Source organism: Juglans microcarpa x Juglans regia, chromosome 6D (assembly GCF_004785595.1).
Source record: "Juglans microcarpa x Juglans regia isolate MS1-56 chromosome 6D, Jm3101_v1.0, whole genome shotgun sequence".
Taxonomy (NCBI): Eukaryota; Viridiplantae; Streptophyta; class Magnoliopsida; order Fagales; family Juglandaceae; genus Juglans; species Juglans microcarpa x Juglans regia.
The window spans coordinates 29762709-29834797 of NC_054604.1; the positions used below are offsets into that span (position 1 = coordinate 29762709).

At 35.0% G+C, this 72089-nt stretch overlaps 6 protein-coding genes across 7 annotated transcripts in view; 1 reads left to right on the top strand and 5 right to left on the bottom strand.

Annotated features, from left to right (window-relative positions):
- Positions 1-21603: 21603 nt before the first annotated feature.
- Positions 21604-22585, bottom strand: LOC121268825. The gene has a single exon (XM_041173089.1). The coding sequence runs from the start codon at positions 22268-22270 to the stop codon at positions 21794-21796; it is 477 nt and encodes a 158-aa protein (XP_041029023.1). The 5' UTR covers positions 22271-22585; the 3' UTR covers positions 21604-21793.
- Positions 22586-26234: 3649 nt separating this feature from the next.
- Positions 26235-31330, bottom strand: LOC121235304 (probable GABA transporter 2). Its single transcript, XM_041131640.1, has 7 exons — positions 30861-31330; positions 30518-30748; positions 29603-29700; positions 28981-29167; positions 27530-27660; positions 26980-27216; positions 26235-26814 (listed from the first exon to the last, which is right to left on the bottom strand). The coding sequence occupies exons 1-7, from the start codon at positions 30943-30945 to the stop codon at positions 26425-26427; spliced, it is 1359 nt and encodes a 452-aa protein (XP_040987574.1). The 5' UTR covers positions 30946-31330; the 3' UTR covers positions 26235-26424.
- Positions 31331-49709: 18379 nt separating this feature from the next.
- On the top strand, positions 49710-50429 carry LOC121235521 (endoribonuclease Dicer homolog 2-like). The gene is made up of 2 exons (XM_041131866.1): positions 49710-50105; positions 50190-50429. Exons 1-2 carry the CDS (start codon positions 49860-49862, stop codon positions 50427-50429), a joined length of 486 nt encoding a protein of 161 aa, XP_040987800.1. The 5' UTR covers positions 49710-49859.
- Positions 50430-58617: 8188 nt separating this feature from the next.
- Positions 58618-61384, bottom strand: LOC121234801 (high mobility group B protein 6-like). The gene is made up of 9 exons (XM_041130901.1): positions 60782-61384; positions 60348-60479; positions 59988-60256; positions 59801-59906; positions 59635-59700; positions 59374-59544; positions 59169-59272; positions 58989-59073; positions 58618-58895 (listed from the first exon to the last, which is right to left on the bottom strand). Exons 1-9 carry the CDS (start codon positions 61244-61246, stop codon positions 58773-58775), a joined length of 1521 nt encoding a protein of 506 aa, XP_040986835.1. The 5' UTR covers positions 61247-61384; the 3' UTR covers positions 58618-58772.
- A 1090-nt stretch (positions 61385-62474) lies between these two features.
- LOC121234802 (protein trichome birefringence-like 23) lies at positions 62475-65921 on the bottom strand. The gene is made up of 3 exons (XM_041130902.1): positions 65468-65921; positions 64662-64939; positions 62475-63479 (listed from the first exon to the last, which is right to left on the bottom strand). Exons 1-3 carry the CDS (start codon positions 65694-65696, stop codon positions 62706-62708), a joined length of 1281 nt encoding a protein of 426 aa, XP_040986836.1. The 5' UTR covers positions 65697-65921; the 3' UTR covers positions 62475-62705.
- A 5953-nt stretch (positions 65922-71874) lies between these two features.
- Positions 71875-72089, bottom strand: part of LOC121235060 (protein ENHANCED DISEASE RESISTANCE 4-like) — a 5388-nt gene continuing 5173 nt past the window's right edge. For both annotated transcript variants that reach the window (XM_041131277.1, XM_041131275.1), the window contains one exon: positions 71875-72089. This exon is cut by the window's right edge and continues 52 nt beyond it. In XM_041131277.1, the coding sequence (XP_040987211.1) occupies positions 72087-72089 (3 nt within the window). In that variant the 3' untranslated portion in view covers positions 71875-72086.

Genomic DNA, 72089 nt, shown 5'->3' on the forward strand with positions numbered 1-72089 from the left:
GCAAAGCTAAGCCCATTTCAACAATTTGGCGATGTCGACATTCAATCGAACCCATTTGTTCATGTGTGTAAGGGCAAGCTAAACGATGTTGAATTCCACAATTTTTAAAACATTGATTTAACCATCTATACTCACTTCCCCAATCAATTTGAATAGCCTTAATTTTTGAATCAAAATGTCTTTCAACATATTGTTGAAATTGAAGAAAAATGGATTCTACGTCAGATTTTAATTTTAAAGGAAATACCCAAATGAATTTGGTAAAGGCATCCAAAAAACAAACATAATAACGAGATCCATAGCTAGAAATAACTGAGCTGGGCCCCTAGACATCGGAATAAATTAATTCAAGTGGTTTGGAAATAGGATGAGTTGAAGCATAAAAAGGTAAATTATGGCTTTTAGCCATCTCACATTCAGGACAAACATTTTGTCTATTATTAGAACCAACTGGTAAATTATTATTATTAAGCATATGTCGAACAATGATACAGGAAGCATGACCAAGGCGACGATGCCAGTCCGCAACAGAGACCCGTGCATCAATAAAAGCAGAAGGAAGACAGCGTTGAAGAGATGGAGAAAAGCAGTAAAGGCCATCAGACATAGATCCTTTATGAAGGACGTTCCCCGAGTAATCCTTAAGCAGAAAAAAAGAACTGTGAAACTCAAAATAAACATGATTATCTTGAACAAATTTTTGAACTGAGAGCAAGTTTTTTGTAATTTGTGGGACGACGAGAATTTTATCAAGAAGAAAGGTAGAAGATGAATTAGAAATAGAAGCAGTTCCAATATGAGTGACTTTCAAACTTGTACCATCACCAATTTGAATGTGATCATTGCCAGAAAATTCGTCAGTTTGGATATTCAGATTATTCATGTTGTTGGTCAGATGATGCGTTGCACCAATGTCGGGATGCCATTCTTATTCATGAGACTGCTGCTGAGGTTGGTTGGAAGCTAAGTTGGCTTGTGGATTTGGGCAGGGTGGTGGAGTTTGGAAGTGAGGATCAAATCGTTTGTAACAACGTGAAGCTGTATGGCCTAACTTGTCACATAGTTGACACCACAAGGTGTTGGTGGATCGACCACCTCCACAGGTGCCACGAAATTGAGCACGCCCCCTGCCTCGAGAAGTATAGAAGTGGCCACGACCCCGTCCGCCAGAAATTTGTTGCTTGGTGGCAACATTTGCGAAGCAGTGGGCAAGGATAGGAGTTGGTTGTTTTGTTGAATGCGGGCTTCACACGTCAGAAGCATGGAATAAAGATCTTCCAAGGTGAGGGAGTTAGCACAGTGACTAACCAAAGACACAAGGGAATCATATTTTGGCCCTAGTCCAGCAAGTAAGTAAGTGATAATATCGTCACTTTGCAGAGGTTGGCCAGCAATAGCCAATTCATCCGTGAGACGTTTGATCGTCATGAAGTAATCAGTGGCAGATTGATTTCCTTTCCTGAGAGTAGAGAGTTGAGAGCGAACATGTATTGCTTTGGCTCGAGACTGTGATGCAAAGGCCGAGATTAACGCTGACCAAACTTCAACATATGTGTTGCAATGAGCAACCTGGGCTAGTACTTCCTCTGAGAGGGAAGAATTAATGCAGCTAAGGATAAGGTTATCTTGGGTTTCCCAAAAATCATAGGCTGGGTTGGGGGTTTTGGAGCCATCAGAGGCAGAAATGGTTTTAGCAGGCTTTTGGAGAGTGCCATCAATATAGCCGAAGACTTTCTGGCCTTCGAGGTAGGGTAATATGGTGGCTTTCCATGTTGGGTAGTTGGTACGTGTAAGTTTCGTAAGGTTGGTGGAGGAAGATGGGTCGAAAGTGGGAAGGCTGGTGAGAAGAAAACCCTTTTTTTTTTTTAGTAGTTAAAATATCTTTATTGTATTTACAACAAAAATAATTATTTATTATAATAATGAGATTGAATTATTTGAGAAAAGAAGGCAGTTTTTCTTTAAAATTATTTATTTGTACCTTAGGCAACATTCTGGAAGGTAAAGTGCTCGTACCACATGCGAGCACCTTGGATGTCAAAATGGTTGCCAACCCTACGCGGCGAGTAAAATGGAAAGGGAAAGTACTTCTACCTTAGGAGGCAAGTGCCCGCATGTAACCATCTAGCCTAATAATTCTAAAGTTAAGATATTCATAATTTTTATTAGGCTTAGCCTATATTTAATGGGTCATATTGGATAAGCCTACGAACGATAAATTATTGAGATTGATTAAGAATTTTAATTAGGTTCAATAACTAGCTTAAATACCATTTATTTTTTTATTGAACGAGTTAGACTTCTTCTAGAATTTAAAAATTGACCATTAGAAATTTATTTCAATTTAAAATCATCACTATCTGAGGTCTCCTATGCAGTCTCAGTCACTGCAAATCTTATATTGAATGAACTACTAGATCATGCTTTTAAATTCAAACTCTCTTCTTAGATGATTACGACTGAGTATTCAGTAGATTAGTTTCACTATATGTATTAATCGAGTCTAACTCAAATTGGTCGTCACCCTCTCCCAAATCTCTCTATATATATCTCCATTCCATGTGTTATTTGAAAAAAATCAAAAACCTTTCAGTCTAGCACCGTGATCAATTTTGTATCAAAAGTTTTAGGAAGCAATACTAAAAGGTAAGTAGCTTGATCATAAATTAGGATTAACATACGTTAGCTAATTATATATATATATATATATATTATTATTAAAGTCAATTCTTTGGAAGCTAGTGTTTATATACCATTCATGTCATGATATTTGCAAGCACGTCATTCATTATATTTTATTTCGCATATTATAGTTATATATGTATCATGCATCTCACGTTGTGTAAAACACGTAAGCTTTCTTAAGTTCAAGCGCAAGATATAAATCACATCAGTTTAATCAGATGGTCATTCAAATGCATGAACCAATGCAGTTTCAAGATGGATGTGCAAGCCACAGACTCAAGCGTGGTCCACCATAGTATGTCAGAATACTATCAGTGGCTCCCCTTGCGGTTGTGGTCCACCATAGGGTTAAGTCTGTTGGCCAATCAGATCAGTCAATTAATTCAGATAGATAAGTCATGCATGTCATCAGCATATTTATGAACAGTCATGATTTTAATTCTCACCGTGAAATATTTTATGAAAACTCTTATCTCAAATATATTTACGTTATGATGGGTTTCCTATTGAGTCATCGGCTCGTTTTAATTGTTTTTATATTTTTAAACCACCCCAGGTTGGAATATTTATGAAGGTAGAGTTGCAAAACGGGACTTAGTCCAAGAAGGAATGACAGTGGCCTAAATCATATATAGAGATTTTAAGTTATGATTTTTATAGTATGGACTTTGAGAAATTTTAATAAATGCTTCCGCGTACTCTCTTATTTATGATTTCAGTATTTTAATACAAAACAACTTTATTTATTATAAAGAATATTTGTATTTGGCACTTCTGTAAGAAAATTAAATATTTTTTTTAAGTCAAGTTCAGTAGTAGCATTCCGGTTTTTCCGAGAATTTCTAAAACTGATTTTATTCTTAGTTGTGGGAGCGAGTTGTTATAGTTGGTATTAGAGCCCTGGTTGAAAGATTCTGTAAAATTTTTATAATAAAAGAGAAGAAAACTTTTTGCAAAAAAAAAAAAAAAAAAAAAATTACAAGAGAAAAGGAATTTTGAAAACATAAAGTGAAAAAAAAATCTAGGTCAATGTCTCATCAATGCATATCCTACTCTGCGGTAAGTAATTTTAACTTTTACTAATTATTATGTTAATAAAAATTAAGAATGATAAATTTTATATACATGCATGATAAAAAGGCACCTACTATGTGAAAGAGTTTTAGTTTGATTATGTATCTTGTTCATAAGTAAATAATCTTATATTTTGTAGAGTTTTATTTAAAGAAAGTAGGAATGAATTTAGTGGGTTTTAAAGTTATGACATAGATTTATGTATGGTGTATGGTATTTCATGATAATTGGTGGTACTCTCATGTTTTATTAGCAACACGATTCTATCGCCAAGTACGAGTTGTAAGATTTAAGACCTAAACTTTGGAGAGTTTTAGGTTATGATATATTGAGTATATTATTTTAGGTGGAGCATTTCATTATTATTATTTCACGTTGAGAGTTTTATTTATATGGAGATCATTAGTTACTATTGTATATGGAGTTAAGATAATTGTTGGGTGAATTTATCAATCTCATTGTTAAGACTGATATTTGTTTACGTTTGAATTGAATTTGAAGTGTATGATGGTTGATACGTAGCGTGTTAACGTGTATGCCTAAAGGATTAGTGATGCATCAGACCAAAATATGAGATGGTTGGAATTTTTTTAATATTAGGTTCGACTATATGATTGGGGAGTAATGAGACATGGAAAGCATGTGGCGGATAAGTATGAAAGTTATTTGAGGTGTGGAAAATCTCAAGGATGAAATTTTTATAAGGATAGGAGTTTGTAACGATCCAGCCCAGTAATTCTAAGGTCGAGTATTCATAATTTTTATTGGACTTAAATTATATTTAATTTTTCATATTGGATAAGCCCACCAACGATAAATTATTGAGATTGATTAGTAGGTTTAATTAGGCCTAATAACTAGGTTAAATCACATTTATTATTTATTGAACGAGTTAGACTACTTTTAGAATTTAAAGATTTTCCATTAGGAATTTATTTCAATTTAAAATCATCACTGATTAAGGTCCCATATGCAGTCTCAGTCACTATCAATCCCATATTGAATGAACTCTAGATCATATTTTTAAATTCAAACTCTCTTCTTAGATGATTACGAATGAGTGTTCAGCAGATTATTTTTACTACATGTATTAACCGAGTCCAACTCAAACTTGTCATCACACTTTCCCAAATTTCTCTATAAATATTTCCCTTCTGCGTGTTATTTGGAAAAAACCATAAACCTCACAGTCCAACACCATGATCAATTTTGTGTTCAAAAGTTTATGAAGTAACACTACAAGGTAAGTATCTTGATCATAAATTAGGATTAACATAGTTAGCAGGTTATATATATTATTATTAAAGCCAGTTCTTTGGAAGTCAAGGTTTATGTACCACGCATGTCATGATATTTGCAAGCACGTCATTCATCATGGTTCATTTTGTATATATAATTATATATGTATTATGAATTTCATGCATCTCACGTTACATAAAACTCGTAATCTTTTATAAGATCAAGTGTAACATAAACTCAGAATAGTTAATCAGATGATCATTCAGATGCATGGTACCAATACAGTTTCAGAGTGGATATGCAAGTCACGGCTCAAGCGTGGTCCATAATAAAGTCATTTTTAAAAAAATATGGGGAGCTAGAGTGTTACTATTGAACCTGACATAATTTTTTTTTTTTTTCATTCTGAAGGAAGCGCCAAGCACAAAAATTCTATAAATAAAATCATTCATTATTAAAATACTGAGATCATAAGCGAGAGTGCACAAAAATATTTATTAAAATTTCTCAAAATTTGTGCCATAAAAATCTATGTACATGATCTAGATCATTGTTAGCCTCCTTAGAATAAGTCTCATTCTGCAGCTCTACATTCATAAATATATTGACCTGGTGTGATTTAAAAATATAAAAACAAACTAAAATGAATCGATGACTTAGTAAGAAACTTATCATAACGAAAACATACTTAATATAAGGTTTTTCGTAAAAAATTTCATGCTAGAAACTAAAAACCATGATTGATTATTCTGATGTTTATGCTATGCACGACTGATTATCTGAATTAACTGACTAATCTGATTTATTTGATTGATCTGACTGACTAACACATTTAACCCTATGTGCTAAATTGTGCATCAGCCTCACATCCCGCAGCTGCAAGAGGAGCAGCTAATAGTATTTTGGCATACTATGATGCACCACACTTCAGTCTGTGGCTTGTATATCCACCTTGAAATTGCATTGGTACTATGCATCTGAATGATCATTTAATTAACTATTCTAAATTTATCTTGCACTTAATCTTATAAAAGATTACGTGTTTTATGCAAAATGAGATACATGAAATTCATAATACATATATAACTATAATATACGGAATGAAACATGATGAATTATGTGCTTGCAAATATTATGACATGCGTGGTACATAAACTCTGACTTCCAAAGATCAGGCTTTAATAATAATATATATAACTAGCTAACTATGCTAATTCTAATTTATGATCAAGATACTTACTCCTTATAGCATTAATCACATATTTCCGGCATGAAATAGATCACGTGAACTAAAAAGAGAAAGAAAACGTGAGGGATGTTGTGATAGGAATGAGGCAGTCGGCTATTGACGTGTTGAACATGGGACACACATGATGCTGGATTAGATATCTTGGGTTCGGCTACTGCACTTACAGAGGTATATGTTTTTTTCAAAATAATACATGGAAGGGAGATGTTTATAGAGATTTGGGAAATGGTGCCGACGAGTTCAAGTTCAAGTTCGACTAGGTCGCGATCATTTAAGAAGAGAGTTTGAATTTAAAAACATGATCTAGTAGTTCATTCAATGTAGGATTGACAGTAACTGAGACTGCATAGGAGGCTTCAATCACTGATGATTTTAAATTGAAATCAATTTCTAATGGTCGGTCTTTAAATTCTAAAAGGAGTCCAACTTGTTCAATAAATAATAAATGAGATTTAACCTAGTTATTGATCAACCTAATTAGAACTCTTAATTAACCTCAATAATTTATCACTCGTGGGTTTATCCAATATGACCCATTAAATATAATTTAGGCCCAATGAAAATTATCAATATTCCAACCTTAAAATTATTGGGTCGGATCATTACAACTATAGTATGCAAGAATACTATCAACGGCTCCCTTTACGGTCGTGAGACGTGGAGCCCATGCACAATCTCGCACACAGGATTAAGTGTGTTGGCCAGTCAGATAAATCAAATCAGTCGGTTAATTCAGATAGATAAGTCATTCATGTCATTAACATATTTATGAACAATCATGATTTAATTTTCAACATGAAATATTTTATGAAAAATCTTATGTTAAATATGTTTACATTATGATGGGTTTCTTACTGAATCATCGACTCATTTTAGTTGTTTTTATGTTTTTAAACCACCACAAGTTAGAATATTTATGAAGATAGAACTGCAGGACGGGACTTGGTCGAGAGAGGCATGACAGTGGCCTAGATCATGTACAGAGATTTTAAGTTATAATTTTTATAGTATGGATTTTGAAAATTTTTAATAAATACTTCTGCGTACTATCTCATTTATGATTTTAATATTTTAATTCAAAACGATTTTATTTATTATAAAAAATATTTTTGCTTGGCACTTCTGTAATAATTTTTTTAAGTCAGATTTTGTAGTAATATTCTAACTTCTTCGAATATTTCTAAATATAATTTTAGGAAAAATCTAGTTGTAAGCAATTCTGCGTACTAATACGTGCACCCATTTAATATGATAAATTAAAAAATAAATTTTATTAAAAATAATATTAATTTAAATTTAAAATATAAAAATAACAGGATTAATACATAAATTGATACGTAAACTTTACTATATATAGTAAAACTCGTAATTTTATTACAAACCGTGGGAGGCGCACCCTCTGTCCTATTATATTTTTCTATCTTATTTTTATGTGCTTGTCGTATTGCATTTGTCTGTTTATCTTCATTTTTCTTGACTTATTGCATTTTCTAGCCCTGTATCGTTTTTCCCGTCCTTTTTTTGTTTTTTTTAACTCCTATGGCATTTTTTTGTATATTATATTATTTCCATCGTATCTTCACTTGTTTACTTCATGCTGCATTTTTTTTATTAGATATATTATTCATACCAACTTATAAAGAGAACTTTTCATTAATTAATTAACCTGTTTGAGATATCTAAAGGTGGTAACATGTGATATGATTTATAAATCTAATACAAATACGACATAATAAAAGTGAGTTAGGATTTAACTTTAATGAGTCTGGATCAAAACGAATAGATCTGTTAAGACACGATTGCTTAACGGGTCACTAACGGGTCAACCCGTTATGACCCCGTTAAGAAAATTAAATTTACTTTTATACCCTTAGACCTAAAGGGCAAGGAGGACGTTCCACTTTCTTCTTCAAGTTATAAATTTGTTTAGATCTGTATTTTTAATTTTTTATTATATTTAAAATTGTAACATTAATATATTTACATTGTATGTTTTGTTTATTATATTTGAGATGTAATTTTAATAATGAATATTATTACAAATTGTGTGGATCATATTTATTTGAATTATAATTTTAGACTTGTAGTTAGTTTTTTTATTTTTTATGGATATTATTTATATTTAAATATTTATAGAAAATCAATCAAATCAAACGGGTCGTGTCGTGTTGTATCGTGCCTGTTCAACCCATTAACGTAAACGGATTGAAAAGGAATGGGTCATGTCGTGTTAACCCGTTATCTTACCGTATCATGTTCGGGTTTGAAATTTTGACACGAAATCCTTAACAGGTCGTGTTCGTATTGACCCATTAAATGTAATGTACATACTTTGACACGACCCGTTAATACGATTTGACACCCTAAAATATCTTAGATAAAAGAAGTATTTTTTAAATGAATCTTCATTTTAAAATTTTCAAAAATATGAAAAATATATTTTTTAATTCCTTAAAGATTTTATGAAATCGGTTAATGCCAATTATTATTTTACAATGAATCAAAACAATTGTCATTTAATTAATAACTTTTTCTTTAAAAGGTAACCGATTCGATCTCTGGCAACTTCAGTTGCATTACGTACATGGAGGAGGCTAAGATTGAATCACATTCACACGAATCGAAAGCTCAATAAATAGCTCAGCTAACGAATTCGTCACGGGTTTCTGATCTATGCAGTTGAATCGTCGAATCGTCCATTAATATGGGGGTAGGTTTCTAAAACGTGATCACCCTTTCGCTAGAAAAGGGCCTAGCTACCTGTACCTTTAGGGATCGGCCATTACATGGGGCCTCTTGCATGCATACGGCCGAGTAAGCGCTGGTTGGTCTCATAATTAATCATTGTAATTTGCTTTAAAAATATAATAAAATAGTAATTATTGTAATTTGTTTTAAAAATATGATAAAAATAGTAATACTATATATACTTATATATTTATTTACAAGATTCATTTTATTAATTTTTATTTTAAATTCAAATTTCAAATTTTATGATTTTTAACGTATCAATAACTTATATGTGGAAAAATAAATTTTTTATAAGTTTTTCTAAAGTGCATTTAACATTTTCTTATAAAAAATTTAATTTTTTTAAATTTAAAAATAAAAATTATATTATAATAATTTTTAAATTTTTAAATAAAAATTTTATTCTAATAACATTTTATTTAATTTTTATCTATTTTATCCCATTTTTAACGTACTAAGAAATCCATGACCCTACGTACGTACTAATTAATTAAAACTCTTGAGACGCAGGCAAGTTTCTTGTCTAATTAACAAGTACAACCGTCCACTAGGTGGGTCGTTGCTTTCTGTCTCGGACCCATGCATAATAAATACGCTCAATTCAACTCAACCCAAAAACTATTCAATGTGTGCCGTTGCATTTTATTTTGTCCGCAAATTTACTAACTATTATCATTAGGAGATATTATGTAGGTCATGTTAAGTGAGGATTAATTAAGAGATTAGAGGAATAAAAAATATACAGGAACCACACGGGTAACGTTTATTGTTACGCGTGTGTATATATATATATATATATATATATATATATATATATAATATCAATGTTCTAAGAATACGTCTTGCGGTATACACATTTGAAACATGCATTTGAAATAGTTCATGTGGCTTGACTGATCATGAGCTAGCTATACAGGCCGGATTTGGTCCACGATAGACCAATGATAAAGAAGTCCAACCAAGGTAAGTTTTTTCCTACCTGTCATCATTGTGGTATTTTTAGTCATATAAGGTCATATTGCTTTAACTTGAATAAAGTGAAGAAAAATTGAGATGAAAGAAAGTTAAACAAGAAGGGAAAAGCTCTAAAAAATCAAGTTGATGAAATGAGTCAACAAATCACCTTCATAACTTTAAAGCTTGGTGAACTAGCAGAATTTTACCTTCACAATAAAAAAAAGATCATACAAAGTGGTGTTGATGAAAATAATAGGCCAAAATTTAAAGTAAAGTGAGTGGTTAAAGAAGATGTCGTGTCAAATTAATTGATAGGACTACTTACATGTTCTATATTCCTTGCATTTCATTTTATTACTCTAGGACATGAATTTTATTTTTCTATTTTTAATTTATGTTTCTGTTTTCAGTTTTTAAATAAGAAAAATAATAGAAAATTGTTTCTAGTTTGTTTCTAATTTTTTGGGAAGTGCATGCTTGATATGTCAAAATTTTGAGCACATATGTTCTCACAAAATAAATTTTTGAACTTATGCATCTCTCTACTTTGTGCAGTTCACTTTATGCATTCTAACTCTTTGAGCCATTCTGACAAAATTCATTTATAAAACACTATGAGAAACTTATGTGTATACACCTTATAATTAAGTTCCATATTTATTATTGAGATGTTCACCATATAGGGAGTCCATTAGGGGTGAGAATCGGGTGGTCTGGATCGAAAAAATTGACCGGACCAGACCAAACCGAGAATGGTCTCGATTGATCTCGGTCCAAATTTCATAGGATCGAATTCATTCGGTCCGGTCCACGGTCCAGGAGTTTTTCAAACTGGACAGGACGAATGAAAATTAAAATATATATATTTTATAATTTATATATATTAATTATATAATTTTCATTTAACCAATTAACCTAATCCTATCACTAACTTACCATTAAGTAATTATTAACTGATACTAATATTTATAATTTTATACTAATACTAATATTTATACTAACACAAGTATTATATTAATAGTCTAGACTCTAAACTCTAATATGGTATAAAAAATAATAATAATAGTCTAATATAGACTATAGTTATACTTATACTAATATAGTTATAACTTATACTAAATCATTATAACTAATATTAGTATATTACTAATATATAGTTATATTATATTACTAATAGTCTAATACTAATACTATTATATAGTTATACTAATCATGATTCATAATAACTAATCACTATAAGCCTATAGTATTAATGTATTATTATATGATATATAGTATTATTATCACTATATCATTATAATATACACACACTATAAGTCTATATGTAGTACTAACAGTAACATTATAATAGTATAATATATTATTTGTATATATTAATATATTATGAGAGTTATAACATAATACATTATATAGTATTAGTAATAATTTAGTATCAATATATGATTATGTAATATATATTCCACGATTAGTATATATTAATATATAGTTTAGTTTTCTAGATTAGTTTTCTTTTATCATTGTATTTTTCAAGATCAAGTTTTTTTTTTTTAGTATTTTTAGCTAAAAAATGTACAAAATTTGAAGTGGGCAAAAAATAATTAAAATTGAGCAAAAAAAAAAAAAAAAACCAGATTTAGATGGGCTAAATGACCCATTTTGGGCATAGTCCAGACCGAATAGACCACCCTGGACCGGACCGGATCGGACCAAAATGGATTTGACCGGTCTGGTCCTATACATTACTCGGTCCGGTTCAGGGTGGAAAATCCTTGGACCGAATCGGTCTGGTCTGGTCTGGTCCACAAAATTACCTAAGACCGGACCGGACCGAGATCACCCCTAGAGTCCATGCCTTGAATTGACTAATACTAGTTGAACCTAGTATAATAATAAAGATATATTCTTTTGCCAAACACAAATAATTAATCCATATAGAAAAATTTAGTTTTATATCATTATGGAAAAAGACAAATGCCATACATGGATCTATCCCCTAAGTCCTTATAGAAATAATCGTGGCTCAAATCATTGTGGAAAAATATGAGCAACAAAAATGAGCATGAAAGGGGTTGTGCAAACTAGTGTTTGGAGGAGATACTTATATATCTAAACCCTAGCATAAAATTTGACTTTTAAGGTAAGTGACAAACTCTTGAGAGCATCTATAAGAAGAAAATACTCATAAATAATATTATAAAAAATATATTGAAAATAAAAAGAAATAAAGTTATTTTTTAATATAAGTTTGCCCACTCACATACTCACATGAAAGTTGACATTGATGATTTTATGAGGTGTGAACATCCATTGTGATTGTTGCAAATAAGAGGGTGTACTCTATTGAATTTTTGTGAGTGACACTATATTTGAACTAAGATGCATCTAGGTATGTTACTTGCCTCATTGCTTATATATATAAAAATAAAAGTTTTGTTAAATTTTGTTTATCATTTATTTTGGTTTATATAAAAAATAAATTTGAAAATATAAAATATATTGAGGTATGGATCAGTGTTGGGAGCTCTTTTTGTATTTACTGCATAAATCCCAGTGGTGGGTCTCTGTTTTGCTTTTAAGTCCCAGGGGACTCCATCGAGTAACCCATGCATGGCAATAGTCACTCAAGTGACTTAAGTGTTTTAGCCCCACACGAGTACATGCCCAGGACTTACCCTCAGTATTATTTCCTTTTCACTTACGGGAACTCACCCAGATACATGGGACTCTCCATTCTCAAGGCCTAGCCATATCCCACTTCACACTTATCGATTTCGTGCTTCTCGTGATTAAGACACTAAACAAATACTTCTAATCTACATTTCTTCATCATGGTAAGGGTTTCTATCTCAATCAAATCTCTCTCATTCTCAAAGTCTAGGGCTCGACACATATTTATGGAGATTGGATTGTTGATTTTAGTTATGTGAATTTGGGCCTTGGAGTTTGGTTGGGTTGCGTAGATATTTACACATATGATTACATGGATTTATATTATGCATGTATTGAGGATGATTTTTGGTGGGTTATGGGATTATTCATGTCAGTTTTAAACTAATGCCTACCAAGTGTTTGCTTTTATGTCTTAGCTAAGCTACTTCATTCATTTTGTCATGATTTTACTTGCATTCATGCTCATACATCAGGTACATTTAATCAATGAAAATTTGAGATACATGGAAGTTGTTCGTTATGTCTTTCTTTGTGTCTTCATCTTAGCTCACATAAGTGGTATTTATTATCTTATAAGTCTTGTTAGATTAGCCGTTAAAAAAAGAGTGTTGTTGATGGGGAGTTGAACGAGCTAAGGGAGAGTTGAATGAATAAGTGAAATAAGTATATTGATGAATAAAAAAAAAAAAAAAAAAAAGAGAGATTGAGGGGGAGCAGCAGAATATTGAGGGGGAGAACTATATACTTGAGGGGAAGCAGCAAAATATTGAGGGGGATAACTAAGTACTGAACATGGTTATTGATGATAACTAGAACATTATTTTAGTAGGTTTAGATTACGTCTAACTTTTGATTTTGTTGAGACTAATTTCAAAGAGTGTTCTATGTCATTTCTTCTCATTATTGTATTAAGATTTTCTTCACGAGATCTTGGTTTGCTGGTTGTGTTTGTCTCAAGTACACTTTACATTCATCAAGTTGGTTTTGTCATCAATCTGCCAAAGGAGGAGATCGTAGATGCAAGTTATTCCTCAAGTTGACTTTGTCACCAATCCGCCAAAAAGAGAGATTGTAGATGTAAAAGTTTGGCTAAGACTAGATGACTACGTTGATAAGATTGTATAGGATTAAGTGACTAAAATGATAGAGTTATCCTATCATTAAGTTGATAATTTTGGATGAATCTAAATTATTTATTGACTTTATCTATAACAATATTAAGTTTATCTAAGAGGTATTAGAGGTTGTTTAGATAAGTCATAAGTAGAAAAATCGAGTCCCAAGGAATCTGCACTTATCCAGAGAAAAGATTTATTTGAAATCTATTATTGCGGTGAAGAATTATCGTAGGTGCCAGCATTCCGTCAAGAGACGTCTTTGCGACAGATTGGTTTTAGGAATTACCCACTAAATTATACGTAGGAAAATCGAGTTTCAATGAATATGAAATTATCCAATTGAATGAAATATATATCTGATAAGAAGACTTAGCGTCAAGTGTCAGCAGAATCATTTCCCAGCAGAGTTCTCCTACCAGCATATTCTTACTACACCTGAAAGTCCTAACAAGCTGAGCCCGTCAGCAGAATCCTACTGCAATTGGAATTGATTTTCAGATTGTTTACTTAAAAGATCCTATTGGTTAGGATCTGTAGAGATTCAAATCCAGATATTTTTTTGAGCACTTTCAAGTGCATACTTTAGTGAGAAAAATTTCTTAGAGAATTTTCATATTATTTCTCTCAAAGAGTGTGATCGTGCTCCATGTTGGAGAATTGATTGGTTGAGTTTCAGTCATTGGAGTTCTAGGAGAAAAGCCAATGTTTGAAGATCTTCAGAGGTTCTGGCTGCTACTGCGGTAGAAGACAAATGGGTCATTTATCTGGTCAAGTAAGAGTGTCAATTGACAAAGATTTTGTAATTGAGTTTTAATTGTAACTGATTTTCAAATAATAAAATCGACTTTTCTGGATTTGGCTACCTCGTAGAGTTTGAAGATCGTCAGAGGTTCTAGCTGCTACTGCGGTAGAAGACAAATGAGTCATTTTTCTGGTCAAGTAAGAGTGTCAATTGACAAAGGTTTTGTAATTGAGTTTTAATTGTAACTGATTTTCAAATAATAAAATTGATTTTTTTTTATTTGGCTACCCCTTAGAGTTTTACTTTTAAAGAGTTTTTAAAGGGTTTTCCTTCGAAACCAATCGTTGTTTCATGTAATTTATTTATTTACTTTATATGTTCATTTGATTAAATAATTCCAAGATTGAGATCTAACAAATTTGTTGAGTAAATTGATAGATATTTTCGCTGCGTAAATACACAATGGGTACTTGGGTAATTTCAGCACATACAAACTAATTAAGTGACAGTACCTAGGTGGCGGAGCATGCACCGATGGGGCGACCAGTGTGTTGCCGGATCAACTCAAGGGTTGCATTATATTCATATAGAGTCATGCTACACCCACCGAAAGGGTTACCCACAAATTCTTTGAAGAAGGTTAAATACCTTTTTTTTATACGTTTTTTTTGTATATTCTTAAACAATTTTCTAAAAAAAAGATAATATATATATATATATATATATATATATATATATCATGACCCTACCTTGGGACAACTAGCATTTTCCATTAGTCTATGAAAAATGCTAATGGACTCATGAGTTTGCCCCAGTCTTAATCTTACCGCTCATGCATTTTTTTTTTTTAATTTCTTTTTACTTAAAGATTAATAAAGTGACTATTAGTGAAATTGTGTATTTCTTTTATTTTTTCTTAATAACTAAGGATATTAAAAACATTTGTAAAATAAAAATAAAAAACAAAAAATTTCAACTAGCACAGTTGTAAACACTGGGCAGCCAGCTTGCAGCATCCTTAATATATATATCTACATATATATAATTTGTTTAAATCATTCTTATCTTGTTTAACTCTTCTATTTTTATGTTTTTTTGGATTTTTAATTTAAAGGTACTATTTAAATAAATTTAAATTTTTTTATTGGTTTCAAGATTGATATTGTGAGCTAGGATTATTTAGTTTCCAAAGGATCTTAAGATTCTAGTAGTTTACTAATTGAAAAATATTCTAGCTATAAAAAAATTATATAAAAGCAATCTCACAAACTGACGTGACTTGATGCGATTTGTCAGATTGTATAGTTATTTTTATTATAAAGTAGATCTAACGGATTAAATAAAACTATATCAATTTGTGAAATTACTTTTGTGTAATTCATTAGTAGATGTAGCACTCTTGAAATCCATTAACTAAACATGGTGAGCAAAAATACTCAAATCCCAAACTTCAATTAATACAACCAATTAAATAGTCACGCTCTATCTCTCCAAAGAGGATCAACTTCTTTCTAGCTTTAATTCTCTTGGTGCATGTAGCTCGAATCATAAATAAGGAATGACCATCGATCTTAAAGTACTAAATGATCCCCATTAGGCTTTTCAACAGTGAGACAAAAATAAAAAAGAACTTAAAAGGAACTAACAATTAATTTTAAAGCCTTCATCATCATGTACATGTGATCTAGTCTTAATTGTAACTGTTGAGAGATGGCTTGAATCCTGTTGAAAAAGCATCTTTAAGGATTGGCCACTCGAGCGGTGTCTCTGCCACTCGAGCAAAGACTCACCCAGGGAGTTCATTCATCAGCTGCTCAACACTCAGCTTGAGTAGTTTGGCATCTAGAGAGCTTCACTCGACACCCGCTCGACACTTAACTTGAGAGGGATGACAACCCTAACGTTTGCTCAAGTTTCACTCGACACTTCGCTAGAACAAATATTCGTAAATTAGGGCCTGTGCCTTTACAATATAAATATGAATGTTTCAACATTCATTTATAACTTTTGAACCTTTTAAGGCAACTTTTGTAGTTGAAAAGAGAAGTCCTCTTTGTGATATTCTTAAGAGTGTTTTGACACTTTGGAAATAGGATTTTGTAATCAATCTTTGTACTCCAGCATTTGTTGATAGAGAAATCATTGAGACCAACCCCGCCAGTGGACGTAAACTCACATTGAGCTGAACCACTTAAATCCTGGTGTTCTTTGTGTGCTTGTTGTTATTTCCTTTATTTTTGTTTTGCTTCCTCTATTATTTACTTCAACTTAGCCTTTAATAACAGTTCTATTCCCAACAAACTGGTATGAGAGTGCCAGGTTCTGTGCGAAGTCTTGAGGGATGGTTATGGCAAAGTTTGAAGTGAAGAAATTCGACGACCAAAACAGCTTTAGCTTATGGCACATCAAGATGAAGGCTTTGTTGCGACAACAAGGCTTGTCGAAAGTATTGGACGGGAAAGTATCTGATGATTCTCCTGCACCGGTAGGAGAAGATGAAGAGAAGGCACATAATATCATTTTGTTGTCATTATCGGATGGAGTTTTGAGGGAGGTTGCCGATGAGGAGACCGTTGCTGGTCTTTGGTCTAAACTTGAGAGTTTGTATATGAAGAAATCTCTCACCAACTGTTTGTATTTGAAGCAACGGTTATATATGCTCAAAATGAAGGAAGATACTCCTATATCTGAACACTTAGATGAATTTAATAAAATTATTATGGATTTTAAGAATACTGACATTAAGCTTGAGGAATAGGATCAAGCCTTAATTGTTTTGTGCTCGTTGCCTATATTATTTGATAATTTCGTGAATTCAATGTTGTATGGTAGATATACTATTTTCTTAGTAGATACGAAATCTATTTTGAACTCTAAGGAATTGAGAATTAAATTGAATTTGAAGGGATGGATAATCAAGCCAGTGGTTTGTTTGTTAAAGGTTCCTCTAGCAGGGGTAGATAAAATGACAAAAGTTTAGAGAAGAATAGAGGTAAATCCAGGGGCAGTTCACAATCAAAATTTAACAAGAAAAATGTTAAATGTCATTACTGTCATAAATTTAGTTATTACAAGAATGAGTATCCTAAACTGAAAAACAAAGAGGAAGGCACTAGTTCCTCTAATGCTGTTAGCGTTGCTGATAAAAAGTCTAACGACTTAGATATTATCCCAGGAATTAGTGGCTCAAGTAGTCGCTATGGTGACAAATGGGACATGGACTCAACTTATACTTTTTATATGTATCCCAAGAGGTATTGGTTCACTACTTATGAGCCAGTCAACAGTGGCTCCGTTTTAATGGGAAATTATATAACTTGTAAAATTGATGTGATTGGTTCAGTTATGATCAAGATGTTTGATGGGATTGTCAAGACATTATCTAACGTCCGACACATCCAAGATTTGAAGAAAAATCTTATTTTCTTGGGCACTCTTGATTCTTTGGGTTTCCGATACACCTGTGAAGGTGGAGCTATTAGAGTCAGTAAAGCCTCCATGATTGTAATGGGGTGAGATAAGACAGATGGTCTTTATTTTACAGTGAGAGGTGTAGCTGTAGTGTCTGGTTCAGATAATCCAAACTCAGACATTACCAGTTTATGGCACAAGTGTTTGGGTCATGTAAGTGAAAAGGGGATGTCTATTTTGAGTAAGCATGGTTTGTTGTGTGATCAAAAGATAGCAAAACTTGAATCTTGTGAATATTGTGTGTTTGAAAAATAGTGCAGGGTTCAGTTTACTATAGGGGTTCATAGAACTAAAAGTACTGTGGACTGTATACATTCTGATCTTTGGGGCCAATCTTCTCTTCCATCGAAAGGTGGAGCCTAATATTTACTTACTTTTATTAATGATTACTCACGGAAGGTTTGGGTTTATTTTCTAAAAAAGAAGAGCGATGTATTTGCTAACTTTAAATAGTATAAGATTTTGATTGAAAATCAGACAGGCAAGAAGTTTAAGCGACTCCGAACCGACAATGGTATTTGTGAATGTGACTTTGATGAATTCTACAAAGATGAAGGCATAGTGAGGCACCGCACAGTGAGACATACTCCACAACAAAATGGGATAGCTGAATGGATGAATAGGACTCTCTTGGAATGAGATCACAATATGCTTTCAAATGCCAGCTTGTCTAAAGATTTATGGGCTGAAGCATTCAATACAGTTTGCTATTTGGTTGACTGCTCCCCAGCCACAGCTATTGGTTTAAAAACTCCAAATGAGGTATGTTCTAGTATTCCCTCTGATTATTCAAATTTGAAAATTTTTTGTTGTCCTGCAGATTTCCATGTTAATGATGGAAAACTTAAGCCAAAGACAAAGAATGACATATTCATTGGATATGCCAGAGGGGTGAACGATTCAGGTTATGGTGTACTGATCCTAAATCATCCAAGTTTATAATTAGCAAGAATGTTGTATTGATGAACAATTCATGCTTAGTCCGAGAAATGAGTTTAATGTGTCTACAGGTGAAGATTAGGGTAATAGCAAGAAGGTAGAGTTACATGTTGAGGCTTCACAAGGGGTGTCAGGCGGCACCCAAGATCATGTTATTACTGATGAGTATGATCTTAACTTTGATGACGGCGCAAAGGGTGAGCAAGACTACAGTATTGCTACTGGTAGACAGAAGAGGCAGATCAAGCCACCTCAGAGATATGCTCATGTAGATATGATGATATATGCACTTACTACAACAGAGGACAAAGATGGTAAGGAGTCTTTCAATTATTCAGAAGATGTCAAAAGTAAGGAGTGTGCACAATGGAGTGCAGTGATGACTGAGGAGATTGAGTCTCTTCACAAGAACCAAACTTGGAATTTGGTTAAGTTACCTAAGAAGGAGAAGATTGTTGGTTGCAAATGGGTCTTCAAAAAAAAATCCAGGGTGTTACAAATGCAAGGTACAAGGCATGCTTAGTTGCAAAAGACTACAGTCAGAGAGAAGGCATCGACTTAATGAAGTTTCTCTCCAATTGTGAAACACAAGTCAATTAGGGTGTTGCTTGTAATGGTGTCAACGTATGACCTAGAGCTTCAATAACTTGATGTTAAAACAATGTTCCTGCATGGTTTGAAGAAATCATTTACATGAGCTTGAGGATGTCATTTACATGCATCGGCCGGAAGGATTCATTGTTCAAGGAAATGAAGATCATGTATATAGATTGAAGAAATCATTATATGATTTGAAGCAGTTTCTGAGGCAATGATATTAACGTTTTGATTCCTTTATGATAGATCATGGTTATGTGAGGAGTAACTATGATGGTTATATTTATCACAGGTAGTTATTTGATGGGTTTTTCATTTATTTATTACTTTATGTTGATGGTATATGCTTATTGCTGCTAAAAGCATATTTGACATGAGTTTGTTGAAAACTCAACTCAAAAATGAGTTTGAAATGAAAGATATAGGCGCTGCAAAGAAGATTTTGGAAATGAAGATTCACAGATATAAGAAAGCTGGAAAGTTCTACTTTTCCAAGGGAAAGTACATTGAGAAAGTTCTTCAGAGATTTTAATTCCAAATTAGTAAGTACATTACTTGCTATACATTTTAAACTTTCAGCATCCCTACCTCTTCAGATAGATGAGGAGGAACGGTTCATGGCTAGTGTTCCTTATTCTAGTGCAATTGGCAGTATTATGTATGCAATGGTTTGTACTCGTCTAGATATTTCACAGGCAGTGAATGTTGTTAGCAGGTACATGGCTAATCCGGGTAGAGCTCATTGGTAGGTTGTGAAATAGATACTCAGGTATTTGAGAGGTACTTCAAACCTTGGTTTAATCTTTGATAGAGAAACTGACTACAATTCAAAGGTTGTAGGTTATGTTGATTCTGATTATGATAGGAACTTGGATAAGAGATCAAGATCATTGACAGGGTATGTTTTCACTTTGTGTGATTCTGCTGTTAGTTGGAAAGCAACACTACAATCTACTGTTGCTTTATCAACTACAAAAGCAGAGTATATGGCAAGACCATTTGGTTGAAAGGTCTGATCAGGGATTTGGGATTACAACAGGATGTAATTTCAATGTTTTGTGATAGCTAGAGTGCAATACATTTGACCAAAAATCAAATGTATGTATCATGAGAGAACAAAACATATTGATGTCAGGTATCATTTTCTTCGAAAAATTGTTATAGTGATTGGTGTTCGGGGTATGTGATTCCCTTAGGGGATTTGATGGAGGGGGTCGGTTTCTTTGGTTAATGGATTCTTGTTAGGCTTGGTAGAATTCAAGCCAATATGGAGATTTGTTGAGAGTTGGCTTGAATCCTGTTGAAAAAACACCTCTAAGGATTGGTCACTCGAGCAAAGACTCATCCGGTGAGCTCAAGTTGGACACAAGCAGAGAGATTCGCTCGACACCCGCTCGACACTTAGCTCGAGCGGGATGTCTTCCAGAGAGTTCGCTCATTAGCTGCTCGACACTCAGCTCGAGCAGTTTGGCATCCAGAGAGTTTCGTTCGACTCCCGCTCGACCTCATCTCGAGCCCCTAATGTTCGCTTGAGTGAATGTTCGTAAATTAGGGCCCGCTCCTCTACAGTATAAATATGAATGTTTCAACATTCATTTATGACTTTTGATATTCCCAAGAGTGTTTTGACATGACTTTGGAAAGAGGATTCTGTAATCAATCTTTGTACTCCATCATTTGTTGATAGTGAAATCATTGAGACCGACCCCGCTAATGGACGTAGGCTCACATTGAGTTGAAACACTTAAATCTTAGTGTTCTTTGTGTGCTTGTTGTTATTTCCTTTATTTTTGTTTTGCTTCCGCTATTATTTACTCCAACTTAGCCTTTGATAACCTGTCTATTCCCAACAGTAACCATGCTGATTTATTCTTGTATTAATCACCAATCAAATTTACAAAGTTTCTAGCTAGCTATGATCACGGCCATTTAGTAATTTCTTTGGCTTCGTGTGAAAATTAGGCAATTCTTGATGGCTAAGATCAGAGACACAATATTATTTTATTTTAGAACAGATTACACATATATAATTAACCGAAATCCTGACCTGAGATCGATGGTTGAAACTTGAATTAATTCAGAGTTGAGACAAAATGAATTGTCAAAGTTTTAAACCCTAAGCAACGCATCATATCAATTAATTAACAAGGTCTGAACGAAATGATCAGTACATCCTGATCATTCGGTCATATATATATATGTTTTTTAGTATTAACAAAGAAAACTCATGCTATATATACAAATAAAAATGATAAAATGTCTGCGGTCACATGCATATATCATGTATTCTTTTAAGAGCTGTCAAGCACATGAAATACCAATAGAAGTGGCTGCAAACCGCTCTGAGGTTGACTTCCCTACCAAAGAACCGATCTCAGGAGAAATTCCGCTAAAATCTAACTCCGGAACCTCCGGTATCGTGTTAAGAGCCCCGGACTTGTCGTACACAACGTAAAACGTCCCTTCCTTGGACTGATTTTGAACGTTAAGTACAGAAGTAGAAGTTGGTTTTGGCTTGAACACAGACCTCAGAAGCTTTTGTAGCGAGCGAGAGATCTTCGAGTATTTCTTGGGTACGGAAGGCGGTGGCTGAGGTTTAGGAGGCGCTCGTCGATCGGGTAAATGCGGCATGGACATGGTCCGGCAGGATATGGCCGAGTCAAGCTGGCGTTTGAAGGAGTTGAGCTCAAATGAGTCGTAGAGACTGCTGCCACAATCCCATACAAGGGACTTGGGGTGTTCATGTCGTTTCTCTTTATGTTCTCGAGATTTTTCCATTCCTTCCTTGCTAGTCACACAGACAAGTACACAACGAGAGAGAGAGAGGGGGTGTTAGCAAGAAGATTCAAGGGTAGAGGATCTGATTTGAGGTCGATGGGGGAAGTGTTCTTCCTTTTCAAAGGGTTGGTGAAGCATCAATGGCGTTGGTTAGGACTTTTAGGCCTAATTAGTAATTAAAATAGAAATGGAGCCGCCTGAGTTAAAGCGTTCACGCCTTCCACATGTGAACCATCAAATTCTGTGTTTCCGTGTGACAGCTTTTCATTTCTTAAGCCTTCATTTATTGGGACAGATGGTTGCGCGTAGATGACTCTACTTCTTATTCTACCACAAAAATAAATATCGGAGATACTATAGTCTTTTGACCTTGACCAAACCAAAACGCTGGTTTGGGTGAGAAGAAAGGACCCTTTCTAATCATTATATATATTGACGAGTATTTGATGAAAATTAACCACTAAAAGCTGGCTCCCAAAAATATATATATATAAATAATTAAAAAAAAAAAGTGGGTAAAACGTATAAAAGATACGCAAGAGTTAGGCAGTGATGATTAGGTTGGGTGATATCATATATTTTATAAATAATTATAAAAAAATAATAATAAAATAATGAATAATAATGAAAAGTAAACAATAAATAATAATAAAATAAATAATAATAGTGAAATACTCTACCCAAACTAGCCTAATTCTCACGAAAGAAAAAGCCAAAAAAAAAAAAAAAAATCAATTTGATGCGTGTAGGCTATAATTTTGTTATACCAAAAAGCATTAACTCTCCCATTTACGGCGTTTAGTTAAGGTTGTCAAGGTAGAAAGCCGTTGGTCGACATTAATTAATTTGAAATTAATTATTGGAGCTTCTGATAGAAAAATGTGATTTGATAAGTTCTATTTTATTAGTGGATAAATAATTATAATAGAAAAATTTAATTTTAGAATTTAACGTATCATATTAAATTATGTTATTTTATAAATTTATTTTTATATTATATTATTTAATATTTTTTGAATTCGTATTTAAATATTTAATGTTATATGTATCTTTCATTATAAAAATTAAAATCGTGATCCGATAATTTGCTCAAAAAATTAGAAGATATCTCAACTGAAAGAATATATAAAATATGTATATATATATATATATATATATATATATGAGTAAACTCATAATAAAATGGACGTGCATGATCATCGGATGGCATTAGTGGATAAACAATTACCATGTATTTCCTACGTAGTAGTGTGCATATGCTTCTTAATTAATTAATTAATTAATAATAATAATAATAAATCTATATATATTGATAAGATAATATTTCCAAATCTTTTTATGGACCCACAGGCCTTTATGTGTTGATTAATGAGTCGCTCTGATATGATACACGGAAGCATGCAACTGTATTTCTTGTTTAATATCTGTTGGCGAGTCACATGATTTTATGCAAAGATCTATCCGGAAGGGGAAGATATTAGATCATGACTGCTGACACCAAATTATCCTTTTCTTATTTTATATAAGAAAATAAAATAAAATATGAGAATATAGATCACAGCTTTAATTTCCTAGCTCTTCCATGATCTACGCTTTTGTATTTTATACGTGTCCTCGCTAGTGGCTACGTGCTTTATTAATGCGAGGTTTCCAATAGGAAAGTCTTATATAAATTATTTGTAACAAAGTCAATTTTATTAATAAAGAATTTTTTTTTTTTTAAGGTTAGTCTAGTATTTTACAATGACTTACATAAAATTTGTATATTTAAATTTATACAAATCATTTCTCTTATTTTAATTAATGTCGTTTCCACGAGTCTCATAAAATAGGCTCAGGTCCGTACGTGAGAAGTTAAAAAAATAAGAAGGAAAATGCTAAACGTTCCACTCCTTGCTCTTGCTGGGAGATATCGCTTGCATTGTTTTTGTTTTGTTTTGTTTATTTTTGTTTTTACTTTGTGAATAAAGAAATGTTTTTTAATTATGTTGTAAATTTTTTTAAAAAAAATTACTTAAAAGTGTTAAAAAAATACATTTAAAAAAAGCAAAAAAAAAATACATGAAAATAACTAGCGAGAACAAGAAAAATGATACTCTTACCACTGATTCTTACAGCTCGATGTTACTGTTGAAATTTTTTATTTTATTTTTTAATTCTTCTTTTTACTTAGTAATTAAGAAAATATTTTTTAATAATATTTTATTTTTTATTTTTTTAAATATTTAAAAGTATAAAAAAAATACATATAAAAAAAGACAACAAAAAGAAGAAGAACAATTATATCTAACGGTAGCTCCCAGCGGTAGTTGGGAGCGATCCAAATAAGAAACGGCTGTTGGTACATTCCTTGCCCTCGTCAGTAGCCAGTTAGGATTTTTTTTATAATTTGTTATATATAAGTTATTATTTACTACTACACTTCATATCTGATAATTTTTATTTTTTATAAGAAGTGGGATGTGAAGCAATGAATAATAACTAATGGGAATTTTTTTTTTTTTCTAGAATATTTCGAGAACTATCAACTTTTTGCTTTATTGGGTTAATAAAAATATGTACAAGTCCCTTATTTTTTATGTCATTGGAAAAGAATAATGTTAGATAGCCCATCAAGAATACTGTTCAAAGTTTTCGTTTGTATATCTATTTATTTTTTAAAATGTTAAAAGTTATAACTTTGTGCATGCTAAAAAACTTTGTGAATTATAATCCTGTTGTGGCTGAAGTTCTAGCTTTGGAGAGAGCTGCATGTGGAGGTCTGTCTGGAAATTGGGATAGAAAATACTGTTTTTGAAGGTGATGCTCTTACAGTAATTAAAGATGTTCAAGGATTGAAGAAAATTAGTCTTAGTACGGACAGATTATAGAAGATATATATATTAAACGAATGTGAGATTCACGATCGACAATGGAACAACGGAAACGACGTTGGCATGTGATCATGGTCACTAAAGACGCCAACTGAGAATTAGAAAATCCAACACCATATATAGACACCAATGGGCCATATTGGCTAGCTCTACATGATTTTGAATGCATAATACTCGATCGGAAATAAAGAAAACTATATAGTTTAATTGAGGGGTACGTACTTACCCAACTCGAATTAGTCTAATTCCAAATTGATCTCAGAAGCTTAAGGCATATCACATTATCATTTAATAAACAACTCAGTTTGAAATCATGTGATCAAACACCAAAACATACTACAAAAGTCCCGGCCCATGCATGCATGCAAGCATGCTGGTATCTCGATCGGAAGAGTAAACTTCATGATTTTCGAGTAATAAAACAACTGGACCACCTGTTCATCAGGACCACATACGTACGACTAATTCCCAATCTCTATTCTAATTGACGGGAAGGTTAGCCTCAGCCACTAGACTTGTTTGCATTGGTATGTATGTATGTCATTTTCGGATGAGAATATTCCTAGCTACTTCAGTTTATAAGATAGATATCAGAAATTATGCTCGTATCCAATGTACCTAGCCAGCTATATTCTAATTGACAGGAAGATTAGCCTTGGCCACTAGACTTGTTTGCTTTGGAATATGTCTTTGTCGCTGAGAATAAATATATCAACTTCGGTTAATTTAGAGATCTAAAATGCTGTTATATATCTGTCAATCCAACATGTATTTAATTCCCGGCCGGCCCCTTTCCTCAATTATATCTTTTGGCCCTAATCTAAATAACACTGGCGGCCACTTCTAGCTAGAAGGCAAATGTTGCATTGTATCGGTGCGTGATCTCTAGCAGCCAATGGAGGATATGGAAATGGATTTACTGCTAATATTGAGAAATATACAACTCGTGCATTATTGTGAGCAGACAAAGCTATTAATATACCTGCAGAGAAGAATCGACACGTCCAGTTTTCAGACTTGGGACAGGATTAATTGGAGCTGACTTGGGAAAGATTGAGGGTCAAATCAATTGGCATGATCAGCAAAAGCAATTTGCAAACTCGAAAACTCCTATGATTATATAAGTACATAAATATAATTAGGCATATGTCTGGGCACATGTTTTTGCAGTGCCTTCTCATGTTACAGATAACCGAAAAAATCAGTGTCAAACCTTTGTTCAAATTCCAACAGGCTAAAATGGTATGGTTCTTCAAGCCAAGGGGGTGATTTATTATGAGCTTAACCGACCACTTCACTGCTAAAGAGCTTAAACTTGTTGGCATCAACCACCAGTTGTCTTACAGAAGAGAACGCGCCCATGATTCCTGTGCCTGTGAAGATGATCATAATAGAGACATTGATCAAGTAGGTGAGGGACGTTCGTGGAGGCTTGTAAGTCATGTTGTATAGAAGCATTGGGAGGACGAAATCCAGAGGAATGAAGCCAATTGCTCCTACTACAGCATTAATGTCTCCAAAGAAGGGAAGCATTGCTGCAAAAAACCCACAAAATATCATGTATAGCGTCCGAAGAATTAGCCGAGGAATAAGATTCCTTCTTGAAAACATCCCTTGTTTCACGTCAGCTGATTTTTTCTCCATGATCTCATAGGCAACTTGGGAATAAACCTGTATTACATTGGAGAAATTTACCTCAATACGACCTGAAACATTGTATGAACTAAAGAAATATAGCTTAAGAAATGTAGAGTGAATTTGGGATTCAGTAACTAGACAAATTAAAAAGAAAAATATATCTGAAAATATTAATTGTTATGTCATTTGCAAGCTTACGAGGCCAATGGCAAGGAGCTGAAGGAGAACAAAGATGACAGCAAGGCCAAGAACCCATGTTGGAGCCAAGGAAGGTCCTTCATCCGGCAGCAGGCTCTTGAGAATATTCGAGCTAGCTTTGTTTCCAAACACCCAATATCCAGACACTGCAGCCGAGTAGAATGTAATGAAAATTACGCTGTAGCACATCAAAAGGCCTTTTACCATCTTCCCAGTGGTAGGTGGAGCAAGAGTCGCCTGCATTGATGGTGTGGCATAATTAGAATAAAAAAGCACTGGCAACCCACTGCCTGACTCTATTTCTTCCATTGTTCATATCATCTGGACAACCTACTTCACTATTATATACCATTTTAGGCATGAATCAACACCTGCATTCCCAGCATGTGAGATTATGCATTTTGGTTAAATCAACCTGATCGATCATGCAGTGCCAGCCCAATTGTCCCCTAGTTCAAGGTGCAACATAGCCAATGCAGAACAAAGTTTTGAATCTTACAACTAAAGCTCCAAAGAAACCATAAAACTTCTATTCAGAAGCTGTAATTACTTGTATCTCGGGTAGTATCCCATTCCCAAAAATGGCAGCTATAATGGATATGGAAGTAAAGGCATTGAAAACTCTATGTAACTTCGAAGGTTCCAAGGAGTATTCCCTTGCAGGGGCATTTTTTGAGGTACCTGCAGACCGACAGATATTGGAACTTGTTTAATCACCGGAACAAAATGAGAGATAGCTACTGCGAAGTGCTACAGACACAAAAAGATTATACAAAATAAATCCACAAATTGATGTGGTTTCATAAAATCCATTAGATTTATTTTATAATAAAAATATTGACGAAATCCGTTAGATTTATTTTATAATAAAAATAATTTTACAATTTAACGTACCACATTAAACTACATCAGTTTGTGAGTATTTTCCTTTTGGAAAGTCACAAATTACAAAGTCAAAAAGCTCGTATTGCACTACCCTCTTGGTAAAAGTAAGTACACTGCACAAAGGTTTCAAACTTTCGAGTTATTGCCAATGTTTTGAATACTGTATTGGTGACCGTTTTGGTCGAGGCATTGAAATAAGATATTTTGGTACCAGTACCGTTTCGAAATAGTCTATATATAAATAAATTATATATATAAATTATCTTCTAAAATAATAGTCTATATATGAATAAATTATATATAAATATCTATATAGATATAAATTATAAATAGTCTGGTTTGAAGTGGGGGTCAAAAAATGAATTTGCAATTTGAAGAAATGAAAAAAAAAAAAAAGTAAAGGCCAAACTATTGGCTGGTACAGGCTGAAATATAGGCCGGTACGAGCCGAAACGGCCGAAATTCTGACCGGTACGAAATTATATCCTTCTATATACCGGCTACACCACAGAAACGAAATTCAAAACCTTGGTAATTGTTCTGATCTTGCTCAGTATAATAGGGAGATTTGCAATTCCATGTTAATGATAGGATGACATAAGCATGACACACGGATGATTTCGTATGTGTTTTATTTTTAGTAATTATACAGTTCTAAAGTGTGCAAGTTCACCCACTTCATTTGAAAAATAGTTGAGATAAACTATTAAAAAGTTAGTTTTTTCATATAGGTTCTAAATTTACCTACATTTTTCAAATTAAGTATGTGAATATTGTACATCCTAAAATTATACAAATCATTTCTATTTCAGTAAATACTGCATCTGTCGTATGATCTTGTTCATACATGCATATATATATGAGAAATGATTTGTACAAGTTCTCAATAAACAAGTCTAGTACAAGCCTTTGTAAAAAAATTGAATCCTACTATAAAAAATTATAAAAAAAAAAAGTCCACTTTTTTTTGCGAGGGTATACACATGCATTTATACTGTAGATTATTGCATTCCAAGAGCCATAAGTATGGTTAAAGCTTTAAAAGTCCATCTTTTAATGACAAGTTTTCTCCATATATAATACATATTATGCATGGTTAGTTTGATTATTACGTACCTGCATAAATACAAGCAGCAACCACAAGGAAAGTGTAGCCCAAGCTGAGAAGAAGCGAACCCAGGTTGATGTGTCTGAGAGAGTGAAAGGTTGGAAGTTGTGAGAGAACTATCATTGCAAGCGTCACCATTGCTATGAATTCGTACAATTTCAGGGACCCGTTAGGAACGAGGTTCGAATAGACGATCTTTGACGGCCCATTAAAAGAGATAAAAAAAAGACACACAGGAAAAATGTAAAAAAGTTAATAGAAATTAATACCAAAATGAAAAGAAAAAGAGTAGCATTAATTTATATCAAAATTACATCTTTAATTAATTTGTTCCAATATGTAATAATTCAATAGAAGAAAATTAAGTAGCAACAGTCCTTGTGGGACCATAATTATTCCAACCGATGTTGAAAATTTGAGGATCGAGATCATGACTGAATTGAGCATTAAATTGATGGTATTATGTTTTTATTGTTGAATATCTGTGTGTTGATTACGGATCATAGCATCAACTTGTCCCGTACCAACTCCAAATGATGATTGTTTTTCACAACTTTTTATTATTATTGTTGTTGTTGTGAATAATCAGATAAAAAATAGTAGAAATTAAAAAAAAACAAATAACCATACTTCAAGGCATTCTGCTGCAAGTAGAATTGCTCCTATTCCAATTCCAGTGTTGATAGCCGTCTGAATGAATATTACAAAATAAAACATCCATCCCGAGCCTGTTTAAGAAAGCGCGCACACAAAGTAAATCACTTTTTTCTTGTTATTATTATTTATTTTAAACTACGTACTCAGATTAAAAAATATATATATATATATATAATTGATCCTTTTAAAACATCTAACCTCAAAGATGAGTTCACCTCCCCACATATATGTATGTATACTTTTATGCATAATATTATTAATACTGAATAACAATCCCATTTATCAGTCTTTTTTTAATTTAAATTCTAAATTACATCAGCATATATAATTATATGAATAAAATTATAAATATAGATAGAATTTTCCTTAGCCGTGTAAGCTACTTGAAAAATAAAAATCAAAACGACCTTTCAAACGGTATATATCGAGTATGTACACCGCGTGCATACCGCTTATTTATAACTATTTCGTATAAAATTTAAATTTTTTAAGATTTTTAATAAAATTATAAAATGACACAAGGAAAAGGAATATAAATATAAATATATATATATATATATATATATATCTTACGAATATGGCTATTAATGATATCATTAAGATTACCCCGCCACGTGCAGTGGTACACCACATTCCTTGATATTTTCTAGTCATTATCACATTGCTTTATTAATTTCCCAAAAAAGAATTAATCAAAATACGAAAATTTGTTTAAAATTCCGAATCGTTCGAAAATGTTGCTGTGATCGGTGATCGTATTATATAAGACGTAAACGCAACTTTTTCGCAGCAAGTGAAGGAGAAAAAAAAGACTTTTTAAAACTGGAAAGAAAACGTTTACGATATTTTATACGGAAGGAAAAGAGTTTTGGTGCGGCGTTGATTTACCTAACACGTCTGCGGCGAGCTCTCGGAATCGGATGTGTCGGCGACCTTCTTTCTCACAGTGTTGGAGCACCTTCGTCATGAGGTAGTATGAGTAAAAAGTCACGATGCCCATTACCGTCAGGCAGAAGAACCCTAGGCCCCACCCTAACCCTCTGAACACGAACGGCAGCGCCAGTATCGTCGGCCCCACGATCGCCGTTGTCAGATGAAAACCCGCGTGCCACCATTGTCCTATAAGAAAAATCCAGAATCTATTTCATTTACATATATATGTCGGAGAAAATCCCTTTTTATATAATACACTGTTACAGAGATTGCTCCCAGGGGAGGAGGGACGTGACACCTTTTGATTGGAGGACGAAAACGGCCCCGGCGTCTTCTTCCCGGCTGTTCTCGGGGAATGGGTCAACTCGTGGACGTTCACCCATATATTGGTATATATATATATTATATATACATATATATATATATATATATGCGAGAGAGGAGGAGGGAGAGGGCGGGGGCGCAAGATATGGTATGGCGGTATCAGTCAAGAGATCAGCATGTTAGTTTTAAGACGGAGGAGGAGATACCGGGTGTTGGAACAGGTGGGGGGTTCTTAGGATGCTTCGAAACAAAGCTAAAATGCACCGTGGGGTAATTTGTGCTCTGCCGATCGACTATGTATAGAATATAGAAAAAGATACAAATCCTAAAGCATCGCATTCGATATTTGCATATAAAACGAGATAATTGAGATGGAGACTTGGGAGTACAACAGCTATTTAATTAGGAGGTTCTTCGTCAACTATGAAGTAGACAATATAGAGATATAACAATATATAGATTACAGATAATAGAATATATATATATATATATATATATATATATATATATATATATATATATATATATATGGATTTGTAAAAGTGACCGGTGGGCTCGAGAAACTAAAAAGGAATGCTTTTGGCATTTTCATCCAAGGAAATTGCTATAAACCGTCTGTCCATTTTGCCATCTGCATTCATATTAAATTATTAAAAAATTATTTATAATTTATTGTTTACGCGCCATTTGGATGTTGAGATTAATCATTTCTTCTATTTTTTTTTCAAATATCGTTTAAATATAAATATTTTATAATTTCAAGTTTTTAAATTTTTTTTATCTAATCATTATTTAATTATTAAAATTTTCTAAATTTTCAAACAAAACACAAAAGATAATTTAGTTTTTTAATTCTAAAAAAAATATTTTAACAATATTTTAATTTTATAATATTTTTATTCAATTTTTATTTACTCTCATTTTCTAAAATCTAATAAAATATTTTAATTCAAATTATTTCACTACTATTCACATATCTTCCATCTTTTCCCAACATCTAAACGAGACCAAGGAGCAGCAGAGGGACAGGGAAAGGTGGTTACTTTGTTTGGTTTTCAAATTCAGTTGAACTCAGTTGAGTTCAGTCTAATTTTAAATTGAGTCTAATATTCATATACCTAACTCTCAAATTATTAAACTCATTCTAACTCAAAAACTTCTTACACATGAGACTCACAATCATTTTAAACCTAAAACATTTTTATATGTGGGATCCACAACCTTTTTCAATTTTTCATAAAAAGTATTAAACTCATCTTAACATTTAAATATATTTTAAACTCAGTTTAAATGGGCTCCGTATAACTCTCTCTACTACTCAACTCATTACTATTCATAAAGAACTCAACTCAGTTGAGCTTAACTCAACATTCAAACGCGGACTAAGAGGATGGTAACAGAATTTCTTTTATAAAACCAAAGTTACAAGATTACCCATGATTTTTTTTCATTCAATTATTAACAATATAAGGAATTTAATATTTAAATATAAAGGACAGTATTTTCCTACCAATTTTTTTAAAAATTATTCACAACTCATTTTAAATCATTGTAATTGTGAAACTTTATTTTAAAATAATTTTAATTTTACATAATTACATTTGATTTAAAACAGAGTTATAAAAAAATTATTACTTCATCATTTTCCTTCTCAAGATAAACACGTAAAAGATAGTTTTATACCATTTATTATTATACATGTGAGTTTCTTAGACAGTATTAAATACTTTGTAAAACTGATTATCTCTTTCAAATAGAATTTTCAAATTCACATAAAAAAAAAATAAAGGGAATTAAGTTTCAAACTACTAACTGTACTAAAACATCATAAGCAAGCATGGGGTTATATTAGAGCTGGGCAAACTTTCAAAATTTCTGACTTCGATTCCGTCTCTGACGGAGTCAGAGTGGTCGGATTTTGGAGTTAGAGTTCGGAATAGCTTCGAATAGGAGTTGGAGTTGGGAGCTTCATGACTCCGAATTTTTTAAAAAAACTTAGATGTAATATCTGAGTTTTTTTTGTGTTGTATGCATGCATAGTACTTGATAAAATGTGTAAGAGATGTTACTCCTTTAATGAACACTTGCAAGTATAATTCTCAAAACTCTTCTGTAAATTCATATGGATTCTTTACAATATAATCTTAATTTAGTAGTTTTCAAACATGCAATTTGATCAAAGTGTAACTTCATGATTTCGGGCTGGGCAAATTTTGTGTAGCAAGTATTGAAATTTACTCTTCTTTTTTATTTTTTTGTATATTGGAGCAAGTATTGAACATTATAAATTTTGTGTAGTATTATTTTTTGAGTACTAGTGTATTGATGTTTGTTAAGTTTTACTTATGTACATTGTTTAGAAGTGTATTCTCAAAAGTAAAACTTGATAAATATAACTATTAATTACATAATTGTTGTGCTGTTCTCACACGTCTCTCGGCAAGGCACCAGTGTGTTATGATCAACATTTTGCTTTATCAAATGTGGTCTTTTGGCATGACTCATTATTGGTGCATAAGATCAACGTACCATCATTGACATGAATAGTATCTACACATGCCCTCTTGCAATAAATAATTTTATATTAAATAGAATTATTAAAATATCTTATATTTTATATTAAATGAATACCATGTTATGAATAAAACAAATAATCCATTCCCTAGCAGGCTACAACTGAAATTCATTTAGAAAGAGGTACTCATGGTTCATCTCAAATTCAATACAAAATAATAAAGATAAAAGAAATGATATTTGTAATCGTTAAATGCGCAAGCGCTGTATAATCTTTTTGAAAAAAAAATAAATAAATACGAGACTCAAGTAAAAAAATATTTCCAGTGGAGTCTATATTGGAAGACCACATATATCTTTACATTAATTTAAATGTTTAATATAACCTATTTATTTTTCAAACTAATTTTTTGCTTCTAATTTATTTTTTCAGCTTCTTTAATTGTGATATGGATCGTCCACAAGAGGATGTGGCGGATGCTAATGCTACAACTCCTACACCGGTGGGTACTTCCACCCCTAGAGCCACATCTAGGGCAGCTACATCTAGATCAACTACATCTTGTGCGAGTAGTCGACTCCCACTCCCAGTAGATATAGAGGATGAAGATATGTTCAACAAAGAGGACGAGATAACCATTGAGCAAGATCAACCACCACAGCCTTCTAAAAAGAGGTGATGGACATGAGAGCATTTCACCAAATTTCCTGGTGATATTGCGAACCTGGTAGCAAGATGTCATTACTGTAGATCACTTTGTTGATGTCATTCGAAGAAGCAATGCACCAGTGTGTTAATAACACATCAAAATACTTGCCAACGATATAAGATAGCGAAAGGATTGGCGGCCACTAATCAGACCAACCTCAGTTACCAAACTTCTACAGCCACTGATGGTACACAGACTAAGAAATTGGTCATCTCTCAATACAGTAAGAAGATGTTGAGGGACATGCTTGTAGAGATGATAATTATTGATGAGATGCCCTTTACCACAATCGAGAAAAGAGGCTTTCGAAAGTTTCTAAACTTTGTTGAGCCACGATTTCTCATTTCATTACGGTATACGGTGATGTGAGATTATATGAAGAGGCATGTGAAAGACAAGGCGGAGATGAGGAAGATGTTTATTATCACTAGCCAAATAGTGTCGTTTACGACTGACACATGGACTTCCATTCAGAACGTCTGCTACATGTGTATCACAGCACACTACATTGACAGTGAGTAGATTTTGCATAAAAAAATTATTGGTTTTAAAGATATTGTGGATCATAAAGGTGCATTCATTGGGGCGAAGATGGATGATTGTTTAAAAGACTGGAGAATTCGAAAAGTGCTGTGTATTACAGTTGGCAATGCTAGTGCCAATGAAACAGCAATTGATTGGTTTAAGCGGAACATGACGATGAGAGATGATGTTATTTGGGCCCACGAGTTTATTCACGTTCGATGTTGTACTCATATTATCAACCTCATAGTTGTTGAGGGGTTAAAAGAAGTTGTTGATTCCATTACCCGAGTCTGCAGCATTGTACAATATGTGAAGGGTTCCCCTAAAAGGCTTGCCAAGTTTAAGGCAATAGCAGAAGATCTTAAGATTGAATGTTCTAATATGTTGTGCTTGGATGTTCCGACTTGATGAAACTCTACATTCATGATATTGGATGTGGTACATAAGCACCAAAAAGCATTCGAGCGGATGGAGGTCGAGGATGGGGGCCTGAGATATGTTTTGTTGGAGCCAGCAGGACAGGGGCTCCGTACACCAAACGCACATGATTTGACTAGTGTAAGCTACTTTGTTGAATTTTTAAGAATTTTTTATGACATAACCATGTGGCTATCTGGATCCAAATATACGACTGTAAACTCATTTTTCAGCGAGCTCTCGGAGTTTCACTTCCACTTGGAAAATAGTTGTACTGACTCTGGTAGATTGTTATCTATTATGGCTACGAGGATGAAGACCAAATATGATAAATATTGGGAGAATATTGAGAAGATAAATAGATTGCTATTTGTGGCTGTGATCCTTAACCCCCGATATAAGCTGGTCATTCTAGAATTTTGGGTAAATTCCGTCCTCGAGGTAATGAAGGTTGCAGAGTTTATTATAGTGCTAAAAAGTGATATTGATGACCTATATAATCACTACAACAATAGTTGTCAACCTTCATCTGCAACTGTAGCTCCTCACATTCGAGGCCGACGGGGTCAACAGCTTCCTCAGGTGATACTGACCCATCTGTAGGGGTTAGAGGCCATTGTATTATCCAGCAGTATCATCAACTCATGTCAACAAGGAATATTATGCATTGTACATCTGAGGTTGAACGATATTTTATGGAAGCTGTCGAGGAACCTGATGATGTATTTCATCTATTAACTTGGTGAAAAGTTAATTCCACCAAGTATCCAGTCCTTTCTCGTGTAGTCCGAGATGCGCTAGCCATTTCTGTCACTACGGTTGCCTCAGAGTCGGTATTTAGCACTAGAGGTCGCGTGTTGGATGCTTATCGGAGTTCATTGTCACCGTCAATCGTGGATGCCCTCGTTTGCACACAGAATTGGATAAGTGAAACGCTCATTGGACTAGATATCGTTGGCATTGATGCCGAGAGCTATAGGCTTAAATCGGGTAAATTTATATGCTTTTAAATTATTATTTAATTATTTTTAATGTTTCTAACTTCTACTTTTTATGATTTTATAGATATAATTGTAAATCCTAACATAATTGCCGATGACTGAGAGTCTGAGACGGACGCCCCTTGAGAGTTGAGATGGAGTTGAGAGAACCCCCTTTCTTGGTAAGAATGAAATTCTATTTTTACCGTTTTCAGTTTTTTTTTATCAATTTTTTTTCATTTATTGATTGCAACTTTCTATCTTCATTTCAGGCATGATCACAGATCAATGGACTATTGAGATTTGAGTGACATGAGCATTTAATATTTATATCAATGTTGTTATTACGTTATAAATGAGACTGTTATAACTTATGGCTACATCATACATGTTATTTAATTTTTAAATTATTGTATTTAAGCTTTTTTTTCTTTTCAGTATTATTTATTTTTTTACAGATTTGGACTTGGGTTTTGGTGATCATATTTAATAATTTATGTAATTATATTAAGTTGTAGTTACAGGTTTGGACTTGGGCTTTGGTGCTCATATTAATCTTAATGTATTATATTTATTTTTAGATCAAGTCGTAGACACACCTACCTCTGTAAATAGTGTTATGTCATGTAATGGATCAAATTTATTTTTGCATATAATTTATTTAACAAAAGAAATTGACCACATTATTTATTTAAGTACTATTATTATTATTATTATTATTATTATTATTATTATTATTATTTTAGTCCAATAGACGGTCGGAGCTCCGATTGGAGGTCGGAGTCGGACTCCGATTCCATTCGGAGTCGGAATCGGAGCAAAAATTTCATTTCGACTCCTGTAGGAGTCAGAGCTTGGAAACGACGACTCTGACTCAGTCGGAGTACAACCCTAGGTTAGATTAATTCTTAATTGCTATTTATCATTCCTATACCACATGCCAACATATAATTTATCATTTGAAAAATGTTTGGGCCACCAAAAAGTGGTTTCGAGACATTTCCTCAATTCAATTTTTTTCTTTTTTACTTAATGATGAAGGAGAGATTTTTTAATGATATTACAAATTTTTCTTTTTAAAATATTTAAGATATAAAAAAAAATATATGAAAAAAAATTAAAAAAAATAAATGACCTTATTGGGAGCATTCCTCCATGAGAATCCTCTGTAAGTGTGTGCTATCCTTGTCATTTTCATTCTTTTTTCTAAACACAAATATCTACACATAAAAGGTTGCTTTGTAACTTTGTTCTGTGTTCGTTGGAATCGGTAGGACGATCACTTTTATGCCGTATCGCTGTACACAGCATGTCCTTCACTCCCTTTCACCAATAGGCTATAGCTTTGAATAACGTGTGCGTGTGGTTTGCTCCTTGCTCCCTAGGACAAAAGGAACCGACACAGGCAATGATTATTTTGAAAATATTAAAAATCTATCTGAAATTTGTTCGGATAAATTTAAACAGTGATACGTTGAAATGAAAATAAAATATTATATTTAAATATTATTATTATTTTAAGATTTAAAAAAATTAAATTATTTATTATATTTTAATTAAAAATTTTAAAAAATTATAATGATTAAATAAAATAAAATAAAATATTTTTTATATCCAACGAGTATTTGCCAACGAGTAAAAATAATATTTATAATTTTAAGAATTAAGAATTTTATATATTTTAACAAATAGACAAATTTAAAATTTATATAAAAATTTATTATTATATATTTTATTTTAAAAGAAGTGTACGACTTACATAATCAATGCACCTCACTTCTACAATTATTTTATTTTTTAAATCTTGATGGAGGGGACGGAGTTGAGGTCAATCCAAGTTCGGTTTACTCGCCTGCGGACTAGAGGTTGGACAAACATCACGGTAATTGATGATCACTAGGAAGACAAACCTCTACGATTTATTGGGTGTCATGCCACAATATAGGCATCCTAAGGAGAGTATTCATTAATTATCTTTTAATTATTATTATTTTATTATCTAATTGATTTTATTATTATTATTATTATTTATATGTCAAAACTATAATACCACATTAAACAATATCTTCTAAAATTCGTAAGAGACTACCACAAATTAATGTTCTTATTAACTTGCCTTGCTTATTAATTCCTAAAATTTCTACACTTCATGTGGCGCCCACGACCTCCATGTAAAGAGACAAGGGAATCGAGATGTCGGGATGATGACAACAAGATCATACATCCCAACGTTAGTACCAAGTGTGTGTACATGCAACAGTATACAAAAACAACGCAGCGGATAATTAATACAACTAAGTACCAGAATTGCTAATATAATTTAAACAATCAGTTAAAATGTTTAAAAATTATACAATCATCCAAAATAAATATTTGACAAATCTTAAACCAAAACGAGTGATCCCAGATCACTCCTCGGGCGGAGCCGAATCCTCAGGCTCACCCTCAGTCTCATATGCATCGAAATCTGCGTTACCACAAAATGGTACCGCAGGTAAGTATAAACCAAATAACCACGAGATAAAAATACATTAATGCTACCAATATGCATGCATATGATGAGATATGCATTAAATCCAAAAAATAATATTTTCTCCGAAAATAGATATTTTTTCAACACACGCCAAAATCTCATTTTGGCCCAAAAAGAATACTCCGTCATTTTCTCAGAAAATGACCCAAATCAATAAAATCTCATTTTCCCAGAAAAATGAATTACATAAATATCTTTTAACCAACACACGTTATTTTCCCAGAAAACAGTCAATTATTCCATTAACGAATGCACCATGATCTCCCCTAGGGATCATCCGCACGTCCTGGCTACGTAGCGATGCTCAGTTCCGCGCCCAGCGCGTTCGTGGCCAAGCACCCACTACGCAACGAGCGATGCCCAGTTCCACACCCAGCGCGTTCGTGGCCAAGCATCCTCTAGCCCCCACCAGCAGAAGGGCCACGGAGTCGGCACGAGACTATCTCGTCCGATCCCATCGTCACCCAGCGACAATCCAGGGGACGTCACTCAGTATATTCCGCTCCCGAGTGACCAGAGGAGCTCCACCGAGATAATACCCCATCTCGGCTTGGGGTCGTGATACACACGCACCCAAAATCCTTTAACACATGAAAACTCAGTTTTTATGAAACACATGAACATGAATGCATGTACACGAAAACCCAATTTCCTTTACAAACATGATCATGCGTGCAATATGCCATGTACATGAACAACAACACAACAACCATCAATTCACAATACCAACCAAACATACAACTCCATCCACAACCAATCCGACCCCCGAACTCCTTGAACTCAGTCCGGCATGTCCAACCAGATCACAATAATATGAGTTAGTACAAAAATATATTTAAATCATGATAGTTTTTTGGAAAAATACTTACAGTGCTATATAATAATTTCTGAAGGATCATGGAGCTGCAAAAGGTGGCGACACAGTAACGTAACCGTGTAAAATACACTGTGGCCGTGGGTCTCAAATACCCACTTTTGAATGGGGACAAACTAAGACCCGAAATTGATAGGTAGGGCCTACAGAGATCGGTGAAGCCAATGGTGGTGGTGGTTTGCCGTGGGTGGCGGCGCAAATAGTGGTTTTAAGGCCAAAAAGTTAAAATCGGAGATGGGCTTGGTTGTGCTTCACCGGTGACAAATCAGAGCCGGGGTTGGGTCCATTGGGTTGCTAGGAGGTCAAGGATGAAGTGGTGAAGAGATGGTGGCCGGAAGTGGCGCGACGGCGGCGCGCGAGCTCAAGGAATGCCACGGCTTGTTGTGGTGCGTGGAGGCTGTCGGCGGCGAGAGGGAGGCTGGGATTTACAGGGAAGGGTCGCCGGCCGGTGGGGGAGTGAACGGGACGGGCGGTGTCGCGCACGGCGGCACGACGGCGGTGGGTTGGGTGGAAGGAGAAACGCACGGGGAGAGAGCGAGGGAGGACGCAGCGTGCGGGGAAGGAAAGCACAAGAAAAAGAAAAAAGAAAGGAAAAGAAAAAAAGAAAAAAGAGAGGAAAGAGAAAATAGAGGGAAAGAAATGAAGTCTAATCTTCATATCTTGGGTCACAAAAAAATGATCCAACGAAAATAATTTTAAAACAGCAAATCACTTAAATTAAATTAAACGTAATGATACAATGAAAATAAAATAATTAAATATCACAATCAATTAATTTAAAAAGAAAAACAATTTAAATGTACAACAATAAATAAATATTAAGAAAACATAACAATTTAATTTCACAATTTAAAGATCATAAAATAACCCATTTAAAATATCCGATAATTATAAATTAAGAGAATAAATTTTTGAATTATTAAAAATAATCTTTCAATAAAAATACACTAAAATATATGGTGTTATACTTCAGTTCCATTTTTATGGGGTATCATGTTATCTTTGAATTGCTGTATTTTATTATTATTATTTTTTTTTTTTTTTTGAATTTGCAAGCGCAGGGGAAGTGGAGCATTTTTTATTTTGGAGAAAGGCATTCCACGTTGGCTTCGCTTCTGAATGCTAGTGATCAATGAGTTCAACATATATTCAGTTAAGAATCTTTAGGTATGTCTTGTGATAGAAGCAACGGATAAGAACATTAGGCATGCAACCCCATGAGAACCAACCGGTTCAGTACCCGGTCCGACCCCATTGGCGAACAAACCGACCCGGCCCGACCCATATCATTCGGGTCATGCCTTTTTATTTATTTATTTAAACTCTGTCCGCCTACTACATGCCACAGTGGGAAAGATAATTGCTATTGGTCTCCTTTTCAACATAATACAGGTCAAATTTGTACAAAAACTAATAACAAAATGTACAAAAGCTATCTATTACCAAAATTATCTAAATTACAAAATACAAACATCAACTAATAGAAGACTAAGGAGTATCAAATTATAGCAGCTTCTCATCCCTTCCTCCATATCTGTCATTATGAAAAAGTCAACACTAAATCAATAATGACACATCAAATAATTCAAGTCAACACTAAAGTGGTTTAGTTTCTCTAACAAATGAGTGAAAATGAAAAGCATACCATCATGCAAACTATAAGTCTTGAGTTACTTCTCATCAATATAAGTAAAACTTGATTTTGGATCAAATTCTAAAAAAACACATGATAATTATTAAGTGATATAAAATAAACATTATAAAAATTTTAATAAATATGTAAATAAGAAATAAGTTTATTAGCCAATTCCGCCTCAAAACTTTTAATATTATCCAAGGAGGCACGAAAATCAATGGAAATTGGATCCTTCAACCAATTTTGTGTACAAACAAGTGATTCAACTAGTCTTGGAGATAGTGAACTATGAAATGGGTCAAGCACACGACCTCCTGCACTGAAAGCTGACTTAGAAGAAACAGTAGAAACAGGAATGACCATTACATCCCGTGCAACTCTTGTCAAAATAGGATACTTTACTTCATTGATCTTTCACCAATCTAAAATATCAAGATTTGGAGCTCGTGTCTCACAACCATGTTCCAAATACTGATCGATCTCATATTTGTTCATCAAATTAGAATCAATAATTTCTTACTCATACTCAACCCAAAAACTTTGTTGAGAATCAGAATCGATCATATTAGGATCAACTGAGGAAGGAGGCTCAGAATAGGAAACTCCACTTAAACTCTCATATACAACACTATACTCTCTGTAAATGTCAGTTATCAATTGTTTCACTTTTACAATCATTTCTTTGACTAAATTATCACCATATATTGTTTTGAACAAAAAATGCAAAAGACTAAATTTGCATCTTGGACCAAAAACAATAGCAATAAATATCACCAAGTTAGTCTTTTCGATTGATCTCCAATATTTTTCATACTTAATCTTTATATTTCCGCCATACATTTCAACATTGCATCATTACTTTGACTCATTTTTTATAAATGTGATTGGATACCACAAAACTCCTAAAAATATCTATTAGATGTGACATACAAAGAGCCAAAAAGTCTCACAATAGCATCATAAAAAATCTTCAAAAACTTTATCATTACTCTAACTCTCTCCCAATCAATAGAGTTTGGGGGCTCAAGTTCACACTACGACAATAACGAAAAAAAGAATCATTATCATTCTCCAACCGCAAAATAATTTTTTAAATATTTTTATAACTTCTAGTATTAGATAAGTCGAATTCCATCTTGTAGAAACTTCAAGACATACCAATTTTGTACAACCAATTTTTTCCTTCTCTATACACTTCTTGAATTTATCCATTATTGTGAGAGATGATCTAACATACATAACTGCATTGTGCACCCTTGTGATTGAATCATCACAATCTTTTAGCCCATCATTCACAATGAGGTTCATAATATAGACACAACACCTTATGTGAATATTCTTTCCTTCCAACAAATGACCTCCTACGAACTTCCTCAAATACTCGATGGCAACATCATTTGAGGAACCATTGTCAACTATAACAATAAAGATCTTGTCAATACCTCAATCTTGTAGATATGAATCTACACACTTTCCAATAGTTTCTCCTTTGTGGTTAGAGATCATACAAAAGTTTATAATTCTTTTGTGTAGTTTTCATTTACAGTTAATAAAGTGTACAGTAAGACACATATAATTTAAGTTTTAAATCGACGTCCATGTGTCAGTAGTTAAACTAACCCGCCCAATTGTCTTAAATATTTTTCTTAACTTTTTCATCTCCATTTTAAATAGTTTAATACAGTCTCTCGTTGCAGTGGTTCGAGATGGCACTTGGAAACTTGGTTCAAGTGATCTACATACCTTCCTAAATTCCTGGACTTCTACTATTCTAAAGAAGTTCATTGGAAATTATTATTTTGGCAATTACCATTCGTACATTTTCTGAATCAAACTTATGTGCATTTACCGAGTTATTCACATCACTATCTCCAATTCCCTCAAGAACCCCCTCACAACTCATAATCTGTTAATCCATAAGTCTGATTTTATGAGGATGTTGCTTACAAGTACCAAGGTGCTACAGCATACTTGATACACCATGTCTTTTGGGATGACGAGTAAATCTTGTGACAATAATTACACTTTTGGGTCATTTAAAGGGCATCTATCTATTTTAGTGAAATGGTCCCACATTGATGAGGGGTTCTTATTTGTAGGGGTGTCAAATCGTATTAACGAGTCGTATTCGTGTCGTGTCAAGGCATGTATATTATACTATATTAGTCAACCCTAACTCGACTTGTTAAACTTATCGTGTCAAAATATCAAACTCTAACACGACTCATTAATATAACAGGTAGTGTCGTGTCAACCTGTTTTGATCCGTTAGTGAATATTACGAAATAAGTTAACACGACCTGAACCATTTCGACCCATTTATATAAATGAGTTGAACTGATCCGAAATTAACCCGTTGGACATATTAAATTGAGCATAATTTTATATAAATGTTAAAATCATAATATCTATAAAAAAAATATAAAATTAACTACAAGTCTAAAATTACAATCTAAACAATAAAAATACCGAAATTAAAGTCCTAACAATTTTACTTTTAGGTATAAGGGTATAATTATAAGTTTAACTTTCTTAATGGGTCATAATGGGTTATAATGGGTCAAAACGAGTTGATACGTTATCAATCTGTTAAGCAATCCTGTACCCGTTATTGTCGTGTTATATTCATGTTGGGTTAACGGGTCATGTCACATATTGTCACCCCTACTTATTTGCCCTCCTTATACGAGAAGTGAGACTTGTGTCACTAGATAAGTTAATATTTGAAATTATTTGTGATCAGTTTTCTAAAAGAATAATAGTCTTATTATCTCTTAAATTTGTATGAATGTCACTTTTGAAGCAAGTCATATATAAAATGACATATAATATAACATACAAAAATCAAAATATTATTGATGCTAAAAGAATCTTTCTAATTAAGATATTACCATTTGGGCACGACAACACAAAACATTAGTGAATAATAACAATAATAATGATAATAATAATAGATAATTTAGATTATTGTCTCAGCTGGCTGAAGTTTGGTGGAGATAACACAGAACTCAGAATCTTTAATCAGCTGCTGTAGGCTTGGCTTTACCAAGATTTTATGTCCAGTTTTAAGTTAGAAAGAGACAAAGAAACCATTTTCTATCACCACATAAGGCGATCTCATGAAGATCCAATTGATTCGTTCTAATAAATCGGAATTACATAGACTAAACTATTAGCCACAAGGATTTATTACATATATTACTTGGTGCTTTGAAACATCATTCCATATAAAAGCAAGAGCTCAGCACAAAAGATGTATAAAATAAGGGTAAAAACACCACCTTGAAGAAAAAAAATAGATTATTTCCAGAGATCAGTATATAAATTAATCTTGTGAGATGGCAAATCAGAATTTCTGACACACAAAACGACATATTTTCAAACACCACCTCCAACCAATAAAATTTTCATACAAACAGTCAGAGTCTATATATCTTACCTAAATTATACAAATGCAAATTAGCTAAGGGCAGGGAAAATTAACACAAGAACAGAACAGAGTGCAATTATGCAAATATGTTAATGCAGGCTCTGCAACTGGGCAATGCTTAGGCTGCTTCCTCACAGTGTTAAGTTGCCTCTATCCTTATCTTGCTTGTTAAGTCTACAACAAACATGTGCCCATAATTTTCGATTCTAATGACAAATAAGCATCTTTAACTCTGTTATTAAAGAAAGGAGATATTTTCGGTGATCAGTTTTGACGGATAATGGAATGTTTAAACCCGTATGAGAGTTAGACCCGATGAACCCGACTTTATTCGGGTGGTCCATGTCGGATATCACGGACGGATTGGGTTTAGGTTCTTTTATGCATAGGCCTAAAGAGAATGATCAGCTCCATTATTGAGCTTTTTTTATCAGCAATATTTCTTTAAACTAAAAGAAAATACAAAATGAAGAAGTGGGCAACCATGACAAATACTCTCTTATAACATACACAATGCATAGAAATGTGAAGAAAAAACAGTCATGGTATCAAAAATATGATACGAGACCATATTCCTCAATTCCAACGAGTAAAGTTGTTCATCTAATCCATTCAAATGAGTAAAACTATTCATCTGGACCAGATTTTTTGTTATCTCGGTCCGAAATCCAAGCAACTGGATGTTTTAATATGAAATTTTTACTTCGCATTTATCTCAATCAGATTTTATCCATTTGATTATATGAGATGAAACATCTAATAATTTTTTCTCTAGGTATAAAACAAACCCGTGATTAATGAAATAGATAAAACATGAGTAGTGCTTGCTTATATACCAAAATACTTTCGAGGTTGATATTTAACTTTAGTACTTTCCTTACCCTAATGATGACAATAGCTGATAACCACAAGACTGAAATTGGGACTTTCATGATGGTGTATGCTAGTGATATGGAGTCATGTGCTGAGGTTGCGGGGTACACGGAAGATGCAGGAAAGATCATAACACTATGAGCTGCGCATGCGAAGGATTGATTTTAAGTTTTATTTTCCACGTTCTGCCATTATATATATATATATATATATATATATATATATATATCATCTAGAATCAAATTACAAGTGTTTGGGCATTGGATCGCATTATGTGGAAACCTAAATCAAACAACAATCGGATGAAAATACTAGAAAACTACTTCGTGCTGTAGAGGATTTTTTATTTTTTTTGGGCTGCTATGATATTGAGGTGGACTCGGAATCTGAAATGTGTTTTTAGTGTCAAGAAATGATAATTACAGTCATGAGTGTACAAGTACTGTATAATCATTTTAAAAAAATTAAATAAATACAAGACTTACATAAAAATATAATAATTTTTTAATAATAAATCTCACTTACATACTCTACAATTCCAAAAATCGTTACTTTTTTGGTTACAGGATTGCGTCTATCTTTAAGAACTAGACAAGCATCAGTGGGCGTCCAGTCATGTTGGTCTTGTGATATCCGAGAAAATATTCCTGAGCGTGAAGTTTTATGTCCTGTAATGCTTTGATTCCAGGGTACATAAAAGACGGGGTTTTATGCTGCTAAGGATTGTCTCATTTTTCTCGTACGATGTTGGCTTGCAATAAGGATTAGAAGCGCAGAATTTCTACGGATAGTCGCCTCGTGCAAACGGGATGTAAACCGCAAATATAATAATGCCACGTCAATTTTTATTTATTATTTAAAAAAAAAACAAAACATATTCTTATGTTTATACAGTAGAAATGCAAATTCTTGTGTGAATGAAATTCATATTTATGTGATGGAGGAGAAACTCCCATTACAAATTATTTGTGTTTGATTTCATCGAATGGGCTTTACTCGATGCACTTAGATTATGACTTTTGGGGCTTATATGTAAACTTTAGATCGAACTCTGATTAGATATATTGCAAACACACAATGATGGGGGCCAAAGCAGAGGTAGTAGAAGGGCAAGGATTGATTTACGCCCAAGTAAACACAGACGGATATCTGGGCATGTATCAAAATGGAAGCAAACCAGTGGACATACAACCCTTCAACAGCTTCCACAGACCCATCAATGGATTCCTTCAACTTCAGTTAGAACCAGACGGGAACCTCAAAGGATATTACTGGGACGGATCTGCGTGGGCCTTGAACTACCAGGCGATGTCGAACCTATGCGAGCTCCCGAGTCTGTACGGTTTGTGCAGAGAGAGGGAAGGTGTTGTAGCGTGATGGTCTTGGGATGGAGGAGAGGGAAGGGTCTTGCCATCTTGCAGCGTGATTTGTGATGGAGGAGAGGGAAGGGTCTGCTTGATTTGGGATATTTCAAGAAGAAGTTCTGGGTCTGCGTGATTTGGGATGTCTCGAGGAGAGGGAAGGGTCTTGCAGTGGGACAAATGACAAAAGAATAAAACAATGCGTTTTGTTTTTTACCAACTCAGCAGCTGTTTGCACGGCACTTGAGGCAAACGACTGTCTTAAGCATTTTTCTTAGAAGCGTGACACATGCAACTATTATCAATGATAATTTATCATTCCAATCACTAAGGAAGGGGAGGCACCCCCTTAGTTTCGTCTTTATGTTGTGTGGCGTTGGTGCATTGATATTTCTTTTAAAATATTTTTCATTTCTACTTTTTAGGGTACTCGTGTATTTTGTTTCTAAATTTCCTTAATGAATAATGAATTGTACAAATCATATATACAAGTCTTATTTTTTGGAAGGGGAATTTACTTTTTTAGGTTCATGTGACTAAGATTTAAGTCTCATTTTCAATATTTTTAAACTTGCAAAAATTTCCCAAAGATGGCAACAAGTTTAGTGGTTTTAGATTTTTCCTCGAGTAATGTTAGATGAAAAATTCTATTCATCATTCCTATACACCACACACTATATTTTTTTTATTTTTCTCTTAACAAATATGTGGTATATGGATGATGAGGAGGATAATTCAATAAGTTTAAGAAGAATAAAATTTTAAAAAAAAAAGTGTGGTGTGTGGGATGATGAGTTGTGTAAATGCTACGCATTCTTTTTGAAAAAGAGTATGGTCTATTATTATATAAATCTCATATTTACTCACTTTTTTTAAAAGAAGTACAGGACGCTTAAATATTCTATGATTGCAAATATAATTTTTCTTTTTCCTCGGTTGACAAAAGCCAAAGAAAAAAAAAACACATTGAAAATGTTGTTGATTTTTTTTAGAGAAAAATCATAATACTCAACATCATTTTAATTAAAAAAATATTATTTTTATACAATCAATTTTTACTCACATAACAAGACGTGTATGGTGTAGAAGCTATTTGATATGCTGAAAAGATAATGAAATTTTAAATTTAAAAAGAAAGCTGATAAAATAAGTGTACATATAATAAATTATATAAGTAAAACTATAAATACAGTACACTATTTAAATTATCTCACTATTTTAAATACAGTAAAATAAGTGTATGGATGATATAAAATGATGACAAAAAAATGACTATTGGATGATAAAATCAAATTTTAAAAATTTAAGTTTGGTTATTTTTTATGCAAGTTAATTCATTTATTTGCCACGTTTTTAATCATATAAAAAATATATTGCTGCTAGAACTTTTCTGAGAACAGTTATTTTTACAAAATATCTATTATATTTAACAAATTTACAAATGTGCAGTTAGCAAATTAGTGCAATAATTATTGAGAAATTCTTTGCATCCGCCGGTCTACAACACACACTTCCCACACGTTACGTGGCAGGCCGGGTTCAGTAAACCGGAGAGAAAATTCAATCCCCACTCAGCCCTCTCGTTCCCTCCCTCTCATTCTCTTCCACTCGACGAAGGCCCCCTGCCCTAGTGACGAAGACCCAGAAACCCCCAATGAAACTCGGGAAACTCGGGCCCCTCCCTCTCATTCCCTCCCTCTCATTCTCTTCACTCGACGAAGACAAAAAAAAAAAAAAAAAAAAAGCAAGCAGAGACCCCCCCCCCCCCCCCCCCCCCCCCGCACCAATGCCCTAGCGACTAAGACCCCCGACCCCATGCGAGACAATTCCCTCCCGAACCGCCTCAGATCTCTCCTTCTCTCCACTCGACGAAAGACCGACGCTTGCCTCCCGAATCACCCTCGGATCTCTCCTTCTCTCCCACTCGAAGAAAACCGCTCCTACCCCTAGCGATTCCCTCCCACTCGACGAAGTCCCCTCAGATGCATCCCAGAGTGCATCCCGAGTCGATTTCGTCTCAGACCCCATCTCCCGAAGACCCCTCAAATGCCTCAGTCGTTCATTCCCACTCAACGAAGCCCCCTCAAACACACCACCCCCCCCCCCCCCCCCCCCCCCCCCCCCCCCCCCCCCCCCGGCGAGTTCAATTCCCTCCCGAAGCCCCCCTTCAGACCCAGAAACTTGGAACCAAAGGTGCGTGCAGAAACTGAGGACCAAAGGTGCGTGCAGAAACTCGGGACCAAAGGTGCGAAATATTCTGCTGACCCATGAATCTTCTTCAAAATTTTCGGATACCTCATTTGTTCTCTGTGATTCAAGGGTTTACAGCGTACATTATTTTACTCTGTCATTTCGACGCTGGTAAGACCTCATTCTTGTTCTCTGTTATGCTAACATGTTGTGTATTGATATATTGTCTATGGATATGCTTGGATGCTGTGATTTGCAGTGTATTAAGACTTATGTTTCTGAAAAATTCAAATCATAGTTGCTGTGTATTAAGCTTTAGGTCTCTGTTTGGTTAAAATTTTTTAAATTGCATTGCACCCGGTGGTTGCAAGGTGGAGTGGAGTGGTGGTGGTGGGCCATTTTGCAAAACGTTTATCAACCATCTCAGAGGAGGAAGGTGGGGTTGTGATTAGTGGACCCTGAACATGTGATGGGCAGATAGGGAATGAGATTAGGCATCTTTGTTAATTTTGTTTTTGTTAATTGTTGTTCGGTAGCCCCAAAAAGGGTGAGGTCTGTTTAGTTGGATCAGAAGACTTGCACTTCCCAAGAGCTTTCCTTTGCAAGTCTTTGCTCAATACGGACGCATGAATTATGAGATCATGAAGGAAACTGCGCCTTGAAGCATGCAATCAACTTCATGAGATTGGTGCATTGAGACATAATCTTCAATTAGAAAGGGGTAAAACTTATTGTATTGTGGGTGCTTTTTTCTTCAAGCATTGACTGTTATCCATTTTATGCTTACAATGCTAATATGTAAGACAGGAAGAATTCTGTGCCCCTTGTGTTTTTTCAGCCCCGTTGTTTTCTTATATATCCTTTTGATGATTGCCGCTTATACTCTTATTTGTAACTATTAAATCTACAGGGAACGAACCTTATATTGAAATGCAACCCAGTTATTTCCCACCTGAACTGGCCGGTCATGTTCCAAAGAATTTGAATATATTGTATCATTGCTACTTAATGGAGCTGGAGCAGAAATTTGATATTCCACTTCATGATATCGTGCTTGTCCTGAGAAACAAGCTAGAATCTGAACTTGAAAGCTTGCATTTTGACTTGGATGTTGACAGGGGTAGTTTGCCAGTGACCTTTAAATATGTAGGAGTGCTTAATCTCAGCAAAGATCAGGTCACTTCTCTCTCTCTGTGTTTATTTTTCACTTTACTTTGTTAGTTTAAGTGGTATATTAAATAATCCTGCATTTTTTTGCAGGTCCATTTGTGTACAAGGTTTCAGAAAACTCTTTTAAGAGTTCTGAGATTGAAAATTTTAAACGAGCGTATGGATGGAGATATTTTGGGAGCTGAGACTGATTATCTTTTGCTCCCAGCCACTGGAAAGCATCAGAGAGAGAAACATATTGTTTGGAAGATATGGGGTGACAAATTGTTGCGCGAGCACGAAGTGAATAAAAGGGAAGATAAAGTACGAGAGAGAGAGAGACAACTCTGAAATCCAAAAACTGCAAATTATTGTGTTTTCATTGGGTTGTCATATTTGTAATAATTTTGACTTGGTTTGGATAAATTCTATGTAAATATTGTACTCCATTTTTTAATGGATCAACTGTAATGGTACTCCCCCCTATGTTTTGGTTATAATGTACAAAAGGGGTATCTAATGATAAATTTCATGTAAATAGCATATTGTATTGTACTTCATTAAATTTTCATTTGTAATGATAAGTTGGGTATTGAAAACATAGACAAGACCTGAACCAGCCATGCATGCACAATATCCCCAGCCAATAAATAATTATTAAGTAGTACTTTATAAGCAAATTTATAATTTGAGATTTAAGATTTTAGTACTATTTATAGATGCAAGATTTATAAGATTGATTAAATCTTATTGACCAAAACTTAATAATTAGACGCTGTGCATGCAGTTTTAGCATGACAATATTGGCATGACAATTATTTGCCATGCAAGCAATTTTAGCGTGCAGTTTAGCATTTACTAGCCACGGCAGTGGTAGTACTGCTGTATCACATGCATGCACTCTTCAATATATATTTTGGTCACCATAAACGGCATGAAATATATATCTGAATTGTATGTGCATGGGTACTGTGTGCACCTGGTCCCTTAGCCTCAGGCCGTGTCTAATACATGCATGCAGACAGAAAAATTAAAAGCATTGCCACAACACAATCATACAATGAGCACTGTCCAAATACCACTGGGAATTAGTAGATCATATCAATATCTCAAGGAGTACATAAAGATCTGGCTGCACTTCCCAGTCTTAAAAGAGAACAAACATTACAAAAATAAAGAAAAAAAAACAGCCTATAATACATAAACCAGTGATTTATACCATCAAGTCCTGAATGAAAGTTATTCTGCAACTGCAACAGCACCACAATAACCTTACAATCTATTGACAGATGCGGGTTTCTCATCTTCAAGATTCAAAGAGATTTGACTTAATCATCATAACGTGATCAGAAAAGGAACATAATCTGTACATAAAGATCTGGCTGCACTTCCCAGTCTTAAAAGAGAACAAACATTACAAAAAAAAAACAGCCTATAATACATAAACCAATGATTTCTACCATCAAGCCCCGAATAGAAGTTATTCTGCAACTGCAGCACCACCACCACCACCCTCATATTGACAGATGCCAATTTCAAATTTTCAAGATGCAAAGAGATTTGACTTACAATAATCATCATAACGTGATAAGAAAAGGAACACAATCTGCACACAACAAGTCTGCAAAATACTTTGAAAATGTGGTGTTAGTTGTGTTGAAAAAAATTTTCAATGCAACAGTTATATAGAATCCAATACTCTTCAAGATAAAAGTAATGATGAAACTTTATTAGTGTCATAACTCCATCAGTACACCAATCTGCGCATCATATATTGACATAAATGCAAAATAGAGAACAACAAAACCCATGATGGAATACTTCAACTTTAAAACGTTAAAAATACTAAGATTCAGTAAATTTTAGCTACAAAAAAGAAAGAAACCAAACCTTTACTTGTAGCCAGTGATCAAAGACACAGTTAACCAACGTACACAATCAAAACTCTCTGCATGTAGACCAATCGGCTCAAGCTACCAAAATACCTTCTCCAAGAGGTAAAAAAAGGGTACCTTTGCATATTCACACAAAATACACAAACTACCAAACTACCAAAACTTCCTCTCCAAGAGGTACAAAACCATCTTACCTTTGCATGTTGAGAAACTATCAAAACCAGTGTTTTAAATTTCGTACCGTACCGGCCGGTACGGCCGAAATTTTTCGTTTCGGCCATCCAGCCGGTACCGGCCTGAATTTCGGCCTGTGTTTTTTTTTTTTCAAACTACAAGCTTATTTTTTAACCTCCAATTCAGACTAGACTATTTATAATTTATATATATATATATGTATTTATATATAATTTATTTATATATAGACTATTATTTTAGAATATAATTTTTATATATATTTATATATATAATTTATTCATATATCGACTATCCCGAAACGTTATCCCGAAACGGTACCGGTACCGAAATATTTCGTTCCAGTGCCTTGACCGATACGGCGTCCGGTACGGTATTCAAAACATTGATCAAAACTTCCTCTCCAAGAGGTACAAAAATATCTTACAAAAACATCTTAACTTTGCATGTTGACAAACTACCAAAACTTCCTCTCCAAGAGGTACAAAAACATCTTACCTTTGCATATTGACAAACTACCAAAACTTCCTCTCCAAGAGGTACAAAAATTATAGACCACTTATTCACAAACTACCGAAACACCCTCTTCAAAAGGTACAAAAATTATACACACCATCTCCACAAACGGCACCATACCCTCTACACAGCATCAATATGGTCACTCATCTGTAAAAAAACAACTATGATTATACCGTTTCAATTATGCATGCATTATGTAATGGAAAAAAAATATCCATCAAAAGACACAATTAACCAAAAAAGAGAGCTGAAGACCTCATTTCTTGATGGCATCGATTGTGTGACAAAGATGTTTTGTGTAGGAACACCAACCCTCATAACAGATTGGTCAAGTTGAGATCCTGGGATGTCACCCAATTGTGTTTCATCATCAAAGATTTTCTGGCAAGTCTAAAATTTCAAAACAGAATTATGGTCAAATTGTGTTTCATCATCAAAGATTTTCAAAATAAAATATGGTCAAATTATTACTTGTTTCTTCTTTCTCTCCGTTGCCATCTTCTCCACGGGCGGAACCTTTCTTTGAGTTGGGGGTCTCCCTTTCCCTCGGACAACATTGGGACTTAATATCTTTTTACCCTTATTCACGACCACCATTTGTCCCACATTCGTTGATTCAGATTTCGACCCCCTACATAAACCTTCACATTTTGACTCCAACTCATCGACATAGCTCAAGAATGCATTGACATGCTTATCACAAGGGGAGATACGCGTTGCTAATTTCAAACATCTTTTTACCACAAGTTCATACCTCCATGCGTCTACACTGACTCGCAAGTCATTATAACTACTTTTGATTAATGTGTATCTCCTCTTCTTGAACTTTCTCCAGCGATCCAAGACATATATATCTGGTAGCACATTAATCTTTTTCAACTGACATGCATGCCTACATAGAATCCCCCTCATCTCAAAAAATGCACACATGCATTTTAACTCGTATTCCTCTTCGTTATAGTAAACTGAGTAGTGGACTGTTTTGGTGTGGTCATCCATAGAAATCTCATCCAATACATCAAAGGTTTCAATGCACCCCTGCTTGCTTACCAGTGTGCAATTACAACACATTAGGCCAATTAGCTCTATTTGGACCTCTTTAAATTTTGCATTTATATATAACTTTTGAAACTGCTTCTCAATACTGAAAGGGGAAATGCAAGGGATCGTTTGGTTGCTAGAATTGAAATCAGCCGTTGTCTCTAACTCGACCTTCTTTCGTAGAGTATTATCAAATTGGTCAACGAATTCCTTCAAAGTCGTACCAGAATGGACATGCCCGTCAAAAAAAGTATTCATGCTTTCTGATCGTTGTGTCGTGCTCATACCAGCCCAGAATACATCCTTCAAGTAAACCGAAACCCAAAAAGTCCTTTCATCGTATAAGGATTGGAGCCAATTATTGCCTCTGAGATCGTACTTGTTAAGTAATTCACCCCACCTCTCCTCAAATTCCGTGGAAGTTTGTGAATCATACAATGCAGCTTAAATAGAGGTCTTCAACCCTGTGTTGAATTAGGAGTGAGACCCTAACTTCTCTGGAAGTTTGCGCATTATATGCCATAAACAATATCTATGGCGAGTTTCTGAAAATACAATCGCGATAGCATTCTTCATTGCCCGGTCTTGGTCGGTTATGATGGCTTTGGGCGCCTGACCATTCATGCAATCCAACCACATTCGAAACAACCACACAAAGGTATGTGTATCCTCACTTGACAGCAACCCCGCCCCAAGTAGTATGGACTGCCCATGATGGTTAACACCAACAAATGGAGCAAAGGGCAACCCGTACCGGTTTGTTAGGTATGTTGTATCGAAGGTTACAACATCTCTGAAATACTCATAGGCCACTCGACTCCGTGCATCAGCCCAAAACATTTTGTAACCTTCCCTCATCATCCACGTCCATGAAAGAAATGAAGCCATCATTTTGATCTCTCATTCTTTGAAAATATTCATTAAGTGTTTTGCCGCCACCTTTACCCAATCTTAAATGTCTAGCCTTGTCGATGAAATTCCGACAATCTTTCTCTTGAAAATCTAGATGCTCAAAACCCCCCGCATCGACGACAAGAGAGTAATAATTTTGTTCATTCTAATACCGGCTCTGTCATTAAGGTCGAGGATCCTTTGGCTGTATTCATCTAGACACTTGTGAGATCACAAGAGTCTTGTCTTCTTGTGTCTCATAGTAATGTGGTTATGCTCATTATCAACAGTAGTGATAAACCATTTGCCATTCTTACTCAAGGAGGCATTTACCTTTACCTTACAATCTGTTTTAGTGGTTGGTCGTGGCCTCGAGATATTACTGTGCCTAGGTCGGTACTTTCTGCCACGGGCACAACCAACAGTCACATACACAGCCCTCCCATCATCGTCTCTCTTTGTCTGTTGCGTCCTTACACCAAAGCCTTCTTGCTTGGCATATCTCTTATAATAGGCCGTAAACTCTTTTTTACTTTCGAATTCCATACCAGATTTTGGTGCTTCAACTCATACACCATCATCTGGGACAACAGTTGTAGCCTCTACCTCTTCATTTGCGTCAGATAAAGTTTCTAAAAACACAAAAAATTATGAATAGATTAGCATCAATTCAATATAAGCAGTCTTAAAGTCAAAGAAGAGATTAATACCACCAGTAGTAGCATTTGCGCATTGATCGGATGTACTTTCAACACTTTGGTCAAATTCTGCACTACTTGGCAAAGTTAATGCGGGAGGCGTTTCTTGCCTCAAGTCCTCCGAATTACTTGACGGAAGGTAGGGCATATGAGATGGCATCTGCTCAAACAGCCACGTTATTAGAAAAAATGGAATGACTTTTGCCAAATTAACATGTTAAATTTTTAAATTTGGTTCAAAACTTCAGAGAAATATACCTGGACTGAATTTTCAACTGGCCTAAAGTCCTCCAAATTACTCAGTGGAGGGTAGGGCATATAAGGTGGCATCGGTAGATCCTTTAACCAGGGGCGTTGTAATGGAAATAATAAGAATGATTTTAAACAAATTAACATGTTAATTGTTAGACATTGGTTCAAAAATTAAGATATGTAATACCTGGAATGAATCTTCAACTCGTCTAAAGTTCTCCGGATTACTCGACGGAGGGTATGGCATATTTATGTAAAAAGAATGCTGCGATTATGCAATTTGTTAGATTCATAAGCACGTCAAATAAACTTTATTAAAAAATAAAAGACTACTCACATGGTAGACATTGGGATTTCCATATGTATTTTGAGGCCTCGGCATATAGTATGGATTTATAGGACCAACATATGACTGTGAAGTCGACATTGAAGGCCTAGGTAACATTTCATTTTCCTCTTCCCCCATCACGCTAAAACTACGAATGCCAATAAAAGGAGTGGTCATTAGACAAAGTATTTTCTTAGTATAAATTGTAATAAAGCATGTCATTTGAACCTAGTCTAAACAAAAGAAAGAAGTTATTCATTTGAACCTAGTCTAAATAAAGTAAAGTTATCAAACATCTTCACTTTATTCAGCAAACAAAAGAAAAAAGTTATTCATGAAAGCCTATAAATAAAAGTTATCAAGCATGGTAGAAAAAGTCATCAACCATCAGAGATTGAAACTAAAATCCATGGAAACACTACATAAACAAATTCAGCAAACAAAAGGAAAAAAGTCCGCCGAATTTAGTAGAATTGAAATGCTATTCTATCCATGGAATTTCAGCAAACAAAAGAAGAAAAAAATCCATGGATATAGTGAAAAAAGTAACTCAGCAAACTAAAATCCATGGATATAGTGAAAAAAAGTTATTTAGCAAACAAAAGAAAAAAGTTATTTATGAAAGCCCATAAATAAAAGTTATCAAACATGGTACAAAAAGTACATCAAGCATCAAAGATCAAAACTGAAATCTATGGAATTTCAACAAACAAATTTAACAAACAAAAGAAAAAAAACTCCATGGAATTCAATCTCGTGCACACAATAAGCATTTAGCTTCATATAAGTCAATGCTATAATGAAGTAAAACAGTTCAATAAGCCTCCTCACTGAGTTTACCAAAATTCTTGAATTCCTCCTCAATTTCAGAAGCAGATACAGTAGGTGGTAAGTTTCTCACATAAACAGACTTGATTTCGTCTGCAAGCATCCATACATAAAATCAAATAAAGGCTCCTAAATGTATTTTGACCAACAAGTTTGAAGGCAATTACAAAGATATGATATCTTATTCAATTTTTGCCGCAAGAAATTTAATTTATGCCACTGGATTCAACTACTAAGACTCTGAACTCAAGTTCACACAAGAAGAACATTAATTTCTCCATGCCCTAAGCCGCAATAAATTTAATTTATGCACACAACGGTAATACTCCTTAGCAATGCAAGTTGCCCACAACGAAAATACAATCTCAGAAAATGTAAAGAAAACGAGAAGAGACAGAAACCGAAAGGCGGATACAAAGCTAGCTCAGGATAAAATTAAAAAAACTTATGTATATACTTTCAAAATTGGTTAAGAAGTTACCTACGAAGCTGAGCAGGGGCGGCGACAAAACAGAGCTCCACCGGTCTTGTCTTTGCTGTCGGTTAAATCAACTCGCGGGGAGGGGCGGCGCTGGGCAGATGGATCGTCGTGGGGTGGCGCTGAACAGATGGACGGTGTTGCGGGGTGGTGCTAGACAGATGACGGGCGACGCGGGGTGGCGCTGGGCAAGGTTGGACGGGGGTTTCGAGCACTGGGCCACCAGATTTGCTCCGTTTATAAAAATCACGGGGAGTGGCGGTGCTGGGTAGAGGGACGCCGTCGCGGGTGGAGCTGGCCAAAGGGAGGTGATGCGACGAGCTGGCGAGGGAGATGGGGGTTTCGCGCCATGAGAAATTCGAATGGCTTAGACGGAAAGAAAAGAAAATAAGAGAGAGAGGGAAAAAAAAAATTCGACAGATTAATATTATTAAAAATTAAAAATTAAAAAAAAAAAAAAAAACCACACGTCAAGTGTGGGGTGTGGGATCAGCACAGTTGCTGATCGACTTCCAATATATTGATGCCACATAGGCTTTTCATTTAAACTACAATAGATCCGCACTCCGGGAAACCCCACCCCCCCCCCCCCCCCCCCCCCCCCCCCCCCCCCCCCCCCCCCCCCCCCCCCCCCCCCAGATCTCTTTGTCCCCCTGCAGCTCCCAACAAAGCAGTAGGGCCCAAACCGAACTTGGAGGCAAAGTTGCACAGCGTAAAGTTTGCCTTCATCTGCTATCTCTGTGAATGTAATGAAAAAATCATGACCGCTCAAACAAGAAGGCTACGAGGAAGAAGATAGTGAAGAAACACAGGAAGACCGTGACAATGTTGAGGATGGTTGGAGACATGCGGAAAACAACGAGAATGAACTAATTGCAAAGGAGAGAACTGATGAATGCATTTATTACTTTTCAATCACCTTCTATGAATTAAATAGCCATGGCAAGATTCTACCTTGATCACTAAGCTTTTTTATACATAATATTTCTTTTCTGTTTTTTATTTTTATTTTTCTGGGTTTTTTTATATTAGAAGTGGGAAATTCTGGGTTTTTCTGGGTTTATATTAGATTTCTGGGTTTTTCTGGCATTCAAATTTCACATCGCATGGTGTGATGATTATAAGCTTCGGGTAGAGTTGCTGATGTGGCAGATTTTCATTGAGGGCTGTTAAAGCCGAAGTAGCAGACCGACCGCTCCAAAGTGGTTTTGGCAAAGAATATGTGGCTGGCCATTAAAAGGGCTCAGTGGGCCTCGGATCATTCCCCCCCAATAGCGCGCTGAAACAAAATCATCCCCGTAGGGTTTTTTAGTGACTCGAGGGAGTGTGATTCGTGAGAAAGCTTTTTTGATAAAGAAATATACTTTAGTTACTAATAGCCTAGAAGGGCCGGAAAATATGCAAATTGCCAAGACGCATAAATGGACTTCTGGATTTTCATTCAGTTTGATAGGCAAGTTGCCATGGAGGAGTCCAAATAATACTACATTATCAAAGATTAGCTATCAGTTTGATAGCTAAGTTGTCAACGCTACTGTTAGAACTTCAACTATCGAAAAAAGCTTTTCATTTTTAGGGGTTCTGATCCAAGGTTGCAGCAGCAGACTTGTTGTAGTCCTCCAATTCCTTTTTGTAGGCTTCCATTGCCTCAGCAGCTTTGTCATTCCAAGTTTTTCTCTCTACTTCATTCAATTCCTGTAACCACGCAGCAAGAGATTATTGAAGAAGAATACGTTACTCTCTCATACGTTCCTAACAAAAAGTTAATCTAAAAAACAAATAAAATACCTTCCATTTCACAGAAATAAGAGCATTGAGGGTAGAGTTATTAATCCCAGGTCGCTCTTCCAATAGATTCTTCCTTGCATCTTTGCTGCATCAACAAAAAGCATGACACTTCACAAATAAATCTTTTTTCTTGATTGCCACACTGAATTTAGCGCGCATTTAAGATTGTAAACACCTTACCTGAATAGAAGGTAAGAGGATGCGGGCCTTTTAGGCTTGTTAGGGTCAGACTTCTTGTCCTCCTTCTGCTGCTGCTTCTTCTTCTGCTGAATTTCTTTCGTTTTCTGCACATTGGAGAACAATATTAGCAGCAGTAAAAAGATATGTCTTCACAAGGAAAAAGAAAAAAAAAATATATTTTATGATTGATTGTTTGTTAACGTGCCTTGATTATATTCTCAGTTTTCTCCTTCTTCTTCAGAAGCTGAAAGGCCTCATGCTTCTGAAGTTTCATATGCTCTTCCTCTTCCTTTCTGAGATTGGCAGCTTCTTCATCTTTCTTCTGCTTGTAAGCTTCCATTTCTTGCAAATACTTTTCCTTATTCTTCTTTGCCATCTGCAAGTTTCAAACAGAGAGAACAGTGAGACTCGAACTAAACAGGAATTTACGCCCGGGCAGAAAAGTTTTCTTTGAAAATGAGTTAACCTCTTCATAAGGTCCTTTCTGTTCTTCTGTCATGTTTTTCCACTCTTCACCAGTGATCCTTGCAACCTATTATTACGAAGCCCAAATTCATCAAATTAGGGGTGAGCAGATGGGCTACCAACTAAAACAATTTTGAAAATGAGAATTGTGATTATAAATCAAATACCTCTAAAACATTCTTCTTCTCCGCAAGCAGTGCAGCTCGCCTATCGTTTGTGAACAAGAAGAATGATGACATTGGATGCTTGGGTTTCAATGGATCCTTATCCTTCCTGTGAACAAAAATCAGAATTGTTAGTAACGCCGTGATGAGAGAGTAAAGACGATTTGAAGAAATAGATAATGGGATTTACTTCTTCTTGGTTTCTTTTGCTGCTGCTTGTTTGAAATGGAGATACTGTTCAAGCAATTCCATAGCAGTCTTCTGTTTGTGCTCCTCCTCCAAGAGCTTCATAGCTTCACTCTCGCGCTTCTCCTTCGCAGTCACCTGCAAATAGACTTCCTTTTCAGCCTGATACTTCTCCTCGTAAGGCTTCTTCTCTTCTGCAGTGATATTCTTCCATTTCGCTCCCAAAATGTTTGAAATTTCTTTGAATTCAGCCTCTGGATTTTCTTTCTTAGCCTAATAAAAAAATCCCACTAAAACAGTCACCTATATGTACATAGATCCAAACATCTTGTTCAATTCACAAAACCCATTTCTCTGTTTTTACCTCATTCCAGTTGTCTTTGCACCATAGGATGTACGGTGGAGAAGGCTTTTTCTTTTCAGGGCACCCCTTCTTCTTGTTCTCTTTCTTGTCTTGCTCCTTGTCTCCCAGAGATTGACCAATAATAGGGAAAGTCTGAACAAAGAATAAATGAAAGAAATGATAGAGACTTCAGATCCCATGCCAACTTAAAAAAAAAAAAAAAAAAAAAAAAGGAGAGGAGCTTTCCTATACTTTCAAAGTCTTTTCTTTAATTTTCTTTATTTCTGAGCAACCAAACTGAAAATCATATTGCCCGATTTAGAAAAGACGGTAGTTTCGAACTTGTAGATCGAGAATAATTTAAAATCAAACCAAATGATTAATTATAAAATTTCTCTTCATTTTGTGATCAAACAAACGAGGAGAAAGAGAACAAGAAGGTCAAGAAAACGTACCACCGTGGGTTTAAACTCCTTCAACTTCTGCAACTTCTTCAACTCCATCTGAAGGTTCTCGTGCTGTCGGTCTCTGTTCTCAAGCTCTTCCTCCTTATGCTTCAACATCTCATCCTTGGCCTTCAAGAGCTCCTCGGCCTTGTCCTTCTCGAGTGTCAACTGCTGCAGCTTCTCTTGCATTTCCAGCAAGTCATTCTCAAAAGATTGCGGTTGCTTCTTTGACTGTTTCTTGGAGGCCGCTTTGCCCTTCTTGGGCGAGGACCGTGGCTGCGAGAGGCTCTCGTGGTTCTCCTTTTCTGGGTTATCGGCCGGCGGAACGGGGATCGGTGAGGGCTCGGAGACCTTCCCGGACAGGATGTTGGCCTCTTTCGCTGATGAGTTTTTCTCCTTGAGTGCCTTTCTGTTGTTTCTAGTCTTTTTTGTAGGGACTGGGCCAATGGTCATCTCGGCAACGGTCTGAGCCATGGTGGAAGAGAGAAACAGGGAATACTAAAAGAGAACAAGTGGTTTGGGTTAGTGCGATTTACATTGTGAAGGAAGGGTTTCTTATAGTGAAGGAATGCAACGGTAAGATTTTTCAAATTTCAAATGGATTTTGATGATTGGAGAGCTGTTTGGGATCCGAGTTACATGTATTAAGCTAAATTTGACCGTTGGTAGCCTTAGAGCGGTAATTCTTACTGCCAAATAAAGAGGGCGATTTGAGGTTTTAAAATTTAAAAGGCTTCCATACCAAATATGTCTATGTCTATAACCTGTATTATAGAAGAAAATGCTACTCAGTCGTCAGATGTATTGCTCGGCGTGTTTTTTCGTGTATTAAATTTTTTTTTTTCTTTTCAATATTTTTTAAACTTCTTTAAACATATAAAATATACGAACGATCAAAATAAGAGAGCAAAACTATAACAGTTTTCTATTATATATGATGGACTTGGAAAGGTATAAGACCTTACAACTTCAAGCTGTAAGATCGTGATTCGTGGGGGCATTGAAAGGACTGTTCCATAAAATATGTTGGCACTTTCAATTGTTATTGATTTGTTGATGATTAAAATAGAAAATAACCAAATTACGGCTTAATTTGCCTAAAATTGAATTTCTAACAAGTTATTTTACAATCATGATTTGTAATGTAAGCTCAAAATTTGTGCGTAACACTACTTTTTATTTTATGAGATGTTGGGAAAAATATTACATAAAATAAATGATTGATCACAAATTAATAATTTATTGCCAATACCAATTTGTACCACACTACCAAATCCCATTAAAGGGGTTGGAGTTGTAGTCATCCACCCGGTGCTTGGGTTTAAGATTGATTTTAATTTTATGCATCAGTTACTATTTATTTTCATACCACATCTATAATTTTTTTCTTTTTTTTCATAAGGTGTGGGAGTATTTTTCACAAAGTATGAGATGTAGCATAATAAATAATGGTTGATGAGAAAAAGTTTTCAATTTTACATATGACGCGCGCAAATTGAGATGTATCACAGATTACTTATGAATCTGCGACATGCCGAGAACAGAAAAAATGTAAAGTCAGCTATGTTTAACAGTATAGATTACAAGCCTTGTCTTCCTTTTACCTAAAATATGCACAAGAAGAAATGAAATCAACTGTTTATTTTTGTATTCTAAATCATTTCACTCTATGCTAAATCACCGGTGGTTCTAAAAAACTTAGATAAATTTAATTATTTAATTTAATCAAAACACTGAACAGATTACCCAAAGGAAAGATGAGCTGAAGGGCATCCTGAAACCAAATGGATCTGAAAAGTGAAGTATAACATACGTGGTGTGGGAATGTACCATTTGTCTACAAGTCTGGAAAGAAGAATGCCGCATCCAATATTTTCTCATAGCCTGAAATGGTTGAATATGGATTTCATGCATCAAAACTATGTATGAATTCTTAACCATTTACAACCATCTCCATTATCACGTCATTCCAAGAGTCTATTGGCCCAGGTAAGCACCAATGCAAACAGTCGGTCTGAACTTTTGCGTTTTCGTCGCCTGCATATGGATAGAACTCTCTGTACGCACCTGGATGCCCATCAGGCCGCAATAATGAAAGCAAGGTGAGGTCAAGAAGTTTAAGGCTCACGCCATTTCTGGAAGCTTCGGGTGCTGCCTTCTCAAACTCCTCGAGTTCTATGTTGCGCAAAACCCTGTTCAAGTCCTTCAATTCAATCTCACCTTCTTTGACTGGTGCTGTTTTGGGGCAAATCCCTCCACTAGACCACTCTCCATTCTCGAAGTGATCTGGTGTGGAAGTCCTAAAGAATATCAGGCCCTTGTGATTGGATGTTACAATGAAGTTTAATACATGTTGGAGGGCTTTGCGATAAGAAAAAACAAATCCCAACTCTGTCAAATTCCTTTTAGGACAGTAATGGCAACCCACAACAGTGTTGTTCTCGTGAAAGATTGCAGATTTGAGAAACCATTTGCCGCTTGAAAATATTATGTAATCCAAGTTCTGGTATATGTCCGTCCATTTCTTGTCCAGTTTGTCAAGATAAAGCTCAACTTCAGATGTTGAAACACCATTGAAATCCTCAAAAATAGCAGATTCTACAAAGAAAGGGGACCAAATAAATGAGATGGTGAAATTGTACGAGGGAAAGTGCCATCTTCTGGACCTATATTGTTCATCATGGTAAACTTCAACAGCTTCTTCCACCTGAGAGCAGTATAGGTCAACTGAATAGGCCAGACATCAGAAAATGAATGCTAGTCTCTAAGTAAAGATGCAAATGGTAATTCAAGATCATCAACACCCGAAATAGTGACAAAACTAAATTAAAAGTCACAATAATCAAATTCCCAAGAAAGCATTTGAAATCAAAATAACACAATCCATAGCCTACAAGACATATTAAAATCATGAGAAAGTGTCAGTGAGAATGGTCCCTTGACTAAGGAAAAGCAACTGGCCCAAGTATGGGCCAAGATGAAGTCATATAGGTCAAGTACTTGACAAGGTTAATAGTAATTGGGCCTTCATAAATCCAATGTTGAACTACAGCGTATAAATACCATTCACTCATTCAGGGAAAAAATCATTTATATAATGCATACTAACAATGAGCAATACAAAGTCAGATAAAAAATGCAGTTGTGGATAAAAGCAGGGTTATGTTTTCTTTATAGGTAAAATAAATAAATAAAAAAGCAGGGGTATGTTCAAAATCTATTTTATCTAGCTACCACAACCGTACACTATAATTGTATAGGATATATACATACATACATATATATATATATAATAGCTTATAGGAATTAAATTCCATATATAACCAACACAAGCACCCTTGTAGAGAAATGCTGGGAAACAACTTTTAACACTTCGCACAGGCTACTTAATTAGAATATTAGAGTTCGTTGACAACCATCTCCATATCAGGACCCCAATTCTCTGACATTTACATCCATATGAGTACAAGAATGTCTTGTGTGAATGCCTTTGGGGTATATAAAGCTGCTAATAAAAACCGATCAAAAAAATAAATAGCATGAAGAAGAATTGCAAAAACAATCAACATATAAAACCTCTAAATGAGTAGAAGTTACAGAGATAACTGTAGTGCGGAAGCCAGATCTTTTAAGTGACTTGGCGACTGGAAGTAGTAAACACCATTTAAGGATACGCACTATAGGGATAAAGAAAGTGCTCCACAGTGGATTGATTTGTTCCTACTACTCAAAAATAATAAATTATAATCGTGTCAGGAAAAAACAGATAAACCACGCAAGTCACATAGGTAGTTTAAAAAGCAAAATAGCAAGGCCAGGACCAACAAAGCTTCTTGCTCAATAATCCAAATCCAACACTCGAATATGCTATAACAATCTAAACAAGTACCGTTGAGAGCATGCAGAGCAATGACTGCACATGGTTGCGAGATATTGAATCACCAATTAGTCCCCATGTTTTGTGCCTCATCATCTCAAGAAATCTTTCTGGATCAAAAGACGGTAACTCGCAATCTCTTGGGTTCCACCTCCAGTGTAGGTACCCTGTATCCGGCCGCCCATTATTCATACAATTTTGATGACTTTCAATTGACTGGCAGCTCCGATTAGTGTAAAGAGGACCTGATGGATTTGCTATCCAATCCCCAGTAAAAAGATCACACTTTTCTGCAAGTTTTTTTGTAACCAACGTTTACTTCAAAATACAAACTGCACATATACAAAATGATAAGGAAACCAACAATATAAGAGAATCAACTTTATGAGTAGTTTGTGTAATCCGGGTGGGTTTCAACCGAGCGCAACTTCTGATGTCCATTGTAATAGGGTCATTGATTTGTACAAGTTAGTTTCTGCAATTTCTTAAGCTGTTAATTTCAATTCCATCGTCATCTTCATTGCATTGCCAAATCCAATTAACCATTGCGTTGATAAAGTCCTCTTGATGTAGGCATTACTGACTCCCCTCGGATTCACTAGAATCGAGACTCAGAAAAACGATAAATCAACGGTACTAAAACAAACAAACTATTAACAAAACCCCTAAAAATGTCAATCTCAACTATCCACACTTGTCAAGAATTGTAACTTACCCTTCATTTGACCCTCTAGTGCATCCAATCCTAAGAAATAAGGTAAAATAACAAAACAAAAAAAAAACAACAACAACAACCAAGTGTAGCAGAATTCAATTACCTTTCCGAGGAACCTGATCTTCATGTTCTTGAACTTGCACAGATTGAGGTGGCTCTGAAAGCACGGTTTTCTCCGGGAAAGGGCTTTTTTCTTCCAAGACTGACGAAATCCCCGTGGAACGAAAGAACACTAGACGAAAAGAAAGACCCATCAACAGAATGGCAATCATCAACTTCAGGAGCATACGGTTCTGAACGTTTCGGAACCACTGCTTCCAATTTAGCTTCATTTTCTATCCCAACACCACTTGCTTTGCTCTGAGCTCTTGAACTCGGAGCAAAAGTGAGAAGCTTTGAAATATTGATTCGATGCGTGTTTCTGGAGCATTAACTTAACTATATGGGCTTTCGAGCTATACTCCAGACTCTGAAACTAGCGTGATAACAGATCAAAGTGGCCGACATTGAAGTATGTCATTAGATGCTCATCGCATGATAAGCCATGGGAGACTGCAAATTGATAATAAGATAGATAATTTGAAGACATAAATTGAAATATTTTATAATTTAAGCTGTAAAACAAAAGAATATACAATTACGAGGTTCGTTCCCCTTTCCTATTTTTTGTCGGGACATTTTGCTTATATATATACTTTACTTATAAAAAGTAAAACCATTTTAGACTTTGAATGATTCTTCAGTTTTCTTATTAATGGGCAGACTGCTTCTTCAGTTGGTGAGCAAATAATGTTCCAAGTCTGGGCCTTAGGTTTGCTCATGTTGACGTTTGGTTTTAGTTGGGTGAGGTTTCTTGATACACCAATTGAATTAATAGTCAACTATAAAATAAACCTATGTGCCATCCATTTTTTTTCCTTTTCTTTATTAAGAATTCTATTTCCAAAATTGTTCATTGACCCATCAAATAACTAATATTACAAGTACAAGTGAGGTGGTCTTACAATATCGGAACATTTTTTTTAAAAAAAGTATATATTCTCTCCATTTATTACAACACCTCATCGAATCCCATGATTCTCGCCAAATCCCACCAGTTTTGCTCTTAGATAGTTATCAAATATTTGTTTTAATTGTATAGTCGTTTATGATCTTATTTCCATGTATATCATTCTTCTTGTACAGTTATATATTTACAAATTATATCAATGAGAAGATAGTAAGTATCATTCAGTAAAATTGTTTCTAACATGGTATCAGGCCTATCTCAATCATGAGCCCCCTTCCCTGTTGACCCCCATGTCTTCTTCCTCTGAAATTTTCTCCTCATGCCTTCTTCACTCCTCTAATTCTCCCAGCCTTGTCCTCATCTCAGGTCATCTCACCGGCGATAATTTCTTCAAATGGCAACGCGCCCTTCGTCGAACCCTCAATACCAAGAACAAACTATGCTTTATTGATGGCACACTCCAAGCCCCCCCCCTCCCCCCAAAGAAAAAACTTCCCCTGATTATGCCCAATGGAGACGCACCAAGGACATGGTCCTCACTTGGATCATCAACACCATTACCCCTTCTCTTGCCAATTCCCTTAACTACCACAATGACCCCCATGTTGTTTGGCTCGACCTTGAGTCCCTTCTTGCCACGGCAACAACGCCCGCCTATTTCATCTCAAAAGAGAAATATCCAACCTTCACCAAAATCACCTCTCCATACCCAATTATTACAATAGCAACTATGGGATGAATTAGGCAACCTCCAACCCCCCCCCCCCCCCCCCCACCGATGCCACTACTTTAGAGAAAAGAGTAGAGGACGAACGGGTGTTCCAATTTCTCTTGGGACTCAAAGATTCGTTCACTGCCCTTTAGTCCCAAATTCTTGCCATCGATCCTCTCCCATCTCTAAACAGAATCTTCTCCATCTTCTTTCAAGAGGAACAACAACAGCTCCTCCAAGCTTCCCGCATTCCATCGAAAATCATAGCTCTTGTTGCTCGGCATTCCACCCATTAACGGCCACCTCTCAAATGCACCGAATGCGACAAAGATGGACACCTGCGCAATCGTTGCTAGCTCATCATCGGCTACCCACTTGGGGAGTGAACCTCACAACCACCGTAAGCCTTCTTTGCTTGGGAAACCACCTTCTGCCATAGTGCATCTTTTTTACTCCTCTTCGAGTCCCATCCCATGGCTCTCTCTGGCAGACTATCAACAACTCAGAATCCTCTTGCAAACCCCTTCTCCGATGGCAAACTTTGTTGGTAACTCCTTCTCAACCCCCTCTATTTGTTTTCCCCACACTAATTGGATAATCAACAGTGGCGTTAGTGATCATATGAGCCACTGCCGATCATCTTTCTTGAGTCTTCAACAGCCTCCTTTGAGCCGTGAGATTCGGCTACCCACGAGAGAAATGATTCCCATTAAAGGTGTTGGCACCATTCGGTTATCAGAAACCCTTACTCTCTCCAATGTCCTTTTTGTCCCTCTTTTTCATTATAATCTCCTCTCTTTCCCTCAACTCACTAGTAATTTACCTTGTGTTGCCCTCTTCTCATCTTCTACATATTTTTTTCAAGACTTCAGTCGAAGAGGCTAAATGGAGCGTGTGAAGCTTGCAATGGACTCTACATCTTTCGGCCGCACAAACTCACTGCCTTCTCCACTCACCATCTTGTCAATAAGACCCTATGGCATCAACATCTAGGTCATTCTTCCAGTTTTGTTATTCCTCATATTTTTTATAGTTTATGTACTCTTTCTCATTGTGATGTTTGTGCTCGTTCTAAACATATTCGCTTACCTTTTTCAACTCATGCTAATAAAAGTACGATTCCTTTTAATCGACTTTATTGTGATATTTGGGGTGGATATTCTACTGCTTCTATTTGTGGCTCACATTATTTCTTGACTATTGTTGATGATTTTTCTCGCACTACTTGGATTTATTTAATGCATTTCTTTGCCCTTGTTAAAAACCAATTTAATTTCACCGTTAAAATTATCCGCACGACAATGGCCAAGAATTTCTCTCTTAAAACCTCCAAACCTATTTTCATGATCATAACATCATTCATGAACGTACTTGTGTTGAAACTCATCAACAAAATGGTGTTGCGGAACATAAACACAGGCAGCTACTGAACGTTGCTCGTAGTCTTTGTTTTCAGGCACATTTACCCCTAAAATTTTGGGGCGAATGTGTCCTTACTGTTACTCACCTCATTAATAGAACCCCTAGTCGCTCCCTTCAAAATCAAACTCATTTTCAACACTTCACCCACCTACACTCATATTCAAGTGTTTGGTTGTCTTTGTTATGCCCAAACTCTTACTGCTCATCGTGATAAATTTTCACCCTGTGCATCTCGTTGTGTATTCCTCGGTTACCCGAGCAACTGTAAAACTTATAAGTTATATGATCTTGACACACACGACATTTTCTACTCCCGTGATGTTACATTTTATGAAATCAATTTCCTTTCCAAACTTTTGTGCCTCCACATACACCTACTTCCCTCATTCTCCCTTTACCCATTCCAGAAAAGCCTACTTATTCACCCACTTCATCCTCGACCACACCTCCCAATCCTAGACCCCCCACTTCTCGCCCCCACCGCACTATCACTCGACCAGCCTATCTTCTTGATTATGCTTGTCCCACCATACCCACGGAGTCCACTGCTACTTCAACCGCTGCACAGTCATCAGGTACTTCTCACCCCTTATCTACATTTCTCTCATACTCTCATTTTTCTCCTGCTCATTATTCATTCTTAACTGCCTTTACTACCACTGTTGATCCTACCTGTTACTCAGAAATTAATCGCCACTATCACTGGCGTGAAGCTATGGCCACTAAACTTCGTGCTTTTGAAGAAAACTCTACTTCGACACTTGAAACTCTCCCACCTAGTAAGAAACCCATTAGTTGCAAATGGGTTTTTAAGACCAAACTACGAGCAGATGGTACAGTTGAGTACCACAAGGCTCAGCTCGTGGTGAAATGCTACACTCAAGTCGAAGGCATTGACTATCATGAAACTTTTGCTCCAATTGCCAAAATGACCACAGTCCGTTGTGTTCTCGCAGTTATCGCCGCCAAAAATCAGATTATTCACCAAATGGATGTCCACAATGCATTCTTACACAGCGACCTTGATGAGAAAGTTTACATGACACTATCTCCCAGTTATTGTTTTAAGGGGAAGACACGGGTTTGCCGTCTTCAAAAATCTCTCTACGGCCTCAAGCAGACCTCCTGGAGCTGGTTTTTTAAACTAACATTTGGTCTTCTTACTGCAGGTTTTATTCAGTCTCAGGCCACCATTCTCTCTTTACATTGATCATTGCTACCAGCCTCACCATTATACTTGTTTATGTTGATGACATATTGGTTGTTGGCAATGATCTTTCTCAGGTCACCTACTTCAAATCTGTTATTTTCACGCACTTCAAAACCAAGGATCTTGGCCTCTCAAATATTTCCTTGGCATTGAAGTTGCTCGATCCCCTTCAGGCATCTTTCTCAACCAACAAAAATATGCCCTGGACATCCTTGCCGATAATGGTCTCCTTGGTTCACACCCTGCTTCCTTTCCTATGGAACAAAATATGAAACTCAGCGACACTGATGGTGATCTTCTTTCTAATCCAAGCTCTTACCAATGGTTAGTTGGACTACTCATTTATCTCACATCACGAGACCCGATATTGTTTTTGCAGTGAATATTCTCAACCAATTCATGCATGCCCCCGGCTTCTGCACATGATAGCTGCCACTCGCGCTCTTCACTACATTAAAGGCACTCAAGGTCAAGGCATCTTCTTCTCTTCCTCCAATGATTTGCATGTTCGTGTTTATACTGATTCTGATTGAGCTAGTTGCCCTACCACTCGCCGCTCCACTACTGATTTCTTCACCACTCTTGATTATAGTCTCATTTCCTGGCGTACTAAGAAACAAACTACGGTTGCTCGCTCCTCTACGAAAGCTTAATATTGCGCCATGGTCGTCACCACATGTGAACTAATCTAGCTCCAACAGCTTCTTCGTGACCTAGGCATCTCTCACACCGATCCCATGATTCTCTATTGTGACAATCAGTCTACTCTTCACATTGCCCAAAATCTAATTTTTCTTGAGCGCACCAAACATATTGAAATTGACTGCCACATTATTCATGACAAACTTCGTTCTGGCCTCTTCACCACCATTCATCTTCCCTCTTCTGAGCAAGTTGTCGATATCTTCACCAAAGCCTTGGGTTTTGATCTATTTCATTACTTATCTTGCAAGTTGGGCATTATAGATCTTCATGCACCAACTTAAGGGAGAGTATTACAGCACCTCATAATCGGATCCCATGATTATTGCCAAATCCCACCACTTTTGCTCTTAGATAGTTACCAAATATTTGTTTTAATTGTATAGCCGTTTATTATCTTATTTCCATGTATATCATCACTATTGTACAACTATATATTTACAAATTATATCAATGAGAAGATAGTAAATATCATTTAGTAAATTGTTTCTTAACACCATTATTGCTTAGCTATAGATGGAAGATTTTGACGTAGTTTTCGCAAAAGTTGAACTATTTCTATCTAAGTCCTATTAATTTATTTTTAGATTGACCCTTCTCATGCGTTATATATAATTGGTCTTTAAAAAGGGTAAAGGAAGAGTATCTAATGATATATTAGAAACCCAGCTAGTTCCATTATTATCAATATACTATATTTGGTGGGCTAGAAGCCTGACCTTTTATGGTCGCTGGTGTCATATTTTTCACCCTATAGATCATGAGTGAGTAATAAAAAATTAGTTTTTCTTTTCCATGTCTATTTCGTATATTTACTTTTTTCTCAAAAATATTATACGATACTTGTATATTTCACAATTACAAATATTATTTCTCATAAAGATATCTGGCGTGAGAGCCTATCTGCATGTTAGTTTTTGAATTAATGTTGAGTAATTTAATAAAAATAGAAAGTCATTGTTGATCTTAGATTTTATTATTTCAGTCACATTTGATAATATAGTACATTTATGTCGTTGCCATTTAAAATGTACAACATCAACAAATGTGATAGACATAATAGAATTTAGAACGAACGAACATATTTAGTTATTAAATCACAGTTGGAAGGTTTTTTTATTTTTTTAAACCAAATTCAGATGTGGGGAACCAAGTATGCGCATGAATTCATCAGACTCAAATGAAAGTCTGGATCGGCAAGTGATTCATCAATAGGCTTATAGCTAAAGGATATGTATGGTTTTGAAGGACTAAGATAATGTATCAACATCATGCTGATTGAAACATTCTAGTGGAGGGCCACTTGCTGGTTGCCTATTGCCTGACATGAAATATACAAAAAACTTTTGGCGAATGATTAACAAGGTTTTTGCCACATCAGCTCTATGTACTAGACAATTTGCATGGTATAATCAGCTTTATCCACAAAGAGATCCATGGGTATGAACAAGAACATATATAAGTTGGTGAAAATTGTTTTTAGTTTTGTGTTTTTTTTACAGATACATGTTTCAGTTCCAAAAGATTTTGATCTTGCGTCAACTATTAAAACACAACCAAGAAAACAGACCTTTAAGAGGGAATTGCACCCATTAATTTCGTTATAAGAAAACTGAAGCGCTTGCATCTCAACAAAATCATTAAAAAAACCAAACAAATATCAGAAGTCA

What these genes read in the sequence shown, in the direction of transcription:
- LOC121234801 (XM_041130901.1), bottom strand. Translation starts at nt 61,246, where the DNA reads ATGGCTCAGACCGTTGCCGAGATGACCATTGGCCCAGTCCCTACAAAA. An exon ending in AGAAGAAGAATGTTTTAGAG is followed by an intron (nt 59,701 to 59,800) that starts GTATTTGATTTA and finishes TCGTAATAATAG; the next exon opens with GTTGCAAGGATCACTGGTGA. An exon ending in AAACTGAGAATATAATCAAG is followed by an intron (nt 59,273 to 59,373) that starts GCACGTTAACAA and finishes TCCAATGTGCAG; the next exon opens with AAAACGAAAGAAATTCAGCA.
- LOC121235304 (XM_041131640.1), bottom strand. Translation starts at nt 30,945, where the DNA reads ATGGGTGAACGTCCACGAGTTGACCCATTCCCCGAGAACAGCCGGGAA. An exon ending in TGCTGCTTGTATTTATGCAG is followed by an intron (nt 27,661 to 28,980) that starts GTACGTAATAAT and finishes GTCGGTCTGCAG; the next exon opens with GTACCTCAAAAAATGCCCCT. An exon ending in AGCTCCTTGCCATTGGCCTC is followed by an intron (nt 26,815 to 26,979) that starts GTAAGCTTGCAA and finishes AATGTAATACAG; the next exon opens with GTTTATTCCCAAGTTGCCTA.
- LOC121235521 (XM_041131866.1), top strand. Translation starts at nt 49,860, where the DNA reads ATGCAACCCAGTTATTTCCCACCTGAACTGGCCGGTCATGTTCCAAAG. An exon ending in TTAATCTCAGCAAAGATCAG is followed by an intron (nt 50,106 to 50,189) that starts GTCACTTCTCTC and finishes ATTTTTTTGCAG; the next exon opens with GTCCATTTGTGTACAAGGTT.
- LOC121268825 (XM_041173089.1), bottom strand. Translation starts at nt 22,270, where the DNA reads ATGGAAAAATCTCGAGAACATAAAGAGAAACGACATGAACACCCCAAG.
- LOC121234802 (XM_041130902.1), bottom strand. Translation starts at nt 65,696, where the DNA reads ATGAAGCTAAATTGGAAGCAGTGGTTCCGAAACGTTCAGAACCGTATG. An exon ending in AGATCAGGTTCCTCGGAAAG is followed by an intron (nt 64,940 to 65,467) that starts GTAATTGAATTC and finishes AAAAACTTGCAG; the next exon opens with AAAAGTGTGATCTTTTTACT. An exon ending in TGCTCTGCATGCTCTCAACG is followed by an intron (nt 63,480 to 64,661) that starts GTACTTGTTTAG and finishes TACTGCTCTCAG; the next exon opens with GTGGAAGAAGCTGTTGAAGT.